The 72,089-nt window shown below is 40.6% G+C and overlaps 1 protein-coding gene across 1 annotated transcript; it reads right to left on the reverse strand.

The window, feature by feature from the left end:
- Nucleotides 1-12,263: 12,263 nt before the first annotated feature.
- RABGEF1 (RAB guanine nucleotide exchange factor 1) lies at nucleotides 12,264-44,682 on the reverse strand. Its single transcript, XM_063449679.1, has 9 exons — nucleotides 44,569-44,682; nucleotides 31,719-31,904; nucleotides 30,754-30,923; nucleotides 21,127-21,293; nucleotides 18,177-18,258; nucleotides 17,048-17,180; nucleotides 16,577-16,668; nucleotides 15,381-15,637; nucleotides 12,264-15,121 (listed from the first exon to the last, which is right to left on the reverse strand). The coding sequence occupies exons 2-9, from the start codon at nucleotides 31,895-31,897 to the stop codon at nucleotides 14,723-14,725; spliced, it is 1,479 nt and encodes a 492-aa protein (XP_063305749.1). The 5' UTR covers nucleotides 31,898-31,904; nucleotides 44,569-44,682; the 3' UTR covers nucleotides 12,264-14,722.
- Nucleotides 44,683-72,089: the final 27,407 nt, after the last annotated feature.

Here is a 72,089-nt window from a genome sequence, read left to right on the forward strand (position 1 = left end):
CCCCTTCAGTAACCGGGGATTGGGGGGTGGGAGGGAGAGGGTCCCTCCAGTGCCAGAAAAACGGATCGTTTTTCTGGCACTGGAGTTTCCCTTTAAGGGGTTAAAGTTAGAGGTGCCCAAAAGGTAGACACCCAGATGTTTTGAAACTGCAATCTCCATGGTGCTTTGTCATACTAACGGCATGTAAAGCATCATGGGAGATGTAGTTCTACAACATCTGAGGATCTATCTTTTGGTCACCCCTGCTTAACCCCTTAAGGACCAAACTTCTGGAATAAAAGGGAATCATGACGTGTCAGACACGTCATGTGTCCTTAAGAGGTTAAAGGGATTCTATAGTATTAGGAATACAGAGTTGTGTTCCTAATGTTACCGAGTAAACTAGCAGAAGCCAAACACAGAGAAATGGATTCAGGTCTTCAGGAAGTAAGAAGTCTTTATTAACATACGGACTCAGATGAACTCCTGTTCCAAAAATATCTGAGAGACCAACACATGGTGTACATTCCTTATATAGCACTATAACTCCTCCCATTAATAGCTACACCCACATATACATTTAACCAATCAATGAGCAGAATATAGACTAATACATCTGGTCAGACCACATGGCTCATCCAAGACAAAGGAAATAAGTGCAATTTCAGTTCCTGCATTCCTGCACATACTCAGTCCATTGATGACAGTATCCTAGCTATGTGTAGCTAACTAACTGACACAACACACATATGCCACATGGAAATCTTGGCCTACTAAATTTTGACCATGCTGGATTCCCATCACACTAACACTCAAGTGCCCACTGGTGTCGTCCCCATCTCATAAAGAGTTAAAAAAACAAACCTTTAATCCCTTCCCCGATTCCAGTGCTGATGTCCCTCAGTGCTAAATTGGTACACCACCTACTCCGACAGGGGGACCTAACGCCCATGCGCGCATTAGACCCTCCCCTAGGAAACCATTGAATCAATGCTTATATGGTGTTTTAGAAGACGTTGGATGGCTTCATGCAAAGCGTGAGGATGGTCAGCATTGTTTCACGGAGTCAAGCTCTGTGAAAGGCCAGGCAGCGCCTCTAGCGGCTCTCTGGGATGCAGCCAATAGAGGCTGTCTTCTGTCTTTTTTTTTCTTTTTTACATTTTAATTTCTGTTGTGCACATAATTAACAAACAGCCTCAGTACCCCACAGTAGCGGTATCAAGGTATATAAACATTCAATATGTGATACAAGATGTGGCTTAAGAGATCATCATGTTGGCAGCTGTTAGGAGGTGGTCAGTGAGGATTCATGTTTTTGTTGAGGATGGGGAGGGATGTAAAAGACACAGGGTTGTTTTCGGCTTGCATTGTACACGCTGTCCAGTGATGACCTGTATTATGGCCAATATACGCTTCCAGTAGGGTTGTATCAGCTCGCATGACCACCATATGTGGTCTGGTGTGCCTTTTTTTCTGCTAGCATCTCCAGCATTGTGCTGATGTTTGAGGGAATAGATGGTGTAGGCGTGAGGGGGTGTAGTGCCATCTTGCTATTCTCTTGTAGTTGCCCTCTTGGGTATAGTTACTGACGGAGGCGTGAAAGATGTTGGAGAAAAGCCGTGCATATTCGGTGTTGGAAAATGAGATGTGTAGTTCCTCTTCCCATGCTGTCATGTATTTAGGGTGATGTGTCCTTTTGGATAAATTTGTATAGTATGGATAAATGTTTTGCTTTAAGGAGCAGAGGCTTTCAAAAGGTGTCAGGTCTCTGAAGCACTGTAGTAATTCTGGTGTGAAGTTTAGGATGTGTCTCCTAAAGACAAATACGTCAATGGGACCTGATGGAATACACCCACAGCTATTAAAAGAGCTTAGTGGTGTACTAGCAAAATCATTAACAGATTTATTTAACCAATCATTGTTAACAGGAGTAGTCCCAGAAGATTGTAAGTTAGAGAATGTTGTGCCCATTCACAAGAAAGGTAATAGGGAGGAGTCGTGCAACTATAGGCCAGTAAGCCTTACTTCAGTAGTGGGGAAACCATGTTAAATGATAGGATTGTTGAACATCTAAAAACACATGGATTTCAGGATCAGAGACAACATGGGTTTACTTCAGGGAGATCATGCCAAACTAATCTTATTGATTTTTTTGATTGGGTAACTAAAATTATAGATCAGGGTGGTGCAGTAGACATTGCTTACCTATATTTCAGTAAGGCTTTTGACACTGTTGCACATAGAAGGCTTATCAATCAACTGCAATCTTTGAGTTTGGATTCCAATATTGTTGAATGGGTAAGGCAGTGGCTGAGTGACAGGCAACAGAGGGTTGTAGTCAATGGAGTATATTCAAAGCTTGGGCTTGTCACCAGTGGGGTACCTCAGGGATCTGTACTTGGACCCATTCTCTTTAATATTTTTATTAGTAATATTGCAGAAGGTCTTGATGGTAAGGTATGTCTGTTTGCTGACGATACTAAGATATGTAACAGGGTTGATGTTCCCGGAGGGATAAGCCAAATGGCAAATGATTTAGGTAAACTAGAAAAATGGTCAGAGTTGTGGCAACTGACATTTAATGTGGATAAGTGCAAGATAATGCATCTTGGATGTAAAAACCCAAGGGCAGAGTACAGAATATTTGATAGAGTCCTAACCTCAACATCTGAGGAAAGGGATTTAGGGGCAGGGCCGGCCTTAGGGGTGTGCGAGCTGTGCGGCCGCACAGGGCGCCATGGAGCAGGGGGCGCCGTGCGGCCGCACAGCCGATTTAAAAAAAAAAAAAAAAAAAAAAAAAAATTTTTTTTTTTTAAAATTTGCAGCGGGGGCGGAGCTTACCGTGCGGTGGGGGCGGAGCTAAAAGCGCCGGAAAACTGCTGCAGGGGAAGCAGGAAGGAGTCCCTGCTTCCCCACCAAACAGTCACCAGGAGCTGCACTGCCTCCACAATTAACTCCACAGGTAACTGTGTGATTGTCATGTGAGTGTGACTCTCTGCCTATGTGTATGACTGTCTGCCTCTGTGTGTGTGTGTGTGTGTGTGTTACTGTCTGTGTGTGTGTGTGTATGACTGTCTGCCTCTGTGTGTCTGTGTGTATGGCTGTCTGCCTCTGTGTGTATGACTGTCTGCCTCTGTGTGTATGACTATCTGCCTGTGTGTGTCTGTGTGTGTGTGTGTGTGTATGACTGTCTGCGTGTGTGTGTGTGTGTATAACTGTCTGCCTCTGTGTTTATTACTGTCTGCCTCTGTGTGTTTGTCTGTGTGTATTACTGTCTGCCTCTGTGTGTGTGACTATCTGCCTGTGTGTTTGTCTGTGTTTGTGTGTATGACTGTCTGCGTGTGTGTGTGTGTGTGTATGACTGTCTGCGTGTGTGTGTATATGACTGTCTGCCACTGTGTGTCTGTGTGTATTACTGTCTGCCACTGTGTGTCTGTGTGTATTACTGTATGCCTCTGTGTGTTTGTCTGTGTGTATTACTGTCTGCCTCTGTGTGTGTGACTGTGTATGACTGCCTCTGTGTGTATGACTGCCTCTGTGTGTATGACTGCCTCTGTGTGTATGACTGTCTGCCTCTGTGTGTATGACTGTCTGCCTCTGTGTGTATGACTGTCTGCCTGTGTGTGTCTGTGTGTATGACTGTCTGCGTGTGTGTGTGTGTGTGTGTATGACTGTCTGCCTGTGTGTGTGTGTATGACTGTCTGCTTGTGCGTGTGTGGATGTCTTCCTGTGTGTATGGCCGTCTGACTCTGTGTGTGTGTGTGTGTGTCACATACAACCAATACACGCATATCACACACTGTTAATATACCCATTACAAATATCACACATAGCATACATATCACACACAGTCATCACACGTACTATTTCATACACAGACAACACAAACATAACAGCATACATGGATGACGGGGGGGGGGGCGCTGTGAAGATTTTTCGCACAGGGCGTCTAAATGCCTAAGGCCGGCCCTGTTTAGGGGTGATTATTTCTGATGACTTAAAGGTAGGCAGACAAGTAATAGAGCAGCAGGAAATGCTAGCAGAATGCTTGGTTGTATAGGGAGAGGTAATAGCAGTAGAAAGAGGGAAGTGCTCATGCCATTGTACAGAACACTGGTGAGACCTCACTTGGAGTACTGTACACAGTACTGTAGACCGTATCTTCAGAAGGATATTGATACCTTAGAGAGAGTTCAAAGAAGGGCTACTAAACTGGTGCATGGATTACAGGATAAAACCAGGAAAGGTTAAAGGATCTTAACATGTATAGCTTGGTGGAAAGACGAGACAGGGGGGATATGATAGAAACATTTAAATACATAAAGGGAATCAACACAGTAAAGGAGGAGACTATATTTAAAAGAAGAAAAACTACCACAAGAAGAGGACATAGTCGTAAATTAGAGGGACAAAGGTTTAAAAAAAATATCAGGAAGTATTACTTTACTGAGAGGGTAGTGGATGCATGGAATAGCCTTCCAGCTGAAGTGAAGGTTAACACAGTAAAGGAGTTTAAGCATGCGTGGGATAGGCATAAGGCTATCCTAACTATAAGATAAGGCCAGGGACAAATGAAAGTATTTAGAAAATTGGGCAGACTAGATGGGCCGAATGGTTCTTATCTGCCGTCACATTCTATGTTTCTATGTTTTTATGTCTCACTTGTGAGTGGCGGAATTGCAGAGTTGTGTCACATATTCATCCGCATATAAAAATGTGATTAATGACATTTACTGTTTTGACAGGAAAAGTTGTGCCGAGCAGCAATTTAAATCCACAGGAGGGTTTGTGCAAATGGGAACCTGGTAACTGCCTTTGGGGTCAAAGGCCGATTATAGCCTATCAGATCCAGAGGAGGGGTATTTAGGCTCAGTGCCCTGTCGTGGTTTCCCTTGTGGTTGTCTGAGAGTGTGTTATTGATTCTGGTTATATTGGTAATTTGACTTTGGCATTGATTTTGACTTCCCTGACCTCTGGCTTTTCCTTATCGCTGTGTCTCTTTCTGTGTCCCTTGACCTCGGCTATTCCTGACTATTCTTTGGTACATTAGTCCGGCCATTCTAAGGTCCGGTATACGTTACCTATCAGTCCTCTGTGTTACACAATTCTACGTGCTGGATCATACTGTAATTCTAACAAGTTGTGTTTGAGGGAGAAGGTCTTGCAGTGGGCGAATTCCTGTCTGGGTGGTCATCTGACCTAATGTAAGGTATGGGGTGTTATAATAGTCTTGGAAGGAAGTCATGGATGTGCCCAGATGAAACAATGGGTTGTGTGTGACTGGATAGAGTGGGGAGGGATAAGGAGATATCGTAGGTAGTGTCTGCCATATTTTGAGGGTTGGGATAATGGTGGGGTGTGTGGAGTATGTAGGTTTGAGGAAGGTCCTATTTTTTTGTGCCATGGCACTGTATGGATGGGGATCTGTAAACCCTGGAGTTCCAGTAATGTCCAATGAGTCTGGGGTATTGGAGCGTTCCACTCATAAATTCTAGTGGTGGTAGTAGTAGTAGTAGTAGTAGTAGGCTAATGCCTCCCAGACATCAAAGCCTACTACATGCTAGTGATTTTGGGCTCAGTAATGTTTTGAGGTGTAGTCTAGGGTGTTTTTGTGCCCAGATGAAGGAGTTAAACAGACCTCTAATGGACGTGAAAAATGAATTGGGTAGTGTTATAGGAAGTGTTTGAAAAAGGTATAAAATCTTTGGCAGGGTATTCATTTTTAGAATGTTAGTACGGCATAGCCACCCAAAAATAGCCTTCTTCCAGCGGGCGAGGTAATTTTTGATTGTTTGTAGTAAGGGGGGGAAGTTGAGATCGTACAGCTTATGGAGGTCCCTAGGTAGTTTTACTCCAAGATACTTTACTGCAACGTCTGCCCACGCAAATGGGTATGCTTGTTGCAGAGTTGATTTTGTGTGAGGGTTGATATTGAGGAGTAGAATCTCACTTTTAGTAAAGTTCACTAGAAAGTTAGAGATCTTATTATAGAGATATTTCTTCTAAAAGATAGGGCATAGAGATTATGGGGCCAGTTATGGCGAAAGTCGCAACCTTAAATTCCTGAGCGTTTCGTTTTATTCCGTGTATGTGTGAGTTGACATGAATTCCTTGAAGGAAGGGCTCTGTTATATTATGAAGAGTAGGGGTGACAGGGGCACCCCTGTCTCGTTCCGTTGCTGATGGGTACTCTGTCGGATATTTGGCCATTGACCCGCACCCTGGCTGTTGGGTTGGAGTAAAGTGCTGACATACAGTTAGGGCCAAAACCAAGGGCCTTTAGGATGTGGGATTGCAGGGACCAGTCCACCCTGTCAAAAGTATTTTCGGCATCAATGGAGAGTAGGAGGCACGGCATTTGGGACAGTTTGGATAGATGGATGAGATTTATAATTTTGACTGTGTTGTGTTTTGCCTTGGGGCCATGCACAAAACCCGCCTGATCAGGGTGGACTAGTCCCTGTAAGAGAGGACGCAGTCTTGTGGCCAGTATCTTAGTGAAACTTTTTAGATCTACGTTGATCAACAATATAGGGTGGTAGCTTCTGCAGTGAGTGGGGCCTTTGCCAGGTTTAGGGATCAGGGTAATGTGAGCTTCTAGTGTGGTCAGAAGAAGCGCATGGGGTCCTAGAAGAGAGTTGTAACGTATTGGTGAAAGGCTGGTATAATGTATGTACATATGTCTTATAATATTTGGTCGTGAACCCATCAGGTCCCAGGCTTTTACCCAGTGGTAGTTGTTTGACCACAGTGACAAATTCCTCAGTTAAATGGGTGAGTCCAGGACTCGTAGTACATTTTGAGGAAGTGTCTGCCATAGACGATCAGCTAGTTATCGTTCAATTTCTTGTGCCTCTGGTGGGGTTTGTCTGAGGTATAAAGTGAGGAGTAGAAGTCATGAAATGCTGTAAGTATGTCCGGGAGGTTGTGTGTGATGTTGCCGATTTTGTTTTGATTTTCCACTTATACTCCTGTGTGAATAGTAGGTATGTTTTCTCAGTAGGAGCTTCTTTTTAATTTGTGTGTTAAGTAGTAGTTACAATGCAGATCTCTTGGAGATTAGGTTTTTGTATACCTCTAGTGATTGATTTTGTTTAAGTCTCTCCTCCCCTCTTGGCCTTCATGCTTTTCTTCAGTGCTCTACTTTGTTTCCTGATGAAAGCTCTGTACAAGAGCTGAAACGTTGACTGGAACTGTAAGAATAAAGAACCAATATCTCTTTTTTTTTTTACCAAATCCTGGAGTGCCGGTATTTCTTTCATATATATTTTATATTTAAATATTTGTATGTTGCGAGGGGGGCGGAGCTAGCAGCGCAACGGAGCGGTCGCATCTCCTGGAGCTCCGGCTCGCACTGACCGAGATTCTACCTATACCGGAGATTCGGGTCCTCTAAAACCCACACACGACACTGATAATAACAGGCTAACTATGGGCCGAAAGAATAAAAAGGTGAAGGCGGATAAAGGCCCCCTTGGCAGGGATATCGGAGACATGCTGCGGAACGCGCAACAGGCCGCATGGCCCAAAATGGCGCCGCCAGACGATTTCTCCTCCTACTCCTCGGAGGACTACACCGCAGAACTAATGGAAGGTGCAGCCTTCAGACCCGAGCCGGATCGCAGCAAAAGGCCAACCGGGGACCCAGTCACCGCAGATCAAATAAAAACAATGCTGGCGGAGCTTCGCAAGGATCTGGCGGCAGATATGGCCTGCTTTAAAGAGGCGATGGAAGGAGCCACGGCTAAAATTGCCAAGCTTGAAACACACTCGAGCACACAAGACTCCAGGCTCTCACAGCTCGAACAAAAGGTGCTGGACCTAGAAAAGCGACAAACCACCACTACTGACCGGCTGGACGCCTTAGAAGACCTGAGAAGGAGATACAACGTCAAAATCAGGGGAATACCGGACACGGTGACTCTTCCGGAATTACCCCATTATATCAGACGCTTCCTCGGGACATTACTACCCCTTAAGCAAGCTAGGTCCATAAAGCTGGATGGACTCTTCCGCATTCCGAAGCCAGCAAGGGCTCCGGTAAACGCAACAGCGGATATAATTCTCCGATTCCAGACGCTGACGGATAAAACTACCCTCCTGTCTGCTACAAAGGGGGAAAACCCCCTTGATGTTTGAGGGAACAGAACTAAAACTCTTCCCGGACCTCACCAGGAGTACACTCACCTGGAGAAAATCACTGCAGCCACTTCTACAGCACCTCCGGGCCATAGAGACGCCCTACCGCTGGGGAACACCACGAGCAGTGTCCTTCACACATGATGGGACCACCCACAAGGCTCAAAGCTACGAAGAATTGGAATCCATCCTGGCGGCAGCTGGACTCACTCACGCAGCACCGGCACCCAGAGCAGGATTGTCCAGGCTGAACCCTGCAACCATACCGGAATTCATTCCGAGGGAGTCCCGGGGAATACCACCTGCCAAGAGCAAGACCTGAAGTGAGACAGGGCACCCGACCCGGGAGAACCACCTGTTCCGTTGCCCAGTATGAACGTAGCCAACACACCTTGGGACTTATATACCTAATAATGAGACTGATGTTTCTTACTCGTTTTTTTTTCTTTTTATGTTTGTTTTCCAATTATCATAGTTATTATTACCTCTTTGATGCAAACCAGACTGACTGTCTACACCACTCCACTTAATCCTCTACAGGTTGATGACCTCCCCCCACAAGAGGCCCTACTGTCACCTATTTGGCCACACCATACATGTTCTGACAACCGCACGCACAAGCCATGAAGGCTACTGCTGCAAAGATAGGGGCCTCCACATTACCTCACAACACGAGACTGTTCCTAGCCACGCACACTTACCATACTAACAACCCCTCCCCAAGCCACTAAACAGACAGCTTTACCACTACGCTCATATACCGGCCTGACTGGAAAGGGGAGACACCCTAGGTGACTTGAGTACACGAAGAATATTACTGAGAACAAACATTCACATAGGGTAGAAGCGCTGACCGACTCGAATGTTTACTTGAATATAAATATAAAAAGTGCACTGTCTACTGATGCTACCTGTTATATTGATTGTTGATATCTCGACGGGCAAGAGCTGTTGTGGCATTGTCTGCTACCTTGTCTTATTATGTGCACAAAAAATAAAGAATTTAAAAAAAAAAAAAAAAATATTTGTATGTTGCTTCAAGTAGGGTCCCCACCACAAGTACCCCGTACCAGTCCAGGATTTAGGAATTACCCTGTTGTGCCTAAAGTGTGTTTTTTTTTTTTTTTATAATTCTTTTCTAAAAATTTCTTAGACACAATTGGGTAATCCCTAAATCCTGGACTGGTAGGGGGTATTTGAGGACTGGATTGAGAACCACTGGTATAAAGCATTACAAGAATGATGAGCGGAAAAAAAAAAAAAGTCACATTTTTTAAAAGTTCCTCGCTGTGCTGCTTTATACGCCTGCCACACCAGGATAAGATATCCAGGAACATCTCATCCTGGTCTCTGATCATATCCCATAATTCTCTGTCTGTCAAGAGTTTATGGGATAAGAAGTTTATCCCTAAAGAGCCATTCAGTTATCTCAAAGGATGATTGGAACGGATTTATAGATTTACAGCCATACCATCACTATCAGTTTATACACACCCAGTTCACGGTTTTGTGAACTAGGCAGTGTTGTAATATCTGGGGAGGAGAGTGTGCCTTCTGTTTTGCACATGTAACTTGTGCATGCTACACAAAAGGGGACAGGACACTACTTTTCTTTCTCCACCTCTACATACTATATTTAATGAAAGAAGATGGTAGAGCTTAGAATAATGAAGACAGGGAACCAAGAAGTAGGTGCTCAGTTTCAGGATAGAGTTTAATACCGCGGTGTAGATTTCTACATCTAACTTTCTCAGATTTCAGTCACAGATTTGTAAATAAAGGGGATACATAGACATAAAACGGAGAATGATAGTTTCATTAATTCTTGACTTGGCACACCTGGCAAACAATACCATTTGGCCATGCCAACACCTGCACAACTCTCAGTGGCAGACTGACCATTCGGGGACTTTGGTAATGCCCCAGAACCGAAATAGTCAGGAAGGAAACCTGCAAGGTTTCATGGAGTGTCACTGGGTTTGGGGATCCTCGACCATCTAATGATGCCAATTTTATTTTTTTTAACTATGGACATGGCTATATTTTAAATTTGGAAGGTGAGGGCTACCAGAAGCTGTGTTTCAGGCTCTACTGGGCCACCAGGAAATAAGAAAATGTTTTTTCTACTTATATTAAGATTGGGGAACGGGGGACAGAAATTTTAACTATTTCATTTATTTAAAATTGTGGAAAAACAGATAACACACATCACTAATAGTTAGTTGTACACATCATTTATAGCTAAAGCACTTACAGCTATCCAAAACCAAAACACAGTCACCACACAGACAACATACATTCAGCAAAACAATACTCATGGTGTCACCCTCAAATGCAGTTCAAGTCATTCAATTTGCTTGATTTCTTTTAAAAGAAAGCAGGAGTGAAGCCAGCAAGGGTTTGTCCATCCAATTTTTTTGGGGGTGGCCCAAACTCTTAAAAGTAAACCCTTAATGGGGGGGTCCTATGGGTGTTGGAATCATGACAATCGTTTTCGCAGCGCCAGTCTTGGTGCTGGACAGGATCTGTGTGAACCTGCACAATCATGGTCGAGGAGTTGTCAGTCAACCCCTGAGCTGTCCAAGATTAGCATTTTAGAGTAATTTATTGACCTTAAACATTAATTTTATGATTTCATAGTTTTCTGACAAAACATTGCTAATATGGTTTATTGTCCTCTATACTTGTGTGTTTTTATTTTACACGACCTTGCTATCATTTGTTCTCTTCCCTGACACTAATTTCTTTCAAATGTATTTATGGGTAAAACAAACCACACAACCACACAAAAGGTCACTATACATTAGAATATTTAATTCAACATTTTGATATACAGCATTTAAAATGTATGTAAATCACAGCCAGGACCTTGGTATTCATAGTAGCACCTATTTTATGGACAGAAAAAGGAGTGACTACTTAAAAAGACATCAGTGGTCACATCAAAAGCAATCACTGAATATCTGTATGAAGATTTCGTAGTGATTTTCAGATTTGTATAGGTAACAATTTGAATAACTAATGGTGTATGTAATTAATTTGTGATCTCTTCAAACCTGCTAAAATAATCCTGTGTGTTTTACTTAACGTAGCATTGCTAGCTCAAGAATTATAATGTCCATCTTTTTCTCACACACATTTTACTTCTGCAAAACATTGGAATATATGGTGCATCATTCATCAAATGTGGGTCAAACATGAAAATGTATTTCTAGTTACCAAACACAACCAAACATGAGGGGATGTTTGTAAGATAAAAGGCATACAACTGTGTGTTTTGCATCATTGTTCCAAATCATTTGATCAATCTTACTCCCACCAAAAAATTAACGCAGTTCCCCAAATGAGTTTACAATAGAATTACAATATACAATCCAAAATAGTTAAACATTTTTAATCAGAAATTCAAACATTTTTCACAATTTAGAGCTAATTTTTCAGTTTGGTTGTCAGCTCAACTCATCTTATTTTAATGTATGTAAATGAACCAGTCAAGAGTTAAAGAGCTACTACAACTTCAGTGTTTTGAAGTGATCACGGTGCAAAGACCCTGTATGTACAGTGTTTCGGTATGTAACACCACATCTGGCAGCGTCATTAGCCAGTGCAATGGCAATTTTGTGCATATTCCTTGAACAGACATTCATTCGTTGGCTGAGAGTGCTCAGGTGACAGTCCGGTAATGAATGACTGGTAGGATCAGCATCCCGGCTTCTAAGCTCTGCAGAAGCGGATGTACCCATGCCACAATTAAAGGAGGCTCAGCATCCATTACAGAATGGTTTGCCCCATTACTTGGGAGTGACACCAGGGTACTCCAACCATTATAACCACTACAGTTGGCTATAGTGCTTATGAAACTCGGCGTAACACTTTAAAGATGGCTACGAACATCAGGTATATCCATTAGAAAATCCAGTCAGTAACAATCATATGGGAGAGCAGTTGTGTGAAGGTAATATATAGTAAAAAAAAAACACAGGAGCAAAAGGTAGTAGGGAGAGAACTGTGAGTAGACCCTCAAAACCAGAGACCTCACCTTGGATATTTTAACCACAGTTTGCGCAAAGGGAGAAAAAAAAAAACACAAAACCAAGCACTTACTTATTTCATGTAACTAAAGGTCAGAATTCTCGTAATTTTTTTTTTTTTAAAAAGATAGCTCATATTTCTTCCTCCCCTCTTAACTGTAAGAGGAACAATTCTACAATCCCCTAAGTGTTCAAACCATTGGAGATCTACAAAAATGTTAACAATTGTCTTCTTCTCAAGCTTAGTCAAATATATTGGCAGTCATTAAAGCACTTTTCTGCCCGCAAAAAAGATGGGCAAGTTAATATACTTCTACAGATATAATGGTGGATTTTCCTTTATTATAATATATGTTAAAACAGCGCTTTTAAAATAAAAAAACATTTGTAAATCATCTGTCTCTTCCCCCCGCCCGAAACACTATGACAAAACTGAATTATCAATTTTTAGACAAAAAATAAATATATGAATATCACATTATGTGCTAACCCAAACCATTTTATCAGTAGAAGTGATTATTGGATAAAAATTGTGATGTTAAAATAAAGGTGATGAGTGTATGAAACCGCTTTGTCAGAGAAGTAGAGCACACTGCTTTACGGAGTTTACCTGTTTACCAGCCTTTGCTCTGTTCCAACCATGCAACCTGATTATATTTTACGCAAGGTATTTTATGGTGTTAAGCTTTAGAATAGTCACTGAGTCATTCTGTTTTCTTAATAAAAAAGTTAAATCATGCTGCTGAAATTGCTTGCAGCTAGTTGCAAATCGCAGTCATTGTTAATAAAAAAAAAACATTAAGGGTAGGGGGATCCACATTGCAGAAATCCATGAGATCTAAAAATATTTAGATCATGTTCAGCACATATTACAACATAACTGAATAACATCAAATCAGATCTATTCAAGCTACACCAGCCCATACAGCACTGACAAGAAAGCATGCAAGGTCGTAGAACGTTGATCTGATCATTTGAGGAACAGCAATCTTTTATCTGGTCAGTGTGCCAGTGGTCAGTCTATATAAGGGATTTCCTTTTAATTTTTATTTTTTTGAAAACACTTGCAAGTAAAAACCTAGCTTAGGTCTCACAACCACAGTAGTATTGTATTCTCATTCAAATACTGCCTGTGTTCTTGCTACAAAACAAAAAGTGCTTTAAGGATAGGGCACAAAACACATTCAATTCCACTAGGTGTCCTTGGATCTGTCAATTATTTGTTACAAATTCTTTAAATAATTTTTCCCAAGCATCTTCACAAAAGGAAAGTAGTGATTCCTTGTGTTCATTCCTTGGATAACACCAAAATCCATAGATTCCCAACCAGTAGTGTTACAATATTATAATCCACCATATGTTACAAAAGATTTATCAGAAAGCTCTCAAACTTTAGTAATTTCTAAATGCTGCTTATTTACATACTACATAATTCAATGGTTAGTTGGCAATTTAGAGCTGTAATCTCTAGTTCAGACATTTGTATGAAAGTGCAGTAACCTTTTAAGTGCATGTATTAGGTGTAAGTAAGAAAAAGAAAAAAAAATAGCCACAAAAAACAACCAACCACAAAACAAAGAAAATGAAAACAGTTAATTAGGTTCTCTTTCTCTGGATCAAACGCTTTGATTCCAGTACTTTCTTGCAATAATAAAGTGAGTTCTAACGTAAACAACCTTTGACTGTCTAATTATCCTCTGTTTTAAAGGTTTGAAAAGGAATAAAAACAGAAAATACATAGACAAAATTAAAACAAAAAGGAAAGGAAAATTTTACCATTTCAAATCTATAATAAAAAATAATTGTCCACATACAGAAATACATAAGGGAGCGATAAAATTTGAGTTTCATTAATACCATAATACTTTCTATAGATGGTCTTAAGTAGATTACTTTCATTATATCCTACATGGAGTCTAAACCAATTTTAAAGTCTTCACACGTAGAATGATAACACAACTCACTATATCAAGACTTTTAGAGAGTAAACTTCTGAGGGCCACAGATATAAGATTGGTGTGGTGGTAATGATCTATTCCTGAGTGCATTACTAACGGCGTACAAGAACATTTATATGTTCAAAAAAATAAGGTGGAACCCCCAGGGCAGAGACAGGCAAAATCTGCATTGCATTTGCCAATAGGATGGCTGATCAGTTAGAACTGTAGTCCTCAGTCGCTTGACCGCAGAAGGTGATTTGTCCCCAACTAGAAAAATTGAAGGAAGACAAACAAGGGGAAAACATTTCCAAAGATAAAATAAGGACATAAAATTTGCTTATGTACAATTATTAGCATTCAAAAGATAATAACTGGATGGTTGCATCTACTAACGAAGGCTGGAGGGTAAGACACAACCAACTTCACCAGTATACACAGTCTGACTCATGCTAATAAATAGTTTTACCAAGCATCCCACATAGGCTGAAGGCAATCTGTACCATAAAAATTGCATTTAAATATATATCTTCAGGGTTTTCAGTAATTTACTTATTATTGCCCCAAGAGGTGTGACCTTCATATACACAGTCAATGAGGAGTGTTTGGATGTGCTCCTCTTATGAGAAAAGTATGTTATCCTGCATAGACTTGTGGCTGTAGAGGAGGAGGCAGCCTATCATCCTCTACGTTCTCTGAATCTATGGATGCCAGTGCCTGGTTAGAGCTTTTTATGTGCAATGGGTACTTTTCCACAATGTCCTGGACTCCTCGAGTCACTTCATCTGTCCAGTCAATGAGGTCCTTCTCAAGCTGCCTGGCACCGTTCGCAATGCGTTCTTGCCTTTCGGAGAGCTGGGAAAGCAGGTCCAAGTTTTTATGCATCTGTTTCACCCCAGAACATGTGTCCTCAGGCCAACTCTCAGAGTCTTGTTTTTTTGGTGAAGCTTGACCAGACATGTACCTGTTGAACTCCTCCTCACTTAGATTCAGAGACTGGGCATCCAACTTCTCAATGAAGGCTATTGTGCAGCACTGTTTAAAGGGTGAGAGATTCAGAGTTTGATATTTTGTCACTACATTAGGCTAAAACAAAGCATATAAGGTGAACTCTAAAATTTGTTGCATATTGGTCAGATAATTTAAATCTAACGTAACTTTTTAGTGAAACAAACCATATACTGCTTTATACAATGAAGTTTCTCAGAAATGTCAGACAAAAAAAATGGCTATGCATAAAAACAACTTCGTAAAATAGTTGCATTTTCAATGTCAGCAGTAGGAATCTCCTTACCAGGTTTGTGAAATAGTAACCATCCTCCCCAGTCATTAATCTGCTCGGGTTACAAAATCTAGTGATGTACTGAATGTTAGACTGCAGGCGCGGTGGATTAGCCTTCAGGACAATATAGATAAGAGTGGGTAGGAAGTCATCAGCAGAGGCTGGTTCATTCTTCGTGATCTTGATAGCATTGAAGATGTGTTTGCTGCACTGTGTGATGCAGGTGAGCTTGTCCCGTGGAATCCGCTTTGAGTCCATCTCAATAATATCTGGTTTTAGTTCATTAAAAAGAAAAAAAAATATATATATAATACATTAACTTACTGCAGCATAAAGATTACTACTTGTGGAAATGGCCAAAGATGTAGCAAGCCCACACTAATCAATTATCTGTGCACATAGACCTTTGTCATATATATGTAAGATATTGAAGTACTAAAAAGGTTGTATACGTGTGTAAGAAAAACTTAAGACAATTTGATTAGATTGAATGGTTGATTAAAAATATTAAAATGCCACAAGGAGTCTACTTTTCCAAAGAACATTATTTCTATGGCATTTCTGTTTTCAGATACAGTCTCTGCATATAATGTTTTTATAAGAATTCTGGAAAGGAAACATTGATGTGTGTCTTGTAATATGTGATCTGTAAATATCAAAAATAGATGAATTTTCCAGGTATACAACGTATTTCCAAATATAAATATAAATTAAGGAATAAGTGAAATTTTCTGGTATTGTTCTGTACTAATTACAATATGTAAAACTGTGACAAAAATGGTCACAAAATCCCACCCCCACCATTTTGCTTAGATCTTATTAATTCTAAATAAAACATACAAAATTGCTTGTGTCTTTTGCCTCTCACAAAAAAACACTGTCTCTTTCAGGAGGTAAAGCTTTTAAATCATAAAAAATAATATAATATAAAATCTCACAACAGAGACAGCTTTAGCTAAGTTAAAGGACCACTCTAGGCTCCCCGCCCGGCACTGGAATAAAGGTAAGTTTTAACCCTTTACCCTCAGGGCATTATAGTTCCAGGAAAACGAGTATGTTTTCCTGGCACTATAGTGGTCCTTTAACACTTTAAAACATTTAAATAATCACATTTTTATGATTGTGAGCTAGACAAGATAAGAACAGGTTTCATGGTAGTGTCTCACAGATTCTACTCAATACACATTTGGAATGAGTGCGATGCTCACCTGTTATTGCCTTTACCACCATGTCAGACACTTCTGGAATAGCTTCATTTACAGGGACACAGAGCATCTGGGGTGTCACCCAATGTAATGCCCTGAGAAGAAAACATGGATTATAACGAATGGAGAGAATAGAAGTCCATTGGGGGAGGGGGTTATTTCTTTAACTGCATAGAGGTTGTCTGCACTTCCATAGATCAGCTAGTTATATGCTGCAGTTTGTCACAGTTCACTGTGAGTGATTTCATGAATAAAATAGATGGAATAGCTGGACTTGGTTATTTAAAGCATGCACAGTACAACATAGACTGAAAATACTTGTGCACTAGTTCCACAAATGTTATCAGTTAATGTGTTGCATATACTGAGTGTTGGTAACTATGCTGGTTTGAAATTCTAATAGAAGGGTCAATAAATAATGGTTTTATTCTTTTTGAGAGTCACTGTACCCATCTGATGTCCCAACACACTCACCTGATTCTCTTTTGTATTGTGAGGTCTTTCTTCTCATCGTCCGTGGTTTCTGGGCAAAACACATGCTTATACAGGCGAGTCATAAGAAACTTTTCAATCTGGTCCATCACCTTCTCAACCTTATCAGGCGATACTAAAAGTTTCAGAAAAAAACCAAAACATTAAACTCAATTATATGGTATTACTGGGCACACTGAGCACAAGGAAAGGTCGGAGGAGGAACAATGTGAACAAGATTCTTAGCATCATGAATGTGAGGCTACACCTAATGCAATAGATTTGGAGGTCTCTGGAGGAGTTGCCATGAGCTCATAAAACTACTGAGGTTTTCGGGGATATAAAATTTCTATGAAATTGCAGTTTTATTAAATTATAGTAAAACGCATTTGTAATTGTGGCAATATGTGTCACTGATTTTGGCCCTGGAAATTCTAATTCAACCATTTACCAGTCCTTTCCCATTTCTTCCTGTCACTTTACACCAAATGAAGCATGATGGGAAAAATTTAAAGTGACAGGTACTTATTTAACATAAATCTTTCTTGAGCCAATATTTTACCATCTCCTTTCTTTCCCTGAAGCTTTGCTTTCACTAAAATGTATATTGTTTCTTGCCGCAAAAAGCATCCCAACAGTTTACATACAAACAAGAGTTGCTCAAGGACTGAATTTGTATTTTATTTTGAAAGTATATGAGGAATGAAATGATGCAGCAGACCGCAGACAAAACCCCCCAAACCCTGACTCATTTAAAATGGAATGCCCCTACCCAACATCCCAAAAAAGGTAGAACAGTCAGAATGTGTTTCCAGCCAACAAAAATGCTAAACTTAAAATCTGCCACTACAAAGGACACATGTTAAAGCTATGGCAGCCTCTTGTCTGCATTTCAAAAATACCTGTTATTCATTAGAAGTAAAACTAGGCATGTTCTGTAACCTTTACACTTGAACATCTTGATTTGTGTACTTTAGTATAAATTATACCCATGATGAAGCAATGTAATCTCTTTTAATCTCTTTATTACGCAAAGAAAGGTAATCGTGTTATTGTCCTTTCCAATGAATGGTACATCTGAATCTATTTGATACTTAATTTTTAACTAACCACAAAACTACCACTGCATTACCTTTCCAATACATTTGCAACTTGTCGGCAGTGTTTTGGTAAAAGTCCTGGGTGAATTCTGATTGCTCTTCAATGTTTGATTCCTACATAAATAAAGAGAGGAAAAATAAATACATTTATCTCATTGGTTTAGTTTTGAAAGTCATGATGAAGTTAGAGATTAAGGTGATGACATTTTAAAAGCAATGCTTCCATGCTGGAGAGAATGGAAAGGCTGTTGCCTATATTTACTAAAAAGACACTTTCCCCGTTAATCAGTTATGTTCTGCAGATACTATTTGCTGGAAAAATGTATATATTTACAGATATAAACACAAATAGGAAGTATGGAAGTATATATTTTAAATATAGTGTGAACTTAAAGACAGTTCTAAAATTGTAAACATGCCTCTGAATGAGCCTCATAAAAAATAGAATGCTAATTCATTTTTTCTATCATGCAATGATTTTTTTTGGCCAGAAACGGCCCATCCTTTGTCTTTGATTAACACTTTTTTTTTCTCAAAGTGAGTAAGAAACTTTAAAGGACCACTATAGTGCCAGGAAAACATACTTGTTTTCCTGGCACTACAGTGCCCCCACCCTCCGGTCTGGATGGAGAGGAAGAGGTTAAACTTACCTCTTTCTCCAGCGCTGGGTAGGGAGCTCTCCGCCTCCTCTCCGGCTGAATGTGCATGCGCGGCAGGAGCCGCGTGCGCATTCAGCCAGTCCATAGGAAAGCATTGTCAATGCTTTCCTATGGACGCTGGCGTCTTCTCACTGTGAAAATCACAGTGAGAAGCGCGGAAGCCCTCTAGCGGCTGTTAATGAAACAGCCACTAGAGGCTGGATTAACCCATTTATAAACATAGCAGTTTCTCTAAGCAGCTAAATTGTGCAAGCATGAAATAAAGCAACAAAACAAAGGGTTAACCATTGAGTGTGCTCATGTGAAAAGGGGGAAAAATTGAAGAATTTGGTCATTTTTTTCTGAAACTGCAGTGCCACTGGAGGCTTTTAATACAGCAGACTAACCTCAAGCTTTTTATACCTTATGTTTTAATGCTATGCCGTACAGAATATGACAGGGAAATTCTGTGTGTCAAAACCAATTAACAGCAAGTGTATAATTTACAGATATATATCAAAGTGATAGGGATATTCTGACATACTTGTAAAAAAAATAAAATAATAAATAAATAAATAAATAAAAAAATTGTATAATTGATTATCGTCCATTTCCATTAATATTTTGGGGTATAGATTTAATAATTTCCTAACTTAGAGGTAATAGATTTATGGACTTTCGAAGGAGGAAAAGCAGAGCTGATCTCAATAGAAATCTAACTTGCCGTTTAAACAGGTATCCGTGATAAAGGGAACACCTATGGCAAATTACCAGGACTTTTGTCTACATTTTTTTTAATTTTTTTTTTATTTGTATTTTATTTGGTTTTGTACACACAGTATACATTTTTCCATTGTATGGGTTATTGAATAGGTTATAACAAGATCATATAGCATTTCGTTGGGTTGCAAACATGGCAATAATCACAGTATTAGTGAAATATGTACAACATCATTGCGAGGTGACAAATTGCTTGTTCTACTTTTATATTTTTATACTTTTATTACTTTTTTACGGGGATCCCTGCTAAGTGATGTTGCGGAAGTGTAGCATTCTCTACTGACACATTCTGTGCATGTGAAGTCAGGTGGTTAGGGCTTATGCATGGGGTAGTAGGTTAGGAGTATGAAATCTTCTAAAAACTATATACATATAGACACCTGAATTACAGCATTATATTAACCAAGTGTTGCAAGAACTAAGTGTTGCGTTTCTCGGTTCGCTTGTTGTGCCCGTTGGCTAGCAAGCCTAGCTTTTTGAGGAAAGTCTCTGGGTCTTCCCCTGAGGTCAAGGTGAGTACGTTGGTGCCCTGTTGCACCACCAGTGAGCCGTCTGTGCCCCATCGGTATCGGACGGAGTGCTCTCTCCGTCTCTTTGTGACCGGTACTAGTTGTCTCCTTGCAGCCAACACAGCAAAAGGGAGGTCACTGTACATAGCTACCTCGCTTCCCTCAAATTTCACCGATCCCAGTGGTCTGGATCCGGCCATGATGGCGGCTTTCGCCGCTATGTCTCTGGTGGTAGCTATCGTGTCTCTGGGGGCACCAGCCGGTGCTGCTGGCGATTTGCGTACCCGGAAGGTGTATAATATCAGTGGGGTGTCTGAGTTACACCTGAGGCCCATGGAGGAGGTAAGTCTCCGGACAAAGGGCAGTAGGTCTTCTCCGCCTATTGTTTCAGGGATGCCCCTGAGGCGAATGTTACGGAGGCGGTGTCTGGAATCAAGTGTCACCACCGTTCCTTGTAAGCGCCGGACCGGCTCAGCAAGTCCTTCCACTTGCTGCTTGGTGTCCTGGAGTTGGATATCCCTGGATTTTTCTCTGGTCTCCACCTCCTGGACTCTCTGCTGCAAGACCCCTATTTCAGCCTGGGTCTCTTTTAGATCGGCCTTCCAGACCTGTCTTAGGTCAGTCAGCAGCTTTCTGATGTCCCCTTTAGTGGATGGGGAGTCATCCTCCTCTGAGTCAGACCTGTGAGTGGGGCCTGGGAGTATGGCTTGGGAGTCCCACTCTTCCTGGGAGTCATCAGATGTCTCCAACTCACTCTGCGGTTCCGGCGCCATCTTGGCGGGCCGCGCCTGTGTAGGCCTCTGGAATGCCAGCCGGATGTCGGGTGCCGCGGATCGCTCCGTGTAAGTTTGTTTTTTATGTTTGCGCCCCATGTTGTCAGCTGTCAGGCGGCAGGTAAGCTGTGTGATTTTGGAGCGGATTTCTCAGCTTTAGGTCTCTGAATCTGTGGGGCTGAAACGGAGCTCCACAGATATTTTGTCTACATTCTAAAACAAAATGCAACATTTAAAAAAAAAAAAAAAAACATTTTTACTAAAGAAGCTTAGTTTTTTTACCTTTTTTATATGCATGGCCTCCAAAAAGATTTTGCATTGCTTGAAAACGTCATGTCCTGCTTTCTGCAAGGGTTTGAGAAACTCTATAAATTCTTTGGAAGCGCGATCTGTCTCAACGCTTATCTGACGGTTAAGAGAGGGACTGGGAGTTTTCGCTTCCTTTATATCTGTTGTAATCACAGAAGTGAACAAAACATTTTAGTGATGAATACAAATATGAATGTATATGCTTCATTTGTGTAAACAAGTACTTAACGCTTTTTTTTTTATTTTTTAAAACAAACATTTTATTACTTTAACCCATTAAGGACCAAACTTCTGGAATAAAAGGGAATCATGACATGTCACACATGTCATGTGTCCTTAAGGGGTTAAATGAATATCGTAGAGCATGGTGGGTGTTGGAGTTACACTGGCAAGCACTCTTACAAATTATTTAGGCAGTGACAGTTAGGAAAAGAGAATTAACACATGAACAATCATGCTCGGCTTCAAACACAGTTCATGATGAAAAATGTAACAGTTCAAATAGAGTTAAAGTGGAGGCCTCCCAAGAAGTTTTCGAAAACAATAACGGAAAGTGGACAAAAGTTTTACGAATAAGATCTTTCTGGTGTAAATCTAGGGATTGTACACCAGGTTTCCAAAAGTTAAAGAATTGTGAAACCTTCGATACTTTACATTGGGAGGCTTCAACCCGGTCTAATTTAAATACATGAGCTAATTTAGTTTGGAGTATCTTCCTGGCAGGTGCCAAGGACCATTTGAATAAATCTAGGATATCTTGTGGTAGTGCCAGAAAACAAAAACAAAAAACACTTCATCCTATAAAAATTGTATGCATAAAGTCATGTTACGATTAGAGATGTCGCGAACATAAAATTTTCCGTTAGCGAACGGCGAATGCGAATTTCCGCAAATGTTCGCGAACGGGCGAACCGCCATAGACTTCAATAGGCAGGCAAATTTTAAAACCCACAGGGACTCTTTCTGGCCACAATAGTGATGGAAAAGTTGTTTCAAGGGGACCAACACCTGGACTGTGGCATGCCGGAGGGGGATCCATGGCAAAACGTCCATGGAAAATTACATAGTTGATGCAGAGTCTGGTTTTAATCCATAAAGGGCATAAATCACCTAACATTCCTAAATTGTTTGGAATAACGTGCTTTAAAACATCAGGTATGATGTTGTATCGATCAGGTAGTGTAAGGGTTACGCCCGCTTCACAGTGACAGACCAAACTCCCCGTTTAACGCACCGCAAACAACTGCAAACAGTCCATTTGCACAACCGCAAACTCCCCATTTGCACACGGTTGGATACCAAGCTAGCCATGTCCCGTTCCTTGTCCTCACTGATGTCATTGAAGGTCTCTTCCTCCACCCAGCCACGTACAACACCAAGGGTCCCCGAAAGGTGACAACAAGCCCCCCTGTATTTTTTTCTTTTTAAATGTACACTACTGTTACACCAGATATGAGTTGCACTGGTGTGACACTGTGCCGTGGCAGGCCCTGAAACGCACACGTGTGAAGGAAACTGACTATTATATTACAGTCAAAAAAGTTTTTTGTTTTTAAATGCAAGCTATTGTGACACCAGATATGAGTGGTGGCACTGGGCAAGTGGGCACAGTATACGCTGTGAGCCTGACACACACGCTGGCAGGCAGGAAGGCAACTGGAATTAGATTACACAGAAAAAAATTTAAAAAAAAAAAAGCAGCCTGATGTTCTAGCCCTAAAAAGGGCTTTTTGGGGTGCTGTCCTTATAGCAAAGATCAGATGAGCCCTTCAGGACTGTAGTGGACACTGAATACACTAGCCTAGCTATTGATTTCCCTATTAAATCAGCAGCAGCTACACTGTCTCACCTCTCACTAAGAATGCAGCTTCCGGGGGGCGGGGCCTAGCTGTCATGGAGGAAAGACGCACTTCGAGTGAGCTCCCTCAATATCTCACTTTAAGCAGCTATCAACAAGCGAATTTCACCCCAGAAGGGGATGACCCAGCAATGTTGCTCCTACCTGACCGACCCGACATGCTTAATAGCGGTCAGCAACTCGACAGAGTCTTACTTACCTCAGCGTGGCAAGTGTGGCCTGGTGCTCCCCGGGCGGGAGAGGCGGACGATCTCCCGATCCTGGGATGCCCAGGAGCAGCTTCTTCCCGGTAGGAGCTCCGTTGCGCCCCCCCCCTCGGACCGGTGGGGGTTATCCCGGTCCACCCCATAGAGGCTGTCTGGAGCTAATGGACGCACAGAGCACAGCCGCCCAGGCTGACATACTCATCTGCGACTCTCCCAATATGGCGGCAGCCGTGTGTCCTCCTGGTACCAGCAAAGCATGGCAGGATATTGAGTCTAAGCTGGACAGACTCTTTAATCAATTTTGGAAGCAAATAACAAGCAGGAAGCCCCAACAAGCTCCACCACAGCTAAGCGAAGCAGTCCCCATTAAAATCCACCAACACAAAAGGCGTCGAAGATGGGACCGGAGGCACAAACAGAAATGCAGAGCCTGCCCCACGTCAAGCACTCGCCTCCACCTTAAGCCACCACAATCCCGCACTGGACGTGAAGCACCACCGGGACAGATCTGACCACCCGACAAAACAAGCTTCCACCACCTCAAGCCGCGAACCCGGCACTCAGCCAGAGACTTGCCTTTGTTGTTCCAGGTATCAGAGACTCCCAGGGTCTGCACCTGGCGCCCAGAAGGGATCAGATGAGCACAAGCAGTAAACAGCAGCCTGCCAAGCATGTCCCACTATAGCCGATCCTCCACACCATGCCTTTGATCACACGAACTGCTCTCTGCACATTAACTAATCGTAAAGTAGCAAGCGTTTAAACATGTCATTATTTCACCTCCTAAAGAGTTTATTGTCGTAGTTCCTTACATGCCTTTACCTTAACCGTTCATGTATTATGTTATTCACTAGTCTCATCTCATGGGGCGACTCACACTTGATTTATAACTAGTGGTGGAGCTGCTGATATAAATACACAGTTGATACCGTGCAAGCTACACCCTAAACATGACAGCCATCTTTCACAACAATGTACTGCTATATACTCATACCCTCAGTGCAACTAGCCATGATATACGCATGTTCAGCCTAGCATGCTCAAATATAAACACACTTCTGTCTACAAAAAAAAAAAAAAAAAAACAGAATGCAGCTTCCGAATGAATCTAAAATGTATGATGTCCAGGAGGTGGGAGGGAGGGTCTGCTGCTGATTGGCTGGAATGTGTCTGCTGACTGTGAGGTACAGGGTCAAAGTTTACTCAATGATGACGAATAGGGGGCGGACCGAACATCGCATATGTTCGCCGTCCGAGGCGAACAAGCTATGTTCGCCAGGAACTATTCGCCAGCGAACCGTTCGGGACATCTCTAGTTACGATCCATTGTTTTGTGTTGGTGAATGGTAATAGCGCACATTGTATATGTATACAATTTCAGCAATCCATTCACATGCAGGCAAACTATTTATGAATCACAATACAAACATATTTCAGCAGCCGACATCTTCCACATAAAACACAAATACAAAAAAAGTGTTTCCATGTGTTAACATGATGTTACACCCGATTTGTGTAATCTAGTTAAACCATAAACAAAGAAATGTGTGTTTTTTTTTGTGTTTTTTTAACAGTTGAGATTTCTTTTTTTAATGGTTACTGTATGTTAATGCAAGAGAGAGAATAAGCAACAGAGATAGATGCAGGAAACAAGAGAACTCCTTATTTGTAACAATATACCGGATTGCCTTTTCAGGCAGTTTATTTACAGCGCATGGAAAACTAGGTTAGTGAGTCACCCAGTATTAGTGTGACAAGGAAAACAAACTAGATTTGCAGATGTACTAGAACAGAAAAGTAATATTAAACTCTGTCCTACTTAAAGGAACAGTCTAAGGATAGAAATATATTTATCTACTTGATTGTGTTCGATTACTGGGCTCCTGTTTACAATTCAAAATGAAAAAGAAAAGCAATTAAGAGACCACTAGTCATTGAGCTGATTTGGCCTGGACGCAGTGACCCTGTCATTTTGGAGAACATTGCAGGGCTAAACACACCTTTAGTGGCTGTCTGTCTTCCAAATGCACTTTGTCTACAATGCCATTGTAAAACGGTTTTATAATGATCAAACGCCAGCAGACACTGTATAGAACTGCAGAATATCTTGGCAAAATAATAATCAAACATCAGAACTACAACAACATTTCAAAAGAATAAACAGCTTAAAAACCCACTCAGGATATAGATTACATACCAAAATATGCAAAACACACTACCATGTGTATAGTAAGCTACTATACCGACTAAGGACAAAGAAGCAAATAAGACAATAGAGAGATTAATCTGAAGAGTGTAGTTCCAAAAATTGCTCATAAGTGGCATATTTTGTATTCTTAAATTCTGTCATTCTTGATTTTCCTGAAATTATAGATTGATTCTGCATTTGCCAGCAATGTTTCATGTGGCCCAATTGTGAGGGAAACCTGCTACTGTGTGGTGGGCTTCTCCATATTTGAATTAGTGTTAAAAAAAAAAAAAAAGTAATTTTCCATTTCTAATGGGCAAATTTTTTAATCTGTGAATTCGGTTTTACGTGAACATTTTACACAATGCGGTCTGTTACCAATTAATCAGAAGTGGTGTGAAAAAAAAAAGCTATTTATAAATCTCGTGAGCTGCTGAAAATTCAAAAAGGACTGTTGGGGTGCAAAACAGGGCACGGAACTTTAGGAGACACTTTGATAAATCTCTCGTAATGTATATATGGAGTAAAGAAGCAACCCACCTCTGAGCTTTTCACAAAGAACTGCAAAAATCATTGATGATGAATGGCATGATAAAAATATACATAAGATGATTAGAGAAAATAAATGAAAAAATAAATAAATAAATAATGGTGGCCAGCCTGTAATCCAATGAATAGCTACTACTTGAATACAACTCTGTAATCTAAGAGCTCCAATTTGAATCCAGCATTAATGAGAATTCTGAGAGTTGTAGTCAGTCAGCAGCTTGAGAACCACAGCTTGTTCACCTGTGAACAAAATGTCAACTACAGAGCATGAGCCAACATGAAGCAAGCATGCAGCAGGCACCCATACACACAGCGAATGGTGAGCAAACGGTAAGGAATGATTAACAGGAAACAAATACGGTACGTTTTAAAGAATTAGTAAACATAATGCATTCAAAGAGAATACAGCAGATAACAATTCAAATAATAATAAAAAAATAAAACCATATCTAGCTTCTAGTAAAATAGCTGCAGACAGACTCCTATCAGAAGCATCTCCTTCTTGTTTCTTGGGTCTTTTCTTATCCTAAAATATTTACTAATCCAGAAATTCTAAGCATCTCAGGCTCCAGGAGTTCTATGTGTCATTGCCTTTGCAATCTTAATTGGTAAGGTGACATTTTATATGGGAACTATTCCCATATTTCAAAAATCCATCCCAGCTGAAAGCTTACTCCTGATCAGACTGTATTACTTTACACTTGGATTTGCTTTTTTGAGTTTTGATTACATTTTCGGTCATCTATTATGGAGAATAAATCTCCTACACAGCAATTTATAGCTTACAAGTAAAAACATTTATAAACTTGTCCGTGGCTACAAGCCTGACACACTGCGTAATATGCGAGTGGGCAAGCTAAGAAATAACAACTCTTGGTCCAAAATATTGCTTTTCACTACTGACACAATAAATAATCACTGATACCAAAGGGAAGAACTGCCGTTCATAGGGAAAGGTATGCAGTGGAATCCATTGCATTTAAACTGTTTGGGAATGCGGGAATTTATCAAAAAACTATTTGAGAGCATTTTGGAATACACATACAGAAAATGAGGGGAGATGAAATGCAATATATTTCAGAAGATGATGTTAGGCACTGTGCGGAGCAGTGAAATGTGTTTGCACTTTATATAAAAAATAATTCATATAAAAAAAAAAAAAAAAAAGGCAAAAAACAACTCCCTACTCCCTTCCCCAACTTGCAAAAATAACAGAACACACATTTTAATATTTCCTAAAATCGGTCAAAATATCTAATGATTGCATTTTTGTATTAATGCCAAAAATACAAGAACAGCTAGGTTTTATAAAAAATGGGACTGGCGATTTGCAAAGATTTAGGATTGCCAAGAGAACACCTGTGCAAATGTTTTTGACACCCTGTACTGGACGTAAACTTAATTTCCTTGAAACAAGTGCAATATGAAAGGGACTATTAAAACAATACATTACAGCACTAATAACATGACATAATATATGCAAGGGGTAACTGAAAAACTGTTAATGGTTTTTATATTCTTTTGTTATATAGAATAAGGCAGTGCTGTTACAAGATACTCACTGTGGGCAAGGAATCTTTATGATTGTGAGGTCTTGTAGATTAGTATAAACTACAATCTTTGAGTTTGGATTCCAATATTGTTGAATGGGTAAGGCAGTGGCTGAGTGACAGGCAACAGAGGGTTGTAGTCAATGGAGTATATTCGAAGCTTGGGCTTGTCACCAGTGGGGTACCTCAGGGATCTGTACTTGGACCCATTCTCTTTAATATTTTTATTAGTGTTATTGCAGAAGGTCTTGATGGTAAGGTGTGTCTTTTTGCGGATGATACTAAGATATGTAACAGGGTTGATGTTCCAGGAGGGATAAGCCAAATGGAAAATGATTTAGGTAAACTAGAGTTGTGGCAACTGACATTTAATGTGGATAAGTGCAAGATAATGCATCTTGGACGTAAAAATCCAAGGGCAGAGTACAGAATATTTGATAGAGTCCTAACCTCAACATCTGAGGAAAGGGATTTAGGGGTGATTATTTCTGATGACTTAAAGGTAGGCAGACAATGTAATAGAGCAGCAGGAAATGCTAGCAGAATGCTTGGTTGTATAGGGAGAGGTATTAGCAGTAGAAAGAGGGAAGTGCTCATGCCATTGTACAGAACACTGGGGAGACCTCACTTGGAGTACTGTACACAGTACTGGAGACCCTATCTTCAGAAGGATATTGATACCTTAGAGAGAGTTCAAAGAAGGGCTACTAAACTGGTTCATGGATTGCAGGAAAAAAAACTTACCAGGAAAGGTTAAAGGATCTTAACATGTATAGCTTGGAGGAAAGACGAGACGGGGGGGGGTATGATAGAAACATTTAAATACATAAAGGGAATCAACACAGTAAAGGAGGAGACTATATTTAAAAGAAGAAAAACTACCACAAGAAGAGGACATAGTCTTAAATTAGAGGGACAAAGGTTTAAAAATAATATCAGGAAGTGTTACTTTACTGAGAGGGTAGTGGATGCATGGAATAGCCTTCCAGCTGAAGTGGTAGAGGTTAACCCAGTAAAGGAGTTTAAGCATGCGTGGGATAGGCATAAGGCTATCCTAACTATAAGATAAGGCCAGGGACTAATGAAAGTATTTAGAAAACTGGGCAGACTAGATGGGCCGAATGGTTCTTATCTGCCGTCACATTCTATGTTTCTATGTTTCTATTAACAATAAATCAAATAAGAGATTTAAAACAATGGATTCATTTCAGATGTATTCAGGGTGCAGCATTACATTTATAGTAGAAATGCTACAATATTTTTGGCTCTACCTCGATCCTCATAATGGCACTACTACCTGTCATATGGGGTTGCAAGCCATAGTTTAACATACCAAATGGGTACAATGCCAGACCAAGCAACAGTGAGAATGATATTATAACTTGTTCCATCAATATTCCTGGTGAACTCTTGAATCCCATACCAGTATACTTTAAGTTTTCAGGATTTTTGATGATAGGACTGTGAAGGTGAAGCAGGAGTGGATCAGGTATTTAAGTGCAGGCCAAGTTTTTTCAGGCATTGATTGCTGTGACAAATATCACTGCTGGTGTGCGTCTCAGAATGTTTCCCAGTTGCAGATAAAGCCTTATTACCCATTAAAGTACATATTTAACTCAATTGTCTATTTATGCAGAGATTGTCTGTCATGTTAGCATAGGGAAAAGTAGAATCAACATAGACATTATCAATGTCTATGATAATCCTTTTTGTCCATTTCAGATCAGGCAATTAGTAGTGAAACATTATAGCCAATTCCTCTGTAGACGCCCATTAGCAATATAAGGATTTATTCAATAAACTGAATTGTGGTGAATTGTTAAGGAAAATCAACGTTAAGGCTTAAAGAGCGAAGCAGGCAAATCTTTTCCAATTCAGCTATTGTGGGCCTAAAATTTGCAGTTCTAATTAACAAACCCTCCTGTGTGGCACCTCTAGAGATGGGTTACCACTTCTACAATCTTTATATTTAAAAAACACAGCACTATATACTGCACCACTGCATTGAAGCAGCACTACATGATTAAATAAAACCATGTAAAAATATTGCACATAAGAAATTTGTAAACATTTTGCATAATGTAAAGTTATTTTCTCACATAGATGACAAACAACCCAGAAGTAATGCTGCTTTAATGCAGAGACTAGGTTAAGGAGCACAACTAGCAGCTGCAGCTAACCTATAGAAAACCAACACCGTGCAAAAGCAAGCTCACAGTGCACACTGTTCTGCATTACCTTCCGCAGGGGAGGACAGTTCCCAAGGAGGAACAAAAAAACATTTCAAATCCCTGAGAAGATCCGCAGTGGGCTCCCTGCCCACATGTACTGGATTGCTAGGCTTTTCTTCAAACGCTGAAATAAAATCAGGAAGCAAGCCAGCCAGGCAGCCATAGTGGGTTAAACAAAAAAGGGAGATTGAAGGTAGAGCAAGGCAGGAGCAGAGCATTCACAATATATGGCAAGTGGGATAGTTAGTAAATAGGGCTATGGTATAAGGAAAGAATTTTAATTTAGGAATAAGAGAAAGCTGAAAAATAATATGAGTACAAAAGTTGTTAAAGAAAAAAATATATATTGTATTTATTAATCAACACAGGCACTTTAATAGTTAAGTAGTTTGCAGCTTTTTAGACAAGTTTCCCCCATTGGGGCTTGAACCGCTTTAATCCCTCTAGTCCCATACCCCATATACCCAGACCTATGTATCCATATCCCAACACTGTGTTCATAATTCTCGCCATTTTAATAACTTGGTAATAAAAAAAGATATTGTAATCGGAGTTTTAACTTTTTGTTCTGTAAGTTTTTTTACAATTTAGCAACACAATAGCTTGCACTACCAGGAATCAAACCACTGACACTAGGTTTGACTTGTTCAAGACATATTGCACCTGGAACATTTATACAAATTTGGTTTTAGTCTTTGCAATGCAGACAGTGTGGTGGCACGTTGTTTATTACTCTAACTATGTACACAATAAGATGAACAATATATTCATGTCTAAATATAAAATTGCAGGAGCCTGGCACTTACAGCATCTCTGTCTTGTATGTGCCCTGGTGCTTAACTCTGAGCCAAAATATAATTGAAAAAAGTCCAGCATGGGACTGAAAAGTTGACATGTTAAGCATTTGAAAAACAGATTAAAGATTTGCATCTCACGACCTCGAGTGCATTGCCAATTATTTTAATTTTTTTTACATTGAACTACATGGTCACATGGTTAATGCATTCAAAGGGTTTACCTTTCTTAGGTAGTGTTTTGGATGAGCCTGTAAAGAATTTTTTGACTGTAGTTACTTTCCTAGCCTTCTCACTGGATTTCTTTTCCTCAAACTTGGAGAAGGTAAGCGAAGACTGCCCTCCTTGGGCGCCTTGACTGCTTGCATATGCCGCCTCTTCTTCCCGCTGTAAGCTACAAAAGTCACACATCAAAGGTCAATCTTCACTTTATAAGTCCATCTTAAACTCACTAAGCCCAGTAAAAATGAATCTTGCCCATGGATGGTATCACAAGGATTACCAAGTATATTGATCAGATTTAAGAGCTCAAGAGACAAAAGGTCAAAGTATTGTTTAATATGAAAAGGAAGAAGAGGGCATAGAATATACGATTTGATAAAAGTTGATAAATAGCCGTTTTATTAAACTGCAGATAAAAGTAACGAGGCGTTCGTTCATCATTTAGTGGAGAAAAATAAAAGAATTTCTGAAAGGGAAGCTATAGTCACCAAAACAACTTTAGCTTAATGAAGTAGTTTTGGCGTATAGATCATGCCCCTGAAATATGCTCAATTCTCATTCCCATTGCAAAGTGACCCTGTATAATTTGTAAACATATTAATGGTAAACTGTCTCCTTTCAACAGGGAATAATAATTGCTATATTTTGCTGTGAAATTTAAAATTAGTAGTATCCAACTTCTATAAATAAAGCAATAGAATAAGATAACTCAAAGAACAAAAAACAAAATTTCAGAGCACTCCGTTTAACTCTGCAGTTCTAAATACTAATATCTGGCCCCAGCATAAAGTAATCAATAAGCCAACAAGCAAAAAACAAAAAACAAATGAAGCTGTATCTCAATGAAAGAGTAATTTCCATGTAATGGAGATATGGGGCAGTAACATCACTTCTATCAGTTGCAGAACATCTGAACTGTAAGGTTAACTGCTAAAGATTTTTCAGACTTAAAAAATAAAACATATACCGTTCAGCAAGTTCCCAGTCTTCTTGGATCTGCTTCTGCCGTGCTTTCTGATACTCTTCCCGCCAGCATTTGGAGCAGAATCCCTGCCAGGCTGGGTTCCCATAATATCCACATCCCTTTTTACACAGTAGCTCTGACTGATCGACATGGATTGCTCTACGCTCCGACTTCAGGCTCATCTTATATCTGTAGTAGGAAAATCAAAGGGTGACATAAGCATTATTTCCAGGCCTTATTTCTGCCAAAATTAGAATGGCCTGTTACAACTGAGCACACTGATTTAAAGTGGGGATATCATGCACAATTGAATAGATCAGTCTCTCTTATGTGTATGTGCTTGTGCTCTCAAACAATGCCAAGCAAAATACCAACGACACACACGGTTCAACTTAATCCAACAGCTCCGAAGCAGTAAATAATTTATCATAAAGAAGAAGATATCCTATGTTTTAAACATTGAAAGTGACAGCCCTCCCCCCCCCCCCTCCCTCCCTCCCCTCCCTCCCTCCCCGTCAGGACCCCTCTCCAATGGTGCTGAAGGGGTTGAAATCCCTTCAGCCTCTTACCTGAATCCAGCGCTGACGTAACTCAGCACTAGGTCAAGCTCTGCCCACTCTCCTTCCCCGGCAGGGAGACCAAATGTGCATGAGCGGCAATGGCCATGCCCGCTTTAGACCTCCCCATAGGAAAGCATTATTCAATGCTTTCCACTGGGGAAAATCTGACGCTGGAGGTCTATGAGGATGCCCGGCGTCAGATAACGGACCAAAAGTCAGTTTGGATTCCGGAAGCCCTCAAGTGGCTGTCTGTTGTGTCTGACAGCCACAGAGGGCAGACTTAGAACTGCAATGTAAACAGTGCAGTTCTCTGGAAATGCAATGTTTTACATTGCAGCACTAAGTGCAAAAGGGTCACAGCACCCAGGCCACTTCAATTAGCTGAAGTGGTCTGGGTGCCTACAGTGTCTCTTTAACATCTATGTGTTGTACACACCCTTTTTTCCCCTTTCTCAGGTCAGTTAATAAAAGTAAACATAACTATATATTCTAATTATTATACCAGCAGCCTTTTCTTCTGCGTTCTGTAAATACACACAAAATAAAGAAAACTGCTGCTCAAACAAAAGCATTATAAATGTATAAGCAATAGGGTGTGTCTTACTTGGCTATGTTTATATTTAGTCTTGGCTCTTGTCAGCACTTTTTTTTCCTTTTTTATTTTTTTTAAATGTACATATTCCCAGAGGGGAATGGTTTCTATTTCCTGCTGCAACTTGGACAACTAGATAATTTCATAAGGACTGTAAACTTGCATAGCATTGCAGAGCACATTCTGCACCTTTTATGGTAGGGAAGAGAACTCACCATAGCAACTACGTTTTAACGATCACATGTATTTTTTTTTTACATATTTATTTATTAAGGACATTTTACATTTTAAATCAACTTTATTTAAAGAAATTGAACAAGGTACAATTAATGGACAAGTTTAAATGGCTACTTGGTAAATATAAAACAGTTTGATCATAAATTGTGTAAAACAGTCTCTTCCCTGGTTATCCATAGACAGACATTAAGAGCATGCAGAAATCCATGGAATAATAGTTTACCATGGCAGTGTACGAAACTGGTGTACGGCTGAGGGGGTTTTATCCTCTAAATCGTGTTCTAGGATACCTAAATAATGTTTTACATTGCAGGGTTAGAGGGAAATGAACACTGCACCCAGCGCACTTCAATGAGATAAAAGTTGTCTGAGTGCCTATAGTGTCTTTTTAAATGATAGGTTCTTTTTGTATCTCATTGCTGAAACAATAGAGCGTTCTAATCATGTTATACATTTAGAACTTCATTTGTGGAAAACATGGCTAAATTAGAGAATAAAAAAAATAAAAATAAAAAATAATTATGGAGTTTCTCCACAGCCATTTCCAGATTGTTAAATAAAGCACAGTATTTGGGAAAAGGGTCAACCTGCAATTTAAATATAAATAAAATAAAATTATAAACTGGCAGAAGAAGCAAAAATTATCTATACTCCTGTTAAAGACTTAAGCACTATTTAAGGTTCCATTTGACCACAGGGGAGGGGGAAAAAAGGGAAGTAATCTTATCTCTCTCTAGGAAATGTTTGAGAAAGAATGGAAAATGTTTAGTTGATTCAACAAGTTCCCCTTAGGATACTCCCACGATCAGCTGACATTTTTAGGTATTAAAGTAAAAAGCCAGGGATTTTAGTCAAGTACAAATACTAATTTTAATAAACATTTTGGGGGTGGGGGTTGCTTAATAGACCTTATTTGTAAAAAAAAAAAAAAAAAAAAAAAAAAAAAAAAAAGAAAGAAATAGAAAAATAAAAATACCAATAGTTCATTTTTATTTATTTGTTTGTTTTAACATTGTTGAAAATATGTCCAGAAGACAGTAAAGATGAAACATCAATTTCCTGTTTTAGTATCTGACCCTTTTTTATAAAAGTCGAGTAATAAAATGTCATGATCAGAACTAGAAACTAAGAGGTCAGCTGAAAAACCACAACACTGAGGAAGTGTAAATTACAGACGTATACAAAAATCTGTCTTGTGATATGGATAATCCATTTGTATAGTGTGTATTTACAGGCTGGTAATTTAAAAATATATATATATATATATATATATATATATATATATATATATATATATATATATATATATATATATATATATATATATATATATATATATATATATTATTTGTTAAATTAAACTGATGCAATGCAAGCCCAAGTAATAGAAGTTAAAAAAAACAAACAAAAAAAACAACAACAAAACACTTACTACCTAAGCTATCCCGAAGTTAAATAATTATAAATGTCAACAAGGACATTAGCCAAACTAAATAATAAACAAATCTGCCTGCATTCTATATCCAACATAGAGGAATGTCACACTATAGGAGTATATTCACTAATGCAGGAATTGTAGTAATTAACAAAACATTTTAAAATTGGAAGCAAAAATAGACAAACTAGAAACATGGTCTATGATTGGCTACATTAACCTCAACTCTGCAATTCGATTTTCAATTCAATACAAGGCTATGTTTAGGGAATACTCCCTCGTGACTTATTAGTATGCAACAACAGGCGATCCCAAATTGGAATCTGGTAGGGCAAGGCCTTCTTCCATATTGGAATAACCAACTTGCCACATGCAGGAAGCATAATTGCATAACTGGTCATTGCGAAAAATTTACACACATTGAAAGGTGTGCTTCACAAAAAAAGAAAAGTGTGTTCTGGTCCAGGGGCACCAGATATTTACAACATTTAGTTTTTTGTAGAAGGAAATTTCATTTGTCATGTAGTATTTAGTTCCTCTTTTTATAAATAACATGTTATGCAAGAAGCAACAAACCAGGCCAGAACATTCTTTAGGTGTGGCCTGCACAACATTACTTTTATTAAGAAATTTAATACACAGTGTTCCATTCAACAAAGATTAAACAATGAAATCCGATGAGTGAAATTCTATTTAAAGAAACGTCACTTTAAAAAAAAAAAAAAAAAAAGTTTTAAAAGTAATATTATGCTCATCAACGTCTTATATTTAATATGCATTTGTGAGGTGTGATGAAATAAAACAATGTAAATATCCACAACCCAGGGTACCTCCATGCCAATCATGGTTGTAAACTCTGTCCCTTGTACCTGGCAGTCAGCACAGAAAAGAGCAGAAATGAAACTATATTTCTATATATCCTCCTTATTGCAATGCGTGCTCTAGCTAAGCCTGGCTTGAACTGGATTGGTATACAAAAACATTTTTACATACCATTGTTTATTTTCCTTAGGATTAGAGGTAGGGCACAACAACAGGGATATCCACTGTGTCTTGGCAGGAAAAGGCAGGTAACACACTAGAACTTTAAACATTAAGCTCCTCCTAAGACTCCTTCCAACAAGTTACAGGCATACACGGCTTCACGAACCATCACTTTACGTACACTCGCGGGTATGGACATAGCCAAGAGTGTACGTAAAGTGACTTGTGAGTATGGACATACCCGCAAGTGTACGTAAAGGGACTCGTGAATATGGACATACCCGCGAGAGTACGTCAAGTGACTCGTGAGTATGGACATACTCGTGAGAGTACGTCAAGTGACTCGTGAGTATGGACATACTCGCGAGAGTACGTCAAGTGACTCGTGAGTATGGACATACTCGCGAGAGTACGTCAAGTGACTCGTGAGTATGGACATACTCGCGAGAGTACGTCAAGTGACTCGTGAGTATGGACATACTCGCGAGAGTACGTCAAGTGACTCGTGAGTACGGACATTCCCCCGCATGCTCATGTGAATTCACTGGGAGCCATCATGACTGTATTGATGACAAGATGTTTACTCAGAGACATGCTTGCTCTGGCCTTGCTCCAGAGGACTGTTAATGTGGGCTGCTGTTTTACCCTAGTTGGCAAAGACTGCCGAACTCTTATACCTTTTGTGTTCGGCTAAACTGGACTAATAGTTACTCTTCCCTCATAGTTCCTGCTTTTTTTCTCCACAAGTCACACTTTAATAAATAAACCCCAGATTCATAATATATAAAAACAAATTCACCTAACCCACCCTTAAATGACCACTTCAGCTCAATGAAGTGGTCTGGGTGCCAGGTCGCCCTAGTTTTAACCCTGTAGCTGTAAACATAGCAGTTTCAGAGAAACTGCTATGTTTACATTGAGGGTTAATCCAGCCTCTTGTGGCTGTCTACCTGACAGCCACTAGACACCACTTCCGCGATTCTCAGTGTGATAATCACACTGAGATGATGCTGGACGTCCATAGGAAAGCATTGAGTAATGCTTTCCTATGGGTGGTTTGAATGCGCATTCGGTTCCACTCGGGAGCTGACGTCGGCGGGGTAGGAGAGGTCACCAGCATCCAAGGGAGCCCGGCAATGGATTAAGGTAAGTGGCTGAAAGGGGAGAATAATGAAGAATAAAGAAGAGAATAATTTTGCTGACCCCATGGCAAACAGCGTCTTTCTTTTTAAGTCACTGTTTTTCCAGAAAACCCTCTGGCTGTTTTCACCTTGAGACTAGTAGTTGCAAATTCCCCTCTTACCCTCCAGCTTTATGGCTTAAACTGATATCTTACTTCCAGCTTCCAAAAAGTCGTTTCAAAGCAAGCCTTGCAGTCTAACTGTATGTAAAGCACATGTTTTTTGTAGAGAAAATTAACTATGTGGCAGGAAAACCAGAAGAGAGAAAAAAATTGTATTTGCTTATATTAGTTATGCCTATAAATGACTATTGCAATGCATTGGGAAGTGAATTTTCGTTTTACATAAATGCTCTGGTCCCATTGTGTACTTAAAAGTGGTGTGGTGGAATCTCGGTAAAAATAAATTTAGTAGGCCGAGATTACCACGTGGCATGTGTACGTGCATATGCTGACGTATCGATCAGTTGGTTGCACGAGGCAAGATACGATCAGTAGTGTACGGAGCATGTGCAAGAATACAGGATATAGTATTCCCCTCCTCCATTGTGCTGGACAAGCCATGCGGTCAAACAGGAAGTTAATTCTTATTTGTGTTGATTGGTTAAGAGAATGTGCGGGTGGAGCTTAATATGGGAGGATATGCCTATATAAGGAGCCTGCACTATTGTCCGGGGCTCAGAATTTGCTGTATTTTGGTGACGCTAGTCCCTCTGAGTCCCGATCGGTGATCCAATAAAGAATCTCTTCCTTCCTGAAGAAACCTGTGTCCATCTCTCTGTGCTTGGCTTCCGTCAGTTTCTCCGGTATCAGTGGGGGTATGCCTGCATAATATTCCCAAACCAACTTAGAAACCCTAGAAAATATACAAGCCAAGTAACTGCATATTGTTATTATTTGTATTTGTTTTTAACTTGTATGGTCCATGAGGAAGTTCCAGTACTGGGAACGAAACGCGTAGGACCTTTGCTGTTTATATTTTATTATTTATGGGTGATTGTTCACCTTCCAATAAAGCTTCTGACCTTTTTTACCACCTACTGAAATCCTGTTTTACATCCACCCTACCAGATCAACAGGAGGGAGAAAGAGAGCCCCCCAACAACATTGGGGGAGGCACCCTTGAGTGCTATTACCATTCATATCCTGTGAGTGCATTTCATTGAGCGCATAATTGCTTACCAAACTGTATTACACTATATATTTGTTTTGTTCCTTATTTTTAGATTTAACAGCCATATCCCAAACATTTTTGGTTTTCTATATTGCTGAGTAAAGGTCATTCTGTCTGGGTAATGACCTGGGGAGGCTGTTTCAGTTATTGTTAAGGTAAGTATAATTTATACTTTGTATTCACTAAACACATTCACTTTGTGGTGATACCTTTTTATTGTTTCTATAGAAGAATGTTTTAGTCCACCTTTTTTCGGTCTTCTCCCAGCTGATCCTCTTCTACTTAAGCACCAGGAGGCGACATTACTGATGAACTCTCGCTCATGCGTAGAGCAATGAGGTCTATGGAAGATCCTGTGACACAGCGGGATCCTCCATAGCTAAATCTAAATACTTGCTGGGTAAATTACACTTCTGGGTGGCTGCAGTCCCATCCAGTGTCTAGAAGGAAATGTCAGGCGTAGGACAACTACTGAGACAAAATAGTCCTTACTTTGTCTCAGTAGATCTCTCAACTGTGCTGTTATTTCACTGAAATTCCATCATTATAATCATGACATGCCTGTAACAAGTGGTTGTATGATATGTGCATAATATAAGTCCCCCCGCTACCTCTGACAGTTGCAGTAACTTAAAGCAGCTTGCACTACCTTAGATTATTGAGAATATTAAGAGATATAGTGGGTGCTGGATGTAGCAATATCAAAATAACACTAGTCAAGCATATGAATACTTAAAAGCCCTATTCATTTAATACCAATATATTCAAAGGCTGTGTATAATGGGAATATGAAAACACATAGGTGACAAAAGGTAAGATGAACATAGATGAAACACGAGGAGGGCTCTGCTTGTAATCTAGGGAAACTAAAGTATGAACCAAGACGTAAATAGAAAAATCTAAAAAGGGAAGAGAAATCACCATGTAAGATGTCCATACCTGAATAAACATATGGATAAAAGTCATGAGATATGCAATGCAACTGTAAAGTAAGGTGAGATGGGGTGAAAATAGATTATGGAAGGGCCGGTTGTGGGAGGTGAGGCAGAGATGGAGGGGTACAGAGGACTTGTCTTGTAAGCCTTTCCAAATAGATCAGTTTTAGGGACTTCTTACAGGACAAGAGTATAAAAGCCTAGTAGGACTATGCATAGCATTATGGAAGGATGTTGTGTACTTTTGAATAAGACATGGAATTTAGTTAAGGTTGTTGTTTTCACTGCTTTGTAGGCTAGTGGAATACTAAATTCAAACCTAAACCAATAGAAGAAGACAATGTACCAGCAAGGTGTTATTTGTACTAAATAGTGTGTAAATGGACATATCTGGCAGCTATGTTTATCATACACTATAGTGGGGTTATAGTCTAGTGGCAGACCAACAAGCATGTATTGCTTCAATTCAAATGTGAAGGGAGAAGCATAAACAAGCCTTTAGTTGGAACTTGCATCATTAAGGATGACGCAAGAAATAATTTATGAAAGTTAGAAAGAATGTTCTGATATGAGTCAAGGAGAATGGCAGAAAATGTAGGCGCCCACAGAGTTTACCATAAAAATGTTATTTTTTTTATTCGAACCCATAGGATTAAAATAAAAAAAATATACATTTTTTTTAATGATATCAAAATACCAAGTAGCAAAGCACCACTGTGACGGAAAGTAGTGAAAAGGATCAGCAAAACATCGCAATTTTACGTGTTTCATTCAAAAAAAACTTTCAACACATCTTTAATGTAACCCTACAGGGTCGAATAAAGAAATTTATGGTAAACTCTTTGGACTCCTGACTTTTCTGCCATTATTACATGCTGGAGCCGTTGGTACCCTCATTTACAATTTTTATTTTTTTTTATGTTTCCTGTATTCCGGACTTTACTATCTATGTTTACATATTAAAAGGGTGTGTACTTTGTCTTTTTACTGTGGTTTTAGCAGACAATCCATAATGCAAAATATAGTCAGCTCCCTCCACCCCCCACCCCCAATTAAAAATATATCAGATAAAAAGTTAATCTCCAACTCTTGTATTGTTCTAACTACACACTATCCATTTTTAAAAGTAAATTTACCAAACTTATGGTTTTAGCTCCAATGTGCATGATTAATAAACTTATAATTTAATACACCTGGATGCCTTTGATGAAAAACACAAAAAGGTTTCAACTGCCCTTATTTTGGCTCACCCAATTTACTTTTGTGGATTACTTTTTTTTTTTCTAATCTTTTATTCTGGTTAGTTTGTCAAATTGTTCAACAACAAACGTTGTATACAACAGACTGAAAACTAGCCGGTCTAATACAAATAGCTCTGTACTCAAACTAGTATTTTTACATTCCTAAAGTAAATGTAAAATACTCTAAAATGTACAAACCGGTACAAATATTTTTCTGAGTCATTACTCTCTGCATCCTGGATTTGTCAAACTGTGTAATAACATAGGGATGCAATACATGTATTTTTAGTACAATATAATCTAAACTGGGAATGGGTGGCTCATGGTTGACATGATTCATAAGAAATAGTCAGCACGAATGTAAGGCCACGACACTTTACCTTATAACCAATATGAATTCTTAACAATAGGAAATGATTCTTCACTAAAAGTTAAAAAACAAACAATAAAACATAAATAAAATGTGTGCCACTACAGAAGATCCTGCTATAACTGCACTGTAATAATGACAATTGCAATTATTTATTAGATCAGTCATAAAGTGAGACAAAAGTAATTGTATGGCCTTCACACTGTATATGTGATTTTAGTATTGGTCAATGAGTCACTGAACAGGACCTTGCCACTCAATGGTGAATGAACGTTATGGAAATGAAACCAAAAGCACAAGCAACCGCACACACCTATAAATAACTCAGCCCTTAAAATAGCACAATTTGTTTCAAAACACACTGCAAAGTTATATTTTATATATATAAATATATATATATATTTATTAGGGATCAACGGATATTGATTTTTTTAGAGCCGATACCGATAATTTGTGAACTTTTAGGTCGATAGCTTACCGATATTCTGCAACATTTTTTTTTGCAAATCTTTTTTTTATTAAAGGGAAGTTCCAGTGCCAGGAAAACAATCCGTTTTCCTGACACTGCAGGTTCCCTCTCCCTACCCTCCCCCATAGTGTTCCTTACCCCCTACCCACCCCCATAGTGTTCCTTACCCCCTACCCACCCCCATAGTGTTCCTTACCCCCTACCCTCCCCCATAGTGTTCCTTACCCCCTACCCTCCCCCATAGTGTTCCTTACCCCCTACCCTCCCCCATAGTGTTCCTTACCACCAACCCTCCCCCATAGTGTTCCTTACCACCAACCCTCCCCCATAGTGTTCCTTACCACCAACCCTCCCCCATAGTGTTCCTTACCACCAACCCTCCCCCATAGTGTTCCTTACCACCAACCCTCCCCCATAGTGTTCCTTACCACCAACCCTCCCCCATAGTGTTCCTTACCACCAACCCTCCCCCATAGTGTTCCTTACCACCAACCCTCCCCCATAGTGTTCCTTACCACCAACCCTCCCCCATAGTGTTCCTTACCACCAACCCTCCCCCATAGTGTTCCTTACCACCAACCCTCCCCCATAGTGTTCCTTACCACCAACCCTCCCCCATAGTGTTCCTTACCACCAACCCTCCCCCATAGTGTTCCTTACCACCAACCCTCCCCCATAGTGTTCCTTACCACCAACCCTCCCCCATAGTGTTCCTTACCACCAACCCTCCCCCATAGTGTTCCTTACCACCAACCCTCCCCCATAGTGTTCCTTACCACCAACCCTCCCCCATAGTGTTCCTTACCACCAACCCTCCCCCATAGTGTTCCTTACCACCAACCCTCCCCATAGTGTTCCTTACCACCAACCCTCCCCCATAGTGTTCCTTACCACCCCCTCCCCCTGTACCATATAGTGTTCTAAAGTGATCCTTAACACCCCCCCTCCCCCCCCCTGTCCCTTAGTGCCCCTTTATCTCTCCTCTCCTTGGTCACTGCTCCCCGGTGTATCTCATGGTAGCGTGGCTGAGCGGAGCAGTGCGCACCGCGGTACAGAAGATTCGGTCTCCTATACCCGGTCAGACTGACAGGAAGTGCTCTCTCAGCGAGCACTTCCTTTCAGTCCGGCCGGGTACAGGAACACAAGTTTCCGTACCGCGTTGCACACTGCTCCGCTCGGCCACTCTACACAGAGTGCCTGGTAGGAGGGAGCGCTGTGTGCAAATCTCCTGCCGTTCACTCCGATCTAGCACCCCCCTGGCGGTGTACCCTAAGGCGGCTTGTGCAGTCTTATGGACGTGCCAACCCCCTCATTCATTATTGGTATTGCCGGTGATTATCGGCCAATACCGATACTTAAAAAAAAAAAAAAAATATTGGAATATCGGCAGATAATCGGTCGATCCCTAATATATATTTTTATATTGTAGAGACAATGCAACTACATGCAGAAAACAATACAATGCTCAACAAAAGCACTATTTAAACAATAATGATTTTATGTGAGTATTTCGCAATTAAGAAAAAATATTGTAAAAATCAATGAACTGTTATTGAGACCTGCTGGGAATGCAAAGTGAGTTAAAAATTAAAAATAGCCAAACCAAGATCAGAAATTTTTTTTGGTCTAAATTCTGAAATTCACTTTGAACTCGCACTTCCCTGCAACTCTCACTTCAGTGAATAAACCCAAATTGTGTTGATCTGCGTCTTAACTGAGAAAATAATCAATACAGAATAAAAATGTAAAAAATTGCCAGGAACAGTGTTAGTGTGATAGCAAATAAACAGAAAATATCACTGGCCAACAACTGGGTGTTAGAACACATTATTGTGTATTGTTAACATGGAATCAGCCAACAAGCTAAATAAAACGATGTACAGGTACTCCTTCAGGCTAAAGATATACCTACAATTAACCCACCTTAAAGAACCACTATAGGCACCCAGACCACTTCAGCTTAATGAAGTGGTCTGGGTGCCAGGTCCAGCTAGGATTAACCCTTTCTTCTATAAACATAGCAGTTTCAGAGAAACTGCTATGTTTACTTTAGGGTTAATCCAGCCTCTAGTGGCTGTCTCATTGACAGCCGCTAGAGGTGCTTCCGCGCTTCTCACTGTGATTTTCACAGTGAGAAGACGCCAGCGTCCATAGGAAAGCATTGAGAATGCGCATTCAGCCGATGACGACGAGAAGGAGGAGGAGGAGAGTCCCCCGTCCGGCGCTGGAAAAATAGGTAAATTTAACCCCTTCTACCCCCTAGAGCCTGGCGGGAGGGGGGCCCTGAGGGTGGGGAGGACCAAGAGACCCTATAGAGCCAGGAAAACTAGTATGTTTTCCTGGCACTATAGTGGTCCTTTAACATTTTAAAATATTTAAAATCAGTGGCAGTCCAGGATAAAATGAGGTTTAAAATATAAAACACAAAGAAATAAAACATAGACAAACACGGATTTTTTTTTCTTTGTGCTTTCTATTCTGCTCCTCCATTTGATTTGATGTCTGTGTTTATAAAAAACATTATGTCAAGCTGGGTCACCACTTAAATTTGATATATAATTCTATCCTAAGGAGAACAAATTATTGTGTTATTCTCTTAAGACTGTATGACATGTAGCATACACAGGATGATATAACACTGGAACCAGAGCAGAGAGGCATAGCCCAGCACAATTTGTAGAGTGACAAGAAATCCGCTATTAATGTCATATTGCGCATGACACCATTTCTTTACAGAACATTTATGGATAACTTTGACCCTGTAGCAGTTGTGAACTACAATATAATATGACTCTCAGTGGCTGAGCATCAAGGAAAATGGTTAAAGTGGGAGTGATAAGACCCTGTACAATGCTACAGAATATGATGGAGCCCTTTTATTTTTTTTTTAATTATTAGCAATGAATAGCCGCTGATCATTTCTCCCTACGTCTTTGTATCGTCAGGCCTGGCCTGGGCTTCAATCGCCACCCTGAATCTCCTGGTGGAATCTCAGCTCAGCGGCTGAGCATCATGTGAAACGGTTGAAGTGACAGAGAACTTGCTGTACAACCTTACAGAAAACGTTGGTGCATTTTTTTTTTTTTTTTGAATATCAATTATTAGCAACGTATACCCGATGTTCATTATTAATATTATTTATATAGCGCCAGCAAATTCCGTAGCGCTGTACAAAGGATTTATCACCACGTCCTTGTATTGTCAGACTTCAATTGCCTCCCTGAATCTCTTGGTTGTATAATATATATATATATATATATATATATATATATATATATATACTGGTTGCATGCTAATTAAGGTTGCCATATCCCTCACATAACCCTGGACACTTGCACATATTGATAGTCAGCACATGAAAAGTACTGCCCTGCTGTATGCAGCATTCACAGGCTGTATGCAGCATTCACAGGCTGCAACATTCCTCAATAAGTTGATTTCCTATGTGCAGCCTTTGAATTCTACATACAAGGGTATCCCCCCTCAATGTGTGCAAGTGAGGATTATCATGGAAACCATGGTCGCTCTGGCAAGCCCAGCATGTCAGCCCTGTCACTGACAGTTTCCCGGCGCCCAGCAATAGGGCAGCCAGCAGCCAGCCGCCCTCCTCTCTCCGTACTATACACACACACACAGCAATTCCCTCCCTCACACAGACTCCAGTCCTGCTCCTCACCTCCTTCTCCCAGCGGCTGCCGGTAGGACACTATGCTCCCCTGTGGGTATCCTCACTCTTTCCCCTGAGCAGAGCCGAACAAACAGCAGGGCCCTGCGTGCTACGTCACCGGGAGCCGTGCGTTCCAAGCCTCGCTCTGGCTGCTGGCTTCCGGGTGTGTGTACAGAGTGCGCACAGTGTCCTGTGGACATGTTGTGCTGTGTTTAGTGTTGTTATGTAAAGATTATTGTTATTGTGCAATTTCTGCAACAAGGCCCTGTATTAAATATCACAGTACATTATGTAATGCACCGCAGGAGATGCCAAATATTTTCATGTTATGTTTGAGTATAGGTAACGTGTTAAAAGTGCATTTGTAAAATAATAATTTTTTTAGAAGTTAAGCAAATAACTTTAAAATAAAGAATGTTTTTAAAAAAAATGTTTTTGGCAATAAAACTGGGAAGGAATTTTTTTTTATTTGTTTTTTAGCAGAATTCATTGGTGAGGGATACTATTTACTGAACAGTGAATTTAAGGAAATGGAACGTTCAGGACAGCATTTTAATTAAGCCAAAATGTATCAAAAGCATTGTTATATTCGTGCCCAGAGTGTCCCTTTAAGTTCCCCCTATAACCATATATTTTTTCCATTTTATCTTAAATTCTTAAGAAAAGGTTGTCATATTGATTGCAAATATTTTGTTTCTTTGTATTGGAATTTTCCCATGCATTGTTGTAACGGAGCTTCCTGTACCCCAGTTGGGTACCTCCGCCGACTGATGCTCCTAGTGCTTACCGAGGGCTCCAAGCACTTCTCCAGACACCATAAGTACCGCAGACCCCACGAACCGCCGCAGCTTGGTTGGGGTCTCGTCGTCTCCTACCCACCCTGGACCTACGACAAGACTCCAGGTTCCGCGGGTGAACCTTTCATCCTTCAGAGAGCGTAGCAGGAACAGCTCTTACAAGAGCTAGTGATTATCCAAGGGAGTATGATGATCATAGCAATCCCTTGTAGTGATATAGCAATTCCCCCAATAAGAGACAAGACTCTAGATTGAGGGTGAAGTAGAACTGAAAGTTTAATGGTACAGGTTGGCTTTATATACAATTTCTCAGGCCAGAGGCACACATCCTGGACCTGATGGAGAACCACATTGCAAACTGTACAGACCAATAAAAACAATGTTACAATGTTACAATGAGCGACACTCCCACGTACAGTAAACAATCCCTCCCCTCTGCCTGTGATATCATTAAGGTAGTTAATGCATTTACTTAATTAACCCCAGGCAGAAAAAACACACATTTTTATAAAGTATCATAAGTAACCAAAACACAAAATATCCCCATAAATTTTACACCCCCTGATACTTCTGATCTGGGTGAACAACATATCCAAAAAAACAACCAGATCAGATAAGGGGTTCAGAAATTTTATGTAAGTCATATTTTTGGCAAACACAGGATTTCATGCCCAAAGCAGTTCTATAGATTCGCGGCTAAGTGCCGTTGGAGGACCGACCGGGAACCGTGAGGTTTTCATGACGAAGATAGTTCCAGGGCATTCACGGCTAAGTCCCCCTGAAGTCTATTCGCGGTTTTAGTCCATGCGAACAAGATGGACGCAACCACATGTTTGAATGTCGAATGTCGGCCACATCGACTGTTCGGGAGTTCGAAGAACCATTGTCTAAAGTCCCAATAGCCACAAATTGTGTCTCTCAGCCAAAACAAATTAAAGGGGCCATCGTCACAGGGCAAAAGGTTGGCAAGTAGTCCCCTCCAAGTCACTTTCGCCACAAATGTACATGCCATTTCTCAATCACAATACAAATGTGAATAACAAAATAATAATACAATAAATAAATAATGTCACAATCTTATCACCCACCCAAGCCTTGTATTATTGATTTTGGTCTCTCCAGCCCGATATTCAATCAATTGCTCCTATCACTACTTTCACCTAAAGACCATCTTCAGATAAGTCAGTTTTTAACACAAGAAACAACACTCATCATTCATCTTCTTTTCCACTCAGCCAGTCTTTTCAATGATTCCCTGCCTGTCCAGAATAATGTAACTGTGTATTTTATATTTTTGCAACGTTTGTTTAACATTAACTTTTCCATCACCCATTTTATATTGTGCAGGTCAGTGGAATATGCAGGCACTCTACAAAAATGAAATATAATAATCCGTGTAGTCTGTTTGAGAATAAATCCAGAGTGAAAAACCTGATTATCAACCAGGATCTGATATCAAATATTGGCTTAAAAACATCAATTACATACATTTTTAAATAAAAAACTAAAACACAAAAAAAATAACCTCTCTCAATAAAACAGAATGAAGCAGTCATGAACAAAGTGCTAGAGTACTACTTAGTGACTTATACAATCATATACAAACGCAGTAAATAACTATAAATCTTATGAAAAAGCCCTTCTATAGAAAGGGATCTGTAGGCTGTGTAAAGCTTCTATAGATTAAATGAGCCCGTCTGTGAGCCAAATCCAGTTGCTACAGCAAAGAAACTTTGTAACAAAAGGGTCCCAAAGCTACAATATGTTTAATAATGTTGCCACTGATGGAGTCACATTGCTAAATAATCTAGAACTATCATTTGAGTAAATTCACAACTGTTATGTAAATATGTCCTGACTTAGTTCATTGAGCTGCCCCTTTCCTCCCTTCCTGATTCTCTGGATGTACGTAGTGATCGTGAATTGATGAGGAAGCAGCCAAAAAGGAAGCATAGCTGATTTAGAGAATGTTTAATTTTTTTTGCCTTGAATTGGAAATATATTTGAATTTTCAATTTAGTGAATAACCCTCCATGTGTTTCACTTCCATTTCATTAACTCTGCTGTTTGGATTCCCAGGTTGCCATCGGCCCTAGACTTTTGTCTAAGTCACCTTGTGTCTTACATTACTCTGCTTGGACGTTTGCTTCTATCCAGAATTTTGCTCACTGTCTTTCAGTTTATTTTTAGATGGTTAAAGACTTTCTTTCTGCTACAATAATTTCCAGGGCTTAATTTAGATATGAAATTGATGTGCCCTTTGATATAATCTGTAGCGGAGTAGCAGTATTATCCACGGTATCTCCGCTGGTAGTCAGGATAAAGCAGGTAAAACACAGGCAGCGTAATAATAATCCCTCTTCCCCAAGGACTAGACAACACATAGTCTGGGAGCCAACTGTCAACTGTCATTTTATTCCACGGTCACAGTATTTATGCAAGACCCCATGCAAGGGGTTTCCTGAATGACATTGCAGGGGTTTTACTACAGAGGACTGAGTGGGGAACTTAGCCTGCAAGGCTGTCTCCCAGCATACCTTGCTGTACAGGAGAGATAATTGTGCAAGAATGTAATCACATTATCTCTCTGTACAGCAAAATATACAGTTTTACATAAAAAAAAAAATAACTGATATAATATTCAGACGACTGCTACACACTGCATATAAAATGAGCATAGCAACAGTTAACAAAATATTCACCCTAAGTGTCCAGAAGTGGCTAAGTTTGCCACATAATCTGGTTTGCAAATAATTTTGTTTCTTTAGTGCTATGTAAAACACACCTGTCCTTGCCTCTTCCAAGCACTACTTATTATTTTAACATTATAGTGTCCGGACACTCACCCTCCGGCTGGAGTTTAGCGGTGAGTGAGGGAGGAGGCTGCACTCACTGAGTTTGCCGCTTTTGATCCGGACTTGTAGAGTCTGCAGGAGGGCAGGTGTGTGCATTGAGAGCCAGGTAAGACCACCACCTACCTGCTCCTGCTGGGGCACTACCTACCCAGGACTTCATCCTTCTCTGTGTGCATGAAACTGATTGCATATAGCTACCTACCCCTCCCGGGGTAAATCCTAACCTAATACCCCTGGCTATGTTTGCATGCAAGTCTGGGAACCAGCTTCCTTCCCCCCCATCCAAGGGTGCCCTGTCTAGGGTTGCATCCTTACTGATTAGTTCCTTAACTATACCCCAGGGTGCTTTATGTAGGGGTATTAACTAACTAGTACCCCTTGTTATATGGGTGCATACAACTAATTAGAAATTAGTTCCCTACCTGCACCCCAGGGTGCTTTATGTAGGGGTAGTAACTGACTAACTATGTGTGCATACAACTAATTAAAGCTTAGTTCCTTTCCTGCACCCCAGGTGCCCTATTGTAGAGGTGCTAATTTGCTAGTACCCCTTTACGTGTGTGTTCATTCAGTACTAGCCCAGATACCCTATGTAGGTTTACATCCTTACACTAACTAGAGGGCATTTAGGTAAAGAAATAGACTGTTCCCTACTTATAGCCCCAGCTTGCTCAATTTAGGGGTACTTGCTTACTAGTACCCCTTTTGTTATAGGTATTCATGCTACTAATTAGAAAACCAGTCCCCTCCCAGGGTGTTCTCTTTATGGGTAATTACTAACTAGTACCCCTTGTTATGTGATGCCTGGAGGACTAACCTATTCATCTCTGATCATTATTTACTTAATAAAGATCTACTTTGTTTAGGTGACATAAAGTGAATGAATTCAGACACTCCTTTTATTTCTGGTCCATCCCACTGAGGTGTGTCTGTGCATTGGCTGCAGATCTGCAAAACTCAGGATGGGGCACCTGTGTGGGAGCTCAGCCATCCTGCTAGGCTGTGTGTTTCCATATATGTAAAATATGTTTTGATGTAAGAGGAAACCATTGTTAGTTTTTTTTTTTGTTTGTGGAAGTGGTTATCAAACTTTTTTATTCTCTCCTAATTACACAATGACGTTGTGCAATGTGCTGTTTGATACTCATTGTGGTTGAGTGAATATAGATTTGGGTTTGCTATATTAGTGAAATATTATGTAAACCACTAATCTAATTATTTACTCTGTATACCAGTTTAATACAAAATTGTCAGTGTTTGTGACTCCTTCATACATTGCTCTCCTATGGGATAGTGCTTTGCTCTCTCCTCCAGCTCTGCTTCACTCCTACTTGATATTTCCTATCCTAATGTTTCTAATACCCCACCTCCTATAGACTGTAAGCTCATTTGAGCAGGGTCCTCTTCAACCTATTATTCCTGTAAGTTTTCTTGTAATTGTCTTATTTATTGTTACATCCCCCCCCCCCCCCCCCCCTCTCAAAATATTGTAAAGCGCTACGGAATCTGTTGGCGCTATATAAATGGCAATAATAATAATAATAATAATAGCAAAACCTTGCTGCTTTCATTTAAAAAAACAAAAACGATTCTGTCTACATTCCAGAGCAGTCTTGAACTCAGAATGGTAAAATATATATAAATAGTTCAACATTCTTAATAAAAAAAAAACACTTCAGCAATAAATAGTAGAAAATATAGCTTTTCATTTTTGCTTTTGGTTCAAATCCCCAAGCATCACAACATCAGCCTTTAGCAAATGTAAAAATGCAAATTGAATGTTTAATTCTTATTGCACATCTACATATGTTAAACAAAATACAAATTCACAGTAATTCTTTATATTTTGGAATAAATCTTTATTGGTCAAAAATGTTATATTATAAAAAATGTTTTGATGTGTTGTCCCCCGCCATTTTAATTTTATTTATATATTGTTTTATTATTGTCAATCTTTTTATTTTCCTAATTGTTATTTGTACGTTTCGTCAATTGTTCATATTCTTTATACTGCATGTAAATAAAATGATTATTTTGAAAAAATAAATAAAATAATAATAATTTAAAAGAAAGAATTTGACAAGAAATGTAACAACCAGAGGTGGGACCTAACAGCTGAACAAGGCAGATACATTTTGTTGCTGGAGATCCTCCGTGTAGACCTAATCTTTGATGGTTTTTTTTACCCAGAGAAATACACAATCTTTACTGTAAGTAGACAAAATAGTAAAAAAAATAAAAAGTTAGCATTTAATAATTGTTAAAGTAACCCAGAGTGAGGAAGACAGACAGATCTACAAGATTAGGCAGAAAGAGGCAAAGCAAGTTAAGAGCTTCCAAAGCAAACAGAAGAGAAAATAGTAAAAAAAAAAAAAAAAAAAAAAAAAAAAAAAAGGAGATAAAACATTTTTTAGATACATAAATGAGAAAATGAAAGTAAAACATGGATTAGTTAGACTAAAAACAAAAGAAGGAAGACATGTAGAAGAAGATTAAGGTCTTGCTGACTGCCTCAATTAATATTTTTGTTCAGTATTTACAGATGAAAATGAAGGAAAGGGGCCTCAGTTAGGGACAAAAGACCAAGTCATTTGTTACATGTGATTTTACAGAGGAAAAGGCTTTATTTCAGCTGTAAAGACAAATAAGTCGAAGGTGCCATGGGTTTACTTAAGGGAGATCATGCCAAACTAATCTTATTGATATTTTTGATTGGGTAACTAAAATAATAGATCAGGGTGGTGCAGTAGGCATTGCTTACCTAGATTTCAGTGAGGCTTTTGCCACTGTTGTGGCCGTGACTTAAAGATGAATATTAATGTTTTAATTAATATATAATAATAAAGCAATAAGTAACAACATTCATATTTTTTATAGTTCTTTGTATTATGGTCGAATATATGGATGGAAAATACGAAAAATGTTGTAATATTAAATGTATACTTAATATAATTATAATAACAAGTAAACAGATGCCAGCAGAATGTCAATATTACTACAATGATTACTTACAAAAGGCTATAACAGTTGCTAAATGTTACAATGGATCCATATGGTACAATACAAAATATGAACAAACTTACAAAGGCCTGAGCGAGGTTTAGTCTGCTCAGAGCAGGTGATTTGAAATCTGTAGTTAATTTTTCAGCTTTCTACTATGAATTATTTCCAGAAACATTTGCTGTACTTTCTGATATCTTCAGCTGTATCAGTGGAAAAACATTGCAGGTGAGAAAGGAAGGACTGAATAGTGTAGACTTAAGAAATTCTTAACATCAAGTACCATAACATTAACCAACAATGTTACACAAAGGTGAGACAGAAGAGGCAGTGTTAAGATGCAGAATACCGTATAACATTTTTTTAACTTAAGGAAAATATATAAAATTGAGCATGCAAAAAAATACAGCTAATTATTTAGAATGAAAGTTGCAAAATGCATACACGTTCTGTTGGCACTTGAAGGTGAGCTTCATTGTTCAAAGATCCCGTCACCAAGATTCAGGGAACTTGTTTGTCATGTAATGCAGCATAATAAGAGCATCTATTTAACCCCTTTAAGGACACATGACATGTGTGACATGTCATGATTCCCTTTTATTCCAGAAGTTTGGTCCTTAAGGGGTTAAATGATCAATTTACTGCCCATATAAAAAAAATAGATAAATAAAAAAAATCAGTTTTTAGTAGATATACCCTAAATGAAAACATGAATGCATTTAATTATTTACTTTTTAATTTGGTATTATATGTATAAACAGCTTTAAAAACGGCAGTTCTCTTTTATGCAGCCTTTGCAAGCCTACCATTTTCCCCCACCCCCACAGACTTTCCTTGGCTGTCCAATCACAGACTTTCCAATGCAGCTCAATGGGAAGATTTGGCAAGGCAGGTGCTCTGGGCAATGCCTACTTCTTAAATTTAGCTCTACTGAGCTAACCAAACTAGGAAATATCTGGCTAAGGTTAATTTATAAAAGTGTAAATTTCGATTAAAATCTGCATTTTATGTAAAATGAAGAAAACGTGGACACACTCTTCACACAAGAAGCATTCCAGCAAGCTAAAGTGCTTTAGGGGTCTGGAATGTCCCTTTAAATCTAAAGTAGTGCTACCGTGATTTTTGATAAAAAAAAACAAAACAAAACACAGTGACGTTAATAATAAATGCAGTATATTAGATTTGTAAACTACACCAGCTAAATTTAAAGGACCACTATAGGCACCCAGACCACTTCAGCTCAATGAAGTGGTCTGGGTGCCAGGTCCATCTAGGGTTAACCCTTTCTTCTATAAACATAGCAGTTTCAGGGAAACTGCTATGTTTACATTAGGGTTAATCCAGCCTCTAGTGGCTGTCTCATTGACAGCCGCTAGAGGCGCTTCTGCGCTTCTCACTGTGAAAATCAGTGAGAAGACACCAGCGTCCATAGGAAAGCATTGAGAAATGCTTTCCTATGGACTGAATGAATGCGCGCGCGGCTCTCGACGTGGATGCGCATTCGGGAGATGACGTCGGAAGAGGGAGGAGAGTCCCCAGCGCCGAGGGAGCCTGGCGCTGGAGAAAGGTAAGAGTTTAACCCCTTAACATCTCTTGAGCCCAGCGGGAGGGGGGCCATGAGGGTGGGGGGGGGGGACCTATTAACACTATAGTGCCAGGAAAACGATTTTGTTTTCCTGGCACTATAGTGTTTCTTTAAGTTCTCCTACAAAACATCACAATTTGAGTCCTTTACACCATTGCTTGTTTAAGAACATGGCAGACACAGCAGAGACCACTAAGGGAATATAAAATGAATTAATGAAACCACCAAACACTCTCAATCTGAACTTTGGCAACTGGTCTCAAGCAAAGAGAAGCCAGTACAAATGAACAGCTGGAGGTAAAAAGCAAAGAATTATGAGCATCGAAAGAATTTAAAACCAATAATAAACTTTGCTAACTTTATTTTTTTTCTTTTCAGAAAACCAAATGAAAAAAAAAAGTAGCAAAATGTTCTAAATTATGAGACATGACATAGTAGTCAGCGTTTTTGCCTCTTGACTTAAAGCTACCTACCAGGCAGACATAAATTTGGTTGTAGACTTTTTTGGGGGGAGGTAGATACAAATTAGAACACTTGCTTTAAGACAGGGAATATTGCCACTGGTGGATGTCCACGTTCTTTTGAATAAGAATGCAATCAGATATTAAAATTTCTAGTCCTATGCTACTAGGCCTAGCCAGACCTTACAAGTTACTTGCCACTGCAAGCGATAGTATACCCTCCAAGGTGAATTTCTAGCTAGTGGCAACTGGAAATGTAAGTATTTTCTTAAGTCTAGAAAAAAACATTATTTCATTCCATAAACCAATGAGTACGAAAAAAAAACATTATTTCAACAGCATGAAGTCAACCACAGGGATCCAATCTTTACCTGACACATGCATAGTGAAGGTAAATTATTTTCTCTGCAAAAGCACAAGGGTTCTGCTTTGGGGTTTAGAAGAATCTGGTTTCTAGCCAAAACATTTGAATAAGGTTTGACTAGAGGAACTACTTCCAATTATACAACATGTAACCAATGTTTATGATATTCTGCAGTCTGTATGCTTTCAGTTTTGTTTGTATGGTCTTGGTAGTTTATACATATCCCATGCAAATAACAAAGCTTGTAAGAGTACTATTGCCCACTAGTGATGTACCGAACGGTTCGCTGGCGAATAGTTCCTGGCGAACATATTCGTCATCATTGAGTAAACTTTGACCCTGTACCTCACAGTCAGCAGACACATTCCAGCCAATCAGAAGCACACCCTCCCTAGCAGACCCTCCCACCTCCTGGACAGCATCCATTTTAGATTCATTTGGAAGCTGCATACATTTTTTTTATTTTTTATTTTTATAATTTTTTTTCATTTATTTATTTATTTATTTATTTTTAAATACTTTATTTTTGTAGTGCATGGAGGTATAACAAATGAGCATGTGGTACCCCAACGGCATTCCTCATGCTTTTCAAGTAACAATTGTAACAATAGGGTATATGTTAATACCCTAGTCTGGGCCGGGGGGGGGGGGCAGTAGGTCCCCCCACCTTATTGTTGTGTATGGCCCCCACCCACAGCTCAAGGGTGGGGGCCGGGGGGAGGACAGTAGGTCCCCCCCTCTTATTGTAACTTAGGACCACTACCCACCGCTCAGGGGTGGGGGTGGGGGGGAGGACAGTAGGTTCCCCCCCATTATTCTTTTATAGGGCCCCCACCCGCAGCTCAGGAGCCATGTTACTCTGTATATAGAGGGAGCCATGTTACTCTGTATATAGAGGGGAGCCATGTTACTCTGTGTATAGAGAGGAGCCATGTTTACACTGTATATAGAGGGAGCCATGTTACTCTGTATATAGAGAGGAGCCATGTTTACACTGTATATAGAGGGGAGCCATGTTACTCTGTATATAGAGGGAGCCATGTTATTCTGTATATAGAGGGAGCCATGTTTACACGGTATATAGAGGGAAGCCATGTTACTCTGTATATAGAGAGGAGCCATGTTTACACTGTTTATAGAGGGAGCCATGTTACTCTGTATATAGAGGGAGCCATGTTACTCTGTATATAGAGGGAGCCATGTTACACAGTATATAGAGGGGAGCCATGTTACACTGTATATAGAGGGAGCCATGTTATTCTGTATATAGAGAGAGCCATGTTTACACGGTATATAGAGGGAAGCCATGTTACTCTGTATATAGAGGGAGCCATGTTACTCTGTATATAGAGAGGAGTCATGTTTACACTGTATATAGAGGGGAGTCATGTTACTCTGTATATAGAGGGAGCCATGTTATTCTATATATAGAGGTAGCCATGTTTACACGGTATATAGAGGGGAGCCATGTTACTCTGTATATAGAGGGAGCTATGTTATTCTGTATATAGAGGGAGCCATGTTACTCTGTATATAGAGGGAGCCATGTTACACAGTATATAGAGGGGAGCCATGTTATTCTATATATAGAGGTAGCCATGTTTACACGGTATATAGAGGGGAGCCATGTTACTCTGTATATAGAGGGAGCTATGTTATTCTGTATATAGAGGGAGCCATGTTACTCTGTATATAGAGGGAGCCATGTTACTCTGTATATAGAGGGAGCCATGTTACACAGTATATAGAGGGGAGCCATGTTACTCTGTATATAGAGGGAGCTATGTTATTCTGTATATAGAGGGAGCCATGTTACACTGTATATAGAGGGGAGTCATGTTACTCTGTATATAGAGGGAGCCATGTTATTCTATATATAGAGGTAGCCATGTTTACACGGTATATAGAGGGAAGCCATGTTACTCTGTATATAGAGGGAGCCATGTTACTCTGTATATGGAGGGGAGCCATGTTACTCTGTATATAAAGAGGAGCCATGTTTACACTGTATATAGAGGGAGCCATGTTACTCTGTATATAGAGGGAAGCCATGTTACTCTGTATATATAGGGAGCCATGTTACTCTGTATATAGAGAGGGGCCATGTTTACACTGTATATAGAGGGAGCCATGTTACTCTGTATATAGAGAGGAGCCATGTTTACACTGTATATAGAAGGGAGCCATGTTACTCTGTATATAGAGGGAGCCATGTTATTCTGTATATAGAGGGAGCCATGTTACACTGTATTTACTGTATATAGAGGGGAGCCATGTTACTCTGTATAAAGAGGGATCCATGTTATTCTGTATATAGAGGGAACCATGTTTACACGGTATATAGAGGGAAGCCATGTTACTCTGTATATAGAGGGAGCCATGTTACTCTGTATATAAAGAGGAGCCATGTTTACACTGTATATAGAGGGAGCCATGTTACTCTGTATATAGAGAGGAGCCATGTTTACACTGTATATAGAGGGTCGCCATGTTACTCTGTATATAGAGCGAGCCATGTTATTCTGTATATAGAGGGAGCCATGTTTACACGGTATATAGAGGGAAGCCATGTTACTCTGTATATAGAGGGAGCCATGTTATTCTGTATATAGAGGGAGCCATGTTTACACGGTATATAGAGGGAAGCCATGTTACTCTGTATATAGAGAAGAGCCATGTTTACACTGTATATAGAGGGAGCCATGTTTACACGGTATATAGAGGGAAGCCATGTTACTCTGTATGTAGAGAGGAGCCATGTTTACACTGTAAATAGAGGGAGCCATGTTTACACGGTATATAGAGGGAAGCCATGTTACTCTGTATATAGAGGGAGCCATGTTACTCTGTATATAGAGGGAGTCATGTTATTCTGTATATAGAGGGAGCCATGTTTACATGGTATATAGAGGGAAGCCATGTTACTCTGTATATAGAGAGGAGCCATGTTTACACTGTATATAGAGGGAGCCATGTTACTCTGTATATAAAGAGGAGCCATGTTTACACTGTATATAGAGGGAGTCATGTTATTCTGTATATAGAGGGAGCCATGTTTACTCTGTATATAGAGGGAGCCATGTTACTATCTGAGGTGGTTAACTATGATTGGCCCTGGCATGTTTGTTAGTCTGGCCTGCATGGTTGTCTGGCATGAATAAAAGTAGCATGTTTCAACTATATTAGTAGTTAGACTAGTTTGCACTAAAACATGTGCAAATGGGGAGTTTGCGGTTGTGCAAATAGACTGTTTGCGGTTGTTTGCGGTGCGTTAAAGCGGTTGTTTGCGGTCTGTCACTGTGAAGCAGGCGTAACCCTTACACTACCTGATCGATACAACATCACACCTGATGTTTTAAAGCACGTTATTCCAAACAATTTAGGAATGTTAGGTGATTTATGCCCTTTATGGATTAAAACCAGACTCTGCATCAACTATGTAATTTTCCATGGGAGTTCTGCCATGGATCCCCCTCCGGCATGCCACAGTCCAGGTGTTAGTCCCATTGAAACAACTTTTCCATCACTATTGTGGCCAGAAAGAGTCCCTGTGGGTTTTAAAAATCGCCTGCACATTGAAATCTATGGCGGTTCGCCCGTTCGCGAACATTTGCGGAAGTTTGCATTCGCCGTTCGGGAACCGAAAATTTTATGTTCGTGACATCACTATTGCCCACATAAAAATGAGATCTTGTGTTGACCGAACTATTCCCAGAGCTTGAAAAATAATTTACATAGCAAATGTATTCTGTGTAAAATGTGTTTTCCAGTGAGTGTCGCTTCCAATTTACTGATTTGGCATGTGGTTTGCTTTCTTTAAAGAATAAAAAAGACAAATGCGTCTACATTTCTTGTGAAGAGAAAGTGTTATGTGCGGGTATATATATATATATATATATATATATATATAATATATATAATATACACACACACACACATGTTATTTAACATTCACAATTACTGAAAGTTAGGCTTGTTAAAAACATATAATTATGTGCGACATAGAATCACGTTTATGCTCAGCAAGGCCCTCAACATAGAACTATGTATTGGGTTTGTGTCAACTCTGTCAGTTTAACCCCTTAAGGACACATGACATGTGTGACATGTCATGATTCCCTTTTATTCCAGAAGTTTGGTCCTTAAGGGGTTAAAAACATCCATAGACTGTTGTGTTCTTGTGTTGTGTTGTGTTCTGACCCCATTTACACTCCCTGCTGCTTTTGATTGAAAAAACTTGGGAAATGACCTGGTAACACTTAATGATGCATTCTATACCATAAACACTTCAACTCACTGTGGTAGCTGTGGTGCTAGGAGTGCCCCCAGTGTCACGTCCCCTGCGCCTCCATACAGCGTGGCCACATCCGATCGCTGCGGTCATGCTGCTAAATAATAAAAAACTTACCTAAGGCAAATCAGCTTGCCATTCAGCACCCTCGTGCAGCGATCCCCAACCGGCTGCTGTGGTCCCACAAAACGATGTAGCCCCGCCTCCGTCCTCAACAAAGATGGCACCGACGCAAATGATGTGCACACACGTTTTGGGGTCAAGGGCTATGTACAACCAATCATAGCCTTAGGAGGGTTATTTAAACTCAAAATAGTATTTGGTCAGTGCCCTGTCATGGTTTCCACTAGTTGGTTAACAGAGAGTGCATTCCTATTCTAGTTCTTTTTGGTATTTGACTTTGGCTTGTATTTTTGACTTTCCCGTATTTCTGGTATCCTTGACTCTTGGCTTGTTTCCTCGTTGTGTCTCTTTCTGTGTCCCTGACCTCGGCTAGTATTTTGACCATTCTATTTTTTTACCTTAAGTCCGACCATTCTACATAGTTCTGCGCGTTGGGTCATATACAGGGAGTGCAGAATTATTAGGCAAGTTGTATTTTTGAGGATTAATTTTATTATTGAACAACAACCATAGAAACATAGAAACATAGAATGTGACGGCAGATAAGAACCATTCGGCCCATCTAGTCTGCCCAGTTTTCTAAATACTTTCATTAGTCCCTGGCCTTATCTTATAGTTAGGATAGCCTTATGCCTATCCCACGCATGCTTAAACTCCTTTACTGTGTTAACCTCTACCACTTCAGCTGGAAGGCTATTCCATGCATCCACTACCCTCTCAGTAAAGTAATACTTCCTGATATTATTTTTAAACCTTTGTCCCTCTAATTTAAGACTATGTCCTCTTGTTGTGGTAGTTTTTCTTCTTTTAAATATAGTCTCCTCCTTTACTGTGTTGATTCCCTTTATGTATTTAAATGTTTCTATCATATCCCCCCTTTCTCGTCTTTCCTCCAAGCTATACATGTTAAGATCCTTCAACCTTTCCTGGTAAGTTTTATCCTGCAATCCATGAACCAGTTTAGTAGCCCTTCTTTGAACTCTCTCTAAGGTATCAATATCCTTCTGAAGATAGGGTCTCCAGTACTGTGTACAGTACTCCAAGTGAGGTCTCACCAGTGTTCTGTACAATGGCATGAGCACTTCCCTCTTTCTACTGCTAATACCTCTCCCTATACAACCAAGCATTCTGCTAGCATTTCCTGCTGCTCTATTACATTGTCTGCCTACCTTTAAGTCATCAGAAATAATCACCCCTAAATCCCTTTCCTCAGATGTTGAGGTTAGGACTCTATCAAATATTTTGTACTCTACCCTTGGGTTTTTACGTCCAAGATGCATTATCTTGCACTTATCCACATTAAATGTCAGTTGCCACAACTCTGACCATTTTTCTAGTTTACCTAAATCATTTTCCATTTGGCTTATCCCTCCTGGAACATCAACCCTGTTACATATCTTAGTATCATCCGCAAAAAGACACACCTTACCATCAAGACCTTCTGCAATATCACTAATAAAAATATTAAAGAGAATGGGTCCAAGTACAGATCCCTGAGGTACCCCACTGGTGACAAGCCCAAGCTTCGAATATACTCCATTGACTACAACCCTCTGTTGCCTGTCACTCAGCCACTGCCTTACCCATTCAACAATATTCGAATCCAAACTCAAAGATTGTAGTTTATTGATAAGCCTTCTATGTGCAACAGTGTCAAAAGCCTTACTGAAATCTAGGTAAGCAATGTCTACTGCACCACCCTGATCTATAATTTTAGTTACCCAATCAAAAAAATCAATAAGATTAGTTTGGCATGATCTCCCTGAAGTAAACCCATGTTGTCTCTGGTCTTGAAATCCATGTGTTTTTAGATGTTCAACAATCCTATCCTTTAACATGGTTTCCATCACTTTCCCCACTACTGAAGTAAGGCTTACTGGCCTATAGTTGCCCGACTCCTCCCTATTACCTTTCTTGTGAATGGGCACAACATTCGCTAACTTCCAATCTTCTGGGACTACTCCTGTTATCAATGATTGGTTAAATAAATCTGTTAATGGTTTTGCTAGTACACCACTAAGCTCTTTTAATAGCTTTGGGTGTATTCCATCAGGTCCCATTGACTTATTTGTCTTTACTTTTGACAGTTGAAATAGAACCTCTTCCTCTGTAAACTCACGTGTAATAAATGACTCATTTATCCTTTTTATTAACAGAGGTCCCTTTCCTTCATTTTCATCTGTAAATACCGAACAAAAATATTCATTGAGGCAGTCAGCTAGACCTTTATCCTCATCTACATACCTTCCTTCTTTTGTTTTTAATCTAACTAATCCTTGTTTTACTTTTCTTTTCTCATTTATGTATCTAAAAAAAGTTTTGTCCCCCTTTTTTACTGACTGTGCTATTTTCTCTTCTGTGTGGGATTTGGAAGCTCTTATAACTTGCTTAGCCTCTTTCTGCCTAATCTTATAGGTCATTCTGTCTTCCTCACTCTGGGTTTTTTTTATAATTACTAAATGCTAACTTTTTGTTTTTTACTATTTTGGCCACATCTGCGGAGTACCACAGTGGTTTCTTGAATTTTTTGCTTTTACTGACAAGCCTAATGCAATTTTCTGTTGTCTTCAGTAGTGCAACTTTTAAATAATCCCATTTCTTTTGGACTCCATATAAATTGCTCCAGTCTGATAATGACTCCTTTACACATATTCTAATTTTAGAAAAGTCTGTTTTTCTAAAGTCTAAAACTTTTGTTTTTGTGTGGTGTGACTCAGTCACTGTTCTTATATTAAACCACACTGACTGATGATCACTGGATCCTAAACTTTCACCTACTGTAATATCTGATACCAAATCTCCATTTGTTAACACTAAATCTAGTATGGCCTCTTTACGAGTTGGCTCCTCAACGACTTGTTTTAGAGACAATCCCAGTAGGGAGTTTAGAATATGTGTGCTCCTGGCACAAGTAGCCATGGTCTCAATGAACCCAAAAAACTCATTAATATCAAAGCTGAATATTTTTGGAAGTAGTTTTTAGTTTTAGCTATTTTAGGGGGATATCTGTGTGTGCAGGTGACTATTACTGTGCATAATTATTAGGCAACTTAACAAAAAACAAATATATACCCATTTCAATTATTTATTTTTACCAGTGAAACCAATATAACATCTCAACATTCACAAATATACATTTCTGACATTCAAAAACAAAACAAAAACAAATCAGTGACCAATATAGCCACCTTTCTTTGCAAGGATACTCAAAAGCCTGCCATACATGGATTCTGTCAGTGTTTTGATCTGTTCACCATCAACATTGCGTGCAGAAGCAACCACAGCCTCCCAGACACTGTTCAGAGAGGTGTACTGTTTTCCCTCCTTGTAAATCTCACATTTGATGATGGACCACAGGTTCAGATCAGGTGAACAAGGAGGCCATGTCATTAGATTTTCTTCTTCTATACCCTTTCTTGCCAGCCACGCTGTGGAGTACTTGGACGCGTGTGATGGAGCATTGTCCTGCATGAAAATCATGTTTTTCTTGAAGGATGCAGACTTCTTCCTGTACCACTGCTTGAAAAAAAGTGTCTTCCAGAAACTGGCAGTAGGACTGGGAGTTGAGCTTGACTCCATCCTCAACCCGAAAAGGCCCCACAAGCTCATCTTTGATGATACCAGCCCAAACCAGTACTCCACCTCCAACTTGCTGGCGTCTGAGTCGGACTGGAGCTCTCTGCCCTTTACCAATCCAGCCACGGGCCCATCCATCTGGCCCATCAAGACTCACTCTCATTTCATCAGTCCATAAAACCTTAGAAAAATCAGTCTTGAGATATTTCTTGGCCCAGTCTTGACGTTTCAGCTTGTGTGTCTTGTTCAGTGGTGGTCGTCTTTCAGCCTTTCTTACCTTGGCCATGTCTCTGAGTATTGCACACCTTGTGCTTTTGGGCACTCCAGTGATGTTGCAGCTCTGAAATATGGCCAAACTGGTGGCAAGTGGCATCTTGGCAGCTGCACGCTTGACTTTTCTCAGTTCATGGGCAGTTATTTTGCGCCTTGGTTTTTCCACACGCTTCTTGCGACCCTGTTGACTATTTTGAATGAAACGCTTGATTGTTCGATGATCACGCTTCAGAAGCTTTGCAATTTTAAGAGTGCTGCATCCCTCTGCAAGATATCTCACTATTTTTGACTTTTCTGAGCCTGTCAAGTCCTTCTTTTGACCCATTTTGCCAAAGGAAAGGAAGTTGCCTAATAATTATGCACACCTGATATAGGGTGTTGATGTCATTAGACCACACCCCTTCTCATTACAGAGATGCACATCACCTAATATGCTTAATTGGTAGTAGGCTTTCGAGCCTATACAGCTTGGAGTAAGACAACATGCATAAAGAGGATGATGTGGTCAAAATACTCATTTGCCTAATAATTCTGCACTCCCTGTAGTAATCGTGACACCCAGTAAAGGTTCAAACAGTTTGTGTTGTTCCCAGTGTGTAGCTTGAAAATAATTACTACAAACAGACTTCTTGCTGACTCAGTTGTGCTCTAACGAGCTTTATTCTGAAGGCATAAGAAACATCTATACAGCAAATAACACTGCGAACATTCAATTTCAAGCAGTTAATGATGGCAAGAAAACATGCTTGCTTATCGTATGTGTGTGTCTACATTGCTAAAGATGTTCTAACTTGCTCCTACTTGATACGGTATACCTTACTACTTGTACAGGCTGAATCCTTTCCAAATTACAAAACCGCATTCATGGATCTTGCTCTGTTTACAGTTTTTCCTGTTATCTCTATAACCATATGGAGTCACCGAGATTGTTGTAAAAATGTGTTTGGGGATTTACTGAACATATAGCGCTAATTAGACTAACAAATAGCAATGGTAATACACATATATCAATACATGAAAACCACAGGGAAACACTAAATTGCTATGCGAAAGCATTCTATGCTTCATGTATGATTTTCTAAACATATACCCCACAAATCCTGTGCATATAGAGATAGTAAACAAATCAGATATGAACAATTCTACATAGCTAAGGCAGACATTCTCATTCTACTTTAGCTTTATCAGCTTTGTGCGACTTTCAACTGGCCCAGCTAACTGTCATAGAGTTTAACACCTTATCAGGGTATGGTGACATGCCGTGACCCTTCTTTTGTATAATTTACACAACTATACGTTTTTCACATAGTCAGTCAAAACCATTATATATGATATTTATTGATTTACGAGTAGGGTTGCTGTTGCTCAAATTGACGGAAAACATAATGCTGGCAATGATAGAAAGGTGTCAAAACACATAATGCATCACAGTTTTCTGCGTATAAGGCTGCGTAGCCAAAGACTGGTCAGAGTGCTCATAATGACCTCTGTCCACCATCAAAAGCTCCTTCAACGGGGACATGAGCATCTGAAATGGACCATGGAGCACTGGAAGAAGATTGCCTGGTCTGATGAATCACACTTTCTATTAGATTGTTATTAGAAACGGTATTTTCACCATTGAGCAAAACCTACACAGCCAAATGAATGTTGGGATCTATGACATTAAATTTCTGTCTAAATTCTATACAGTACAGCAAAAATGGAGACACCATATATTTATTCGGTTCGATACATCTGAATTTTGTTGTTGAGCATTTCTTATTTCTTGATGGCTCTAACATTTTTGTGACTTGACGCTAAAGGGTTAAATACACCAAACAAGAGACGTAATGCAAAAACAATACAAATACAAACGCACATAATGAAGCCCTGTGCTTAAACTCCCACTACTCCTCGGGAGCAGCAATGGCTACAGTATTCATCATCATCATCCCAAATGGGAGGAAAGATGTCTATTTCATCCAAGTCTCCAAGATCCCTGTGAAGCTAATGGAAAATTCTACTCCACATCTGTCGTGCAGTTCAAAGAAAATCTGAAACATTTCAGTCATGAACTTCACTGAAAGAGAACAAGTATTTACTTTCGTCCAGTTAATAACTTTTCGTTTGTCAATGAACAAAATCCTACTCAGTGTTTTGGGTTTCTTTCTACTAGAGACAATGTTTGGATGTGAGTCACAAAACTAAAACTACTTATTAGCAATTAAAAGGACTCTATAGGCACCCAGACCCCTTCAGCTCATTGTAGTGGTTTGGGTGCAGTGTCCTTGTCCCCCTAAGTTCTAAAATGCAAAACACTGCAGACACTAGAGGCGCTTCTTGGATTCTAACAGAATCTGACTCCCTTAAACAACGCTGGACGTCCTCACGCTCTTCACGAGATTCTAAGATTTTTCCCGAATCAGCTGAAGTAATTTCTAACCCTACCCCTGCAATTAATACTTTACATCTCCTATTAGTTTATTTTATTTATTCTACACTTTGGATTGTTTGACCTCTAATTGTTTCAGTAAGTTTTAGTTTATTAGGTTTCCTTCTAGACTCTCAGCAATGACCCTGCATCTACTCATCTTATTAACTTTCCCTGTAAGTGTTAATTCCACATTATCAATACAGCCAAGAAGGGTGCGGGCTCCAGACACCAGAAAAGGCCAGGGTTATATCAAACCAGTCCTGAGCTGTTTGACAATAAACCAGGAGATGGCGCCAGAACACAGTGGTTAAAGTTACACTCTCTGGCAGCATCTGCTATTTGTGGCTGCTGTCTTTAATTCGTCCTTTTTCCCTTTAGTGATGTACCAAGAGATAGCGAGAGAGAAGCACCATTGCTGTCTCTCCGGCCTCTCTGTTGGCATTTTAGTAATAGAATAATGACTGACTGGATTCGATGATGTGAAAATGTAGCCTGTTCTTATAAAAATATGCTTGGGAATTTGTACTCAGTTAAATACAAACAATATTTATCTAACCAAAAATCCTGTACAGCTACTGACAACATCTCAGTCTCTCAACTGGTTACATTTTCAAGATGCTGTAACAAGCAAGCTAACAATTTAAAAGGAGAGAGGGGGGACATCCAATGAGAAGTAGGAAATAATAGATAGCATTGCAATCAAACAGTCCCTATCAAATAACATTTATTGAATAATTACAGAATAAATAAAAGGGGGGATGAAGTCGAGCCAGATAATCTAAATAGTACACTAGTAACGGGGGTAACCCCAAAATGAAAACTTTTAAATAGACAAAGAATAGTGTACCAAATTGAGCTGGGAAACAATATAATCAGGAGAGGGTGTCAGCTACCATCCAGACTTGGAAATACCAATTTTATTTTTAATTGAAAAACAATTAAAATTGACCTAATGTGAGAAGAAGTTAAATGGTGCTCATGTACAGTAATGTGAAACAGCAGGTATACGATAAGTATGATAAATGAAAAATAATAAATAATGGAAAAATAAGGAGGAGGGTTAGAAGACCTTCAGAGCCACAGTGATCAGTCTAATCTGATAACGAGTTAGTTATCTGGTTTACTGTGAAATCCCCCTGTGCCTTAAATTCTGCATATTGTCTTAATCTGTATCATTCTCTACTTGGAATAAACATTTTTATTTGCAAGAATGAACAGTGAATGAATACTGTGAGATACTACTATTTGTATCATAGAAACATAGAATGTGACGGCAGATAAGAACCATTTGGCCCATCTAGTCTACCCAATTTTCTAACTACTTTCATTAGTCCCCGGCCTTATCTAATATCTAGGATAGCCTAATGCCTATCTCACACATGCTTAAACTCCTTTACTGTGTTAACCTCTACCACTACAGCTTGAAGGCTATTCCATGCATCTACTACCCTCTCAGTAAAGTAATACTTCCCAATATTATTTTTAAACCTTTGCCCGTTTAAGACTATGTCTTCTTGTTGTGGTAGTTTTTCTTCTTTAAAATATAGTCTCCTCCTTTACTGTGTTGATTCCCTTTATGTATTTAAATGTTTCTATCATATCCCCCATGTCTAGTTTTTTCTCCAAGCTATATATGTTAAGATCCTTTAACCTTTTCTTCTAAATTTTATCCTGCAATCCATGAACTAGTGTAGTAGCCCTTCTCTAAACTCTCTCTAAAGTATCATTATCCTTCTGGAGATACGGTCTCCAGTACTGCGTACAATGGTCCAAATGAGGTCTCACCAGTGTTCTGTACAATGGCATGAGCACTTCCCTCTTTCTACTGCTAAAAACTCTCCCTATACAACCAAGCATTCTGCTAGCATTTCCTGCTGCTCTGATACATTATCTGCCTACTTTTAAGTCATCTGAAATAATGACCCCTAAATCCCTTTCCTCGGAGGTTGAGGTTAGGACTCTTTTAAATATTCTATACTCTGCCCTTAGGTTTTTACGTCCAAGATGCATTATCTTGCACTTATCCACATTAAATGTCAGCTGCCACAACTCTGACCATTTTTCTAGTTTACCTAAATAATTGGCCATTTGGCTTATCCCTCCTGGAACATCAACCCTGTTACATATCTTAGTATCATCAGCAAAAAGACCTACCTTACCATCAAGACCTTCTGCAATATCACTAATAAAAATATTAAAGAGAATGGATCCAAGTACAGATCCCTGAAATACCGCACTAATGACAAGACCTTGCTTTGAATATACTCCATTGATTACAACCCTCTGTTGCCATAAAACCTGTACAAGGAGGGTACTGTTTTACTCAGGAGATGTAGCTGAACACAAATATTAGTGTTTTAAAACAGTTAAACATATCACAAAGTTGATATCGTCAGTAAAAATGCAGTTTTTTGCATTTTTCACACACAAGCGGTACTTTCACTGACGATATAATTAATTATTGTGATACATTTTACTATTTTGAAACACTAATATTTGTGTTCGATGAAGTCTCCCGAGTATAACAGTACAGGTTTTATAGTGTTTTCAAAAGTTACTGAGTCAAATATAGGGCTTGAGTTTCCTTTTTTTCACATTGAAATTTGCCAGTTTGGTTATGTTGCCTTTGAGACTGTATGGTAGTTCAGGAATGAGAATTACCCCCATGTTGGCATACAATTTGCAAAAGTAGACAACTCAAGGTATTGCAAATGGGGTATGTCCAGTCTTTTTTAGTAGCCACTTAGTCACAAACACTGGCCAAAATTTGCGTTCAATTTAGTTTTTTGCATTTTTCACACACAAACAAATATGAATGCTAACTTTGGCCAAAGTTTGTAACTAAGTGGCTACTAGAAAAGACTGGACATACCCCATTTGTAATACCTTGGGTTGTCTACTTTTGCAAATGGTATGCCATCATGGGGCATACCTTTTATTCCAGGGCTACCATTTGGTGTCAAAGACAACATAACCAATCTGGCGAATTTCAATGTGAAAAAACTGAAAAATATAATGTGCTATATTTGACCCTGTAACTTCCCAAAACACCATAAAACCTGTACATAGGGGGTGCTGTTTTACATGTGAGACATCGTTGATACAAATATGTTTATTTTATTGCAGTAAAAGCACACAGTATTATGACATTCACAGTTAAAATGTCAAATAGAACTAAAAAAATAACAACATTTCTTATTTTCTTCCATTTTTTTCACATTTTATTCACATGAAATTATGTTTCATAGCTAAATATTTTATGTTAAATGAAAGTCCTGTTACCCCTGAATAAAATGATATAAAATAAGTGTGGGTGTACTTAAGGGGTGAATTACGGTTGAACAGACATTTAGTCAAATTCCAGGTTTTGTTTACGTTTTGTTTTGAGCACAACGTGTACATTTGTCTCAGTCCTTAAGGGGTTAATAGCTCATACACTCTTCATTACATACACAATATTCACATTATGCCTTATTGATTGTAAAAATATTATCTACCACGTTTAATTCGGCTTCTTCTCCAACATGGGATTAACTTAAATATCAGTGATTTCTTATTTCATTTGGAATTCAAATAGAAATGACTTTCTCGAGGCAGGGGTACTTGAGAATTTTTTTTAGACCTGCAGGGGTACTTCTCCATAAAAGGTTGAGAAACACTACACTAGAGGAACTGGAAATTTTACTGGATTGATGCACCTTTGACAAGGAGTTTTGCCGGATCTGCCTTATTTTCTAATTCATTCTGCTTGACTGTATATAAACATTGCTTTTGTGTATGAATGTAGCATTCATATGTTACAGTCGGGAAATCAATATCGATATCAAGGAAGTTACTTAGGAACTCCTTGATTGATTGATTGATTGATTGATTGATTGATTAATTGATTGATGGATTTTTCATAATGCATGTTAGCACTTTTCATGTACAGCCCTGCAGAATGGTGGAGTGATATGTGACCAGAAAAAGACAGGTTGATCTGGCAACCTTAGTGGCAGGGCTCATCAACATTAACTCTCCTGTCCTTGTTGGACTTCTAATGTCCTAGTTGTATTACAAATGTCAAGTAAAAATACTATGAAATTACTTTTCCCACTAGTCACAGTGACTGACTGGTGGAATTACCTATTGTATTTATTTATTTATATATTACTGGTAGTTATAAAGCGCCAACAGATTCTGCAGCGCTGTACAATAAGTGGAGGACGTACAAGCAGTGGCGTACTAAGGGGGGGGCGGGGGGGGCGGTCCGCCCCGGGTGCCATCAGGCAGGGGGTGCCACCAGGGCTGGCCAGGCTTGCTATTCTGTGAGCTGTGTGGCTGCACCGGGTGCCGTAGCAGCAGGGCGCCGGGCAGCCGACACAGCTCACACGCAGGGGCTGGAAGCAGGAAACCTGCACGGAGATTTGGGGGTGGAGCTAAAACGGCCGTGGGGGCGGAGCCAAGCCGGATGCGGGGGCGGAGCTAAATGCAGCCTCATACTGCTGCACACAGAGAGAGGGGAAGCAGGAAGGAGTCCCTGCTTCCCCAACTACAGCACAGGAGGGACTGGATCCACTCCTCCTCCAGCCAGGGCCGGCGCCACCTGTAAGGCGACCTAGGCAGCCGCCTAGGGCGCAACTTACCAGGGGGCGCCGGATCCCTGTCCCCGCTGCGCCTCCTCATGCTGCGCCGCCTGAGCGCTTTAGCAAGCCCCAGGCGGCGCAGCACTGCTGCATGGAGGGCGGCCGGGTTTGTGACCGGCAGGAGGGAAGCGCAGAGCGCTCCCTCCTGCCGGTCTCCATGTAGCGTGGCCGGGCGGCGCGGAACGCGGGACAGGAACCTTTGTTTCCTGTACCCGGCCGCCGACGGAATGACAGGAAGTGCTCACTCAGTGAGCATTTCCTGTCATTCCGCCGGCGGCCGGGTACAGGAAACAGAGGTTCCTGTCCCGCGTTCCGCGCCGCCGGGCCACGCTACATGGGCAGGAGGGGAGGGTAAGGACCACTAAGGGAGGGGGGGTTAAGGACCACTAAGGGAGGGGGAGGGGGGGTTAAGGACCACTAAGGGAGAGAGGGGGGGGAGGTTTAAAGGACCACTAAGGGAGAGGGGGGTTAAGGACCACTAAGGGAGGGGGAGGGGGGTTAAGGACCACTAAGGGAGAACGGGGGGGGGGGGGGTTTAAAGGACCACTAAGGGAGAGGGGGGGTATAAGGACCACTAAGGGAGGAGGGGTGGTTTAAGGACCACTAAGGGAGGGGGGGGGTATAAGGACCACTAAGGGAGGGGGGTTAAGGACCACTAAGGGAGGGGGGTTAAGGACCACTAAGGGAGGGGGGTTAAGGACCACTAAGGGGGGGGGGTAAGGACCACTAAGGGAGAGGGGGGGGGGTTAAGGACCACTAAGGGGGGGGGGGGGTAAGGACCACTAAGGGAGAGGGGGGGGGGGGGGTTAAGGACCACTAAGGGAGAGGGGGGGGGGTTTAAAGGACCACTAAGGGAGAGGGGGGGTATAAGGACCACTAAGGGAGGAGGGGTGGTTTAAGGACCACTAAGGGAGGGGGGTATAAGGACCACTAAGGGAGAGGGGGGGTATAAGGACCACTAAGGGAGGGGGGGGGGGTTAAGGACCACTAAGGGAGGGGGGGGGTATAAGGACCACTAAGGGAGGGGGGGTATAAGGACCACTAGGGGAGGGGGGGTATAAGGACCACTAGGGGAGGGAGGGGGGGATAAGGACCACTAGGGGAGGGATGGGGGGATAAGGACCACTAGGGGAGGGATGGGGGGATAAGGACCACTAGGGGAGGGATGGGGGGATAAGGACCACTAGGGGAGGGATGGGGGGGATAAGGACCACTAGGGGAGGGATGGGGGGGATAAGGACCACTAGGGGAGGGATGGGGGGATAAGGACCACTATGGGAGGGATGGGGGGGATAAGGACCACTATGGGAGGGATGGGGGGATAAGGACCACTATGGGAGGGATGGGGGGGATAAGGACCACTATGGGAGGGATGGGGGGGGATAAGGACCACTATGGGAGGGATGGGGGGGGGATAAGGACCACTATGGGAGGGATGGGGGGGATAAGGACCACTATGGGAGGGATGGGGGGGATAAGGACCACTATGGGAGGGATGGGGGGGATAAGGACCACAAAGGGAGGGGGGGTATAAGGACCACTAGGGGAGGGATGGGGGGATAAGGACCACTAGGGGAGGGATGGGGGGGATAAGGACCACTAGGGGAGGGATGGGGGGATAAGGACCACTATGGGAGGGATGGGGGGGATAAGGACCACTATGGGAGGGATGGGGGGGATAAGGACCACAAAGGGAGGGGGGGTATAAGGACCACTAGGGGAGGGAGGGGGGGTATAAGGACCACTAGGGGAGGGATGGGGGGATAAGGACCACTAGGGGAGGGATGGGGGGGATAAGGACCACTAGGGGAGGGATGGGGGGATAAGGACCACTAGGGGAGGGATGGGGGGGATAAGGACCACTAGGGGAGGGATGGGGGGGGATAAGGACCACTAGGGGAGGTATGGGGGGGATAAGGACCACTATGGGAGGGATGGGGGATAAGGACCACTATGGGAGGGATGGGGGGGGGATAAGGACCACTATGGGAGGGATGGGGGGGGGGATATGGACCACTATGGGAGGGATGGGGGGGATAAGGACCACTATGGGAGGGATGGGGGGGATAAGGACCACTATGGGAGGGATGGGGGGGGATAAGGACCACTATGGGAGGGATGGGGGGGGATAAGGACCACTATGGGAGGGATGGGGGGGGATAAGGACCACTATGGGAGGGATGGGGGGGGATAAGGACCACTATGGGAGGGAGGGGGGATAAGGACCACTATGGGAGGTTGGGGGGGATAAGGACCACTATGGGAGGTTGGGGGGGGGATAAGGACCACTATGGGAGGTTGGGGGGGATAAGGACCACTAGGGGAGGGGGATAAGGACCACTAGGGGAGGGAGGGAGGGGGGACAAGGACCACTAGGGGAGGGGGGGATAAGGACCACTAGGGGAGGGGGGATAAGGACCACTAAGGGGGGGAAGGACCACCAAAGGGGGGTAAGGAGGGAGGACTACTAAGGAGAGGGGAGGAGGGTGATTACCACTAAGGGGGTGGGGGGAGTAGGGGAAGGACCACTAAGGGGTTTGTGAGAGGGAGGACCACTAAGGGGTTTGGGAGAGGGAGGACCACTAAGGGGGGAGGGGGGAGTGAGAAGACCACCAAGGGGGACTGCAGAGGGACAGGGGGCTAAGGGAGAGCACTAAGTGACAGAAGGGGAGAACACGGAGGGACAGAAGGGAAGGGGAAATCAATAATTGAGGGGAGAGCACTATGAATTTTTTAAAATAAAAGAAAGAGCTGTTCCCATCTCAGTCCCTATCCTACCCCACAAACCCTCTCTTTTACACTACACACATACACAATGCATCCCCCCCCACACACACAGAAACATACAATGCATTCCTACTCACACACAGACACACCCGAAACACACAATTCATCCCTTACGTTCTCTTACATAATTAATGCACCCCTTACAGACACACACTGCATTCAATTACATACACAGAAACAAACCTTGCACCCCTTACACACACACACACACACACAGAAACATACAATGCATTCCTTACACGCAAACACACACTACATCCCCTATCAACACACTACATCCCTTACACAAATTGCACACATAAAACATCCCCAACTCATGGATGGGCCATGTAGGTGGATTTATGGGTGGGCATTGTAGGCGTATGCCCCCTGGGGGC

Source organism: Pelobates fuscus, chromosome 1, assembly GCF_036172605.1.
Source record: "Pelobates fuscus isolate aPelFus1 chromosome 1, aPelFus1.pri, whole genome shotgun sequence".
Classification (NCBI taxonomy): domain Eukaryota; kingdom Metazoa; phylum Chordata; class Amphibia; order Anura; family Pelobatidae; genus Pelobates; species Pelobates fuscus.

Coding starts and splice junctions, on each gene's coding strand:
- RABGEF1 (XM_063449679.1), bottom strand. CDS start 31,897: ATGAGCCTGAAGTCGGAGCGTAGAGCAATCCATGTCGATCAGTCAGAG. Junction 16,669..17,047: donor ACAATACAAAAGAGAATCAG/GTGAGTGTGTTG, acceptor TTTTCTTCTCAG/GGCATTACATTGGGTGACAC. Junction 15,122..15,380: donor GTTACTATTTCACAAACCTG/GTAAGGAGATTC, acceptor CCCTTTAAACAG/TGCTGCACAATAGCCTTCAT.